Below are 70,010 nucleotides of genomic sequence, written 5' to 3'. Positions count from 1 at the left end.
CTTTAACGTTAGTCGAAAAGGATTTATGAGGCATCTTTATCTGAAACGCGTCTGCTTTTGTAATGCAACGTTAAATGAGTGCATATGAAACCACGTTGTCCCGTGTGCTTCAGGAAACCACGAAAGAAAACCAAGAAGATTGACATTCCTACCTGGTGAATTTAACAAATACATTTCTTTGTATTGTTTTTTTCTTGTAATGTGAGGTTGCATTCTTGCTTTGCATAAAATGAATTATCCATAATAACTACAATTTTTCACTAATCGTGTTATTTTTCTGTAATCGTGTGTTAAATCAAAAATTTTGTATAGAAGTAAGAACGTATTTAAAGATTCGTTTGTATTTCATAAACAACGCCTAATTTACATACAGGCACAAGTTACGTTCCGCACGAAACCGCCTTAATTCCCCAAGTTTGGCATCCCCATATGGTTAACGCGAGTGCGTTAGGAACCGAAATTATCAACACTGACGCATAACGCTCGGTCAATTTCGTCTCTCGTGACAAGGCTCATGGTTGCGTCGATTTCAATCCACAAAAGCTTGGGCCGCATAGGGACAAGAGTTTGCTGCAGTTTGGCTTACGCAACTTGAAGCAAATGTTATCCAAACTGCAAAAAAGGGACAGAGAACCATTGCGTGCGACTTGGACAGCGACCACGTTTGATTGATTGATGGAAACAGTTGACTTGCGGGCGTTCAGCTCGTTTTCTGCAGCATTGCGCACACTCCGTGACTAAATAGTGAATCGCTGTCCTGTTGGCCGATTTAAACCGGGTGTGATACAAGGAATGTGATCTTTGGTTTGACTGTGGTTACCCTTTAAATCTTACACGAAAAATATGGAACAGATATTTTTTTGCATGGGTAAGAGTTTATATATTTTTATTGCCTGAAAGAGTTGTTGTACGGTTTATGAATCTTAAACCAGATAAGAAGTCGCTGTGGATGCAACATAATTCTGTTTTCACATGTTCCAATTACAGTCACTTAAATTCAGCGAACACGTCACGCATTAGCATGAAAGCCGATGGTAAATCACCAATCGTGTAAAATTTCAATGGTAACCCCACGCAAAACCACCCATTCTCACGCCCCGGCCATTTGTAACGGGTGATATCGGACACTGTCCCCCGAATCTACCCGACTAAACTGTTTGGGACCCACACAATCTGTTTACCGTTATCGAGGGCTGACTCGATAATTCCATTGTTAAAGTGTGTTTGGGGTCAAAACCCATCGCGTCGGGTGGATGCGTTTTCTCGCAGCCACGCTGTGGGTGTGAAATAGTGGTGGTTGTGGTGATTCAACGATTGGGGCGTCTACTTTATGGTCTAACGGTAATTAACTGCCGATCATATCACTTCAAAAATTTTGATGATTGCTAAATAGAATTCATCGTGAATGTTGGAAATTTCGTAAAATAAAAAATCGGATTTTTACAGTCTATTGTATGACGCTAGCTACATCATATTGCTGATTAAAACCTGCTTTGTCGTCATTGTCAAATTTTTTTATATCATATTATTTAGCATTGACGTACCAAATAACGGTAATAACGGCAACACACTATCATAAGATCAAAATAGACCACGCACAACCGAAATCTTTGCGCTCGAAACGTATATGCTGGTAGTGAAAAATAACTCACAACGAGGTTATTAATTTTCCCCTGAGTAATGCGGAGCTTCAAACAAGGCCAAAAGTTTAATATTCTCCGCTTCGCGCATCAACCTCACGCTAGCGACCGATATCCCCGTTGCGAATTTCCCGTTATAACTGGTATAACTGCGGCGTAAGACGAGCTGCGTGACGCACTGGATTTCGATCATGTGACCATGGGACTGTCAGCTGCTATGTCATTATGACGTGCTGTGGAACATGCGATTGGGTCGTTTCGAACACGTCAGAGGGTTTTCCTTTTCAATAGGGTTTTGGCGTCATTAGATTTGCAACTAAATTGTAATCGATTTCCTTTCAACGATGGTGGGTTATTTCCTTCCTGCGAAACTAAAGAAATTGTTGGATATTCTTGGATGCAGCTTCTCCCCCATTAACCTACTTTCTGGGAAGAAGTTAGTATCGGTAAAAGAAAATTTGCATCCCAGCCTCCGTCAGTACAATTTCCTGCACAAGTTAATTGAAAATTTTGCATTTCGTCACCATGACACAAAATTGTTTCAGAAGTTGCAATCTTCGCAACTGACAATTGCACACTCAAAGCAAGAACGACGTGGAAGTGCTATCCTTAAAAGACTTAGTACATTTCCCTATCGTCCAGTGGAATCGTGATGATGCATGTTTCAAAATTAATATCAAGACGTGTTCTTATCAAAGGGCAGCCACATTTGCAGACAACGCCGACATTAAATATTAGGTTAGGATTTTAAAACAACTCTTGTTTTCGATAGCGCGTATATGATGTGATGACCTGATGGATGATGCATACGTGTATAACAGAATTAATGCTATATTCCTAATACACGTGTTGCTTAAACCCGTTTGATGTCATTTGCGTTGCAGTGTGCAGATACTGGACGACGATGGCGAGCTTAATTGCCAAAGCCGCAAATCAGTAATATCGAATCGTAATGCCGCAAGAGAGTATATCCATTAACAACACAAGTCGGTTTTCAATAAACAACATTGCATCCACACTAATTAAATTCGTTTCGTGTGTAAAACGGTCATTAGTGGTTGGTAGGCAATTAGACTGTTCTCGTCATAGAGCAAAACCCTTCCAGATTCGACAGCCTGTCTCGTTGAGGAGGCTGCATGCGCCATTGTTTTGCGAAAGAAAGCAGACCCGTGCGGTCGATTGACTCTCATCAGACCCCTGTGTGCCCCGGGTGTCAACCGTGGCGGCCCTTGAAATGACATTTGCGTGCGATACCTGTTTAAATGGGGTTTGGATGTTTCATCGAGTTTTAAAGGGAAACCGTCGAATTGAATGAAAAACAATGAAAAAAGTGCTACCATTGATTAATGCTTTAATAAATATTCTCAAAGGGATGTAATAGCTATTCCAAAAAAATTTTGTTCCGAGATTTACTAGCGACGAACCGAGACGACGTGACAGCTTTATCCAACTAAAAGAAGGAAACACAAAATAAAAACAATATATTACAGTTGATGAACTTAACCTTTCAAGTCATCTAACTCATCTTAAGAGCTGCCACTTCAAACATGATGTTGTGAATATAAACAGGCCCTGTTGTTGCAGTCCGCATTGCAGCATGATACCTGCAGCAGCAGCGATCGCCTGTTTGTTGTGGGTTTTAGACTTCCTTGCACGCTATTGCACTAACGCTCAGGACGCCTTAAATCCCAGGTAAGCCTAAAATTCCTGGCTGCAGCTCGCATTGCGGTTTGGACCCCAAGCACAAAAGCCTTTCGAAATTGCTGTCTTTCAGCGATCTTTCCCCCTTGCGAGGTTTATTGGAGCAATCGCACGGAATGATGCGTATCGATGGCTTATCCAGTTTGTTGTTGAACTGTGGCACTAATGCTGCGCCATTTGCTCTTGTTCGCTTAGTAACTCAAACTGTTTGGCCTTTCAATAATAATCGTTTGCAAAGATTTGCTCAAAACTGCCAGCATCTTTTGCAAGCAAACACGTGTTTGTGGAGGTTCCAATGTAACAACACGTACAGCGAAACGACGTTACGAAACATTGCACGGTGTTACGCAAAAATCTTTAGAACTTATTTTAGTTGATATCAGTTATGGCGTTTAGCTGAGACATTGCTCGTGAGAAAAACTCAAGCCCGCATGCTTTGTGTCCTTAATACCGCAGGTGGCCACGATTTCAATGACATTGACAGATTTCATGACCGGAACACACCAGTGTGAGTCAAAGGGCGTCCACACAGCGGACACAAAATTCGGAAATGGCTCTTACTGTGAATCAAGCCAACACGTGACTATTAGTCGCTCTACAGAGCAAAGCGCGCCGGTGTGTTTGGCACAGAAAAGATCGTCATTTCGCGCGACACCGATTTTGGTTCTCTTTCTTTTCAGTTCGCAATGAAGGCAATTCACTGAAAAATGTAGGAATACCATTTTACATATTTTTTGTACTTTGCATGCTTTTCTTTATGATGTGAAGCGTAGAATTTTATAGACATGTAAAAGTGGGTATTTAATTCCTAAAGGTTAAAATGCTCACGAGTGAGTTTTAAAATTTAAATGCCGTTTCAAATCTATGCGCATACGTCATAAATTTGAAATAAATTATTAAAAACATGACCCTGTACAAAATATCACAAACTCTATTGTCCAAGCGTGGCTGTCGTTGCACGTTACGGTCATACCTGACTAGGAACAAAAATCAATCGTCTGCGCCCAATACCACAAGGAACATGATATCGATCGGCTGGAATGCCAGCGCAATAAAAACCCCATTGATTTCTCGCTGATGTCCACCGGCCTAACATTACATGCACGGATTTGACAGAGAGCATGATCATGATACGCAGCCTACAGGGAAAATCCATGAATTACTGCGGTATTGCGCAAGATACTTACGTGCTGTCTGTCCGATCTGTAACCGCAGAAAAGGTTCGTTACGATAAACACTAGTGTTAGGAAAGTTGTAACGCACGGGGCAGGTTGTTGTGCCAAGGCGTTGTCTACGTGTGTTTGTGTCAGTTTGGGGATAATTGATTCAACTATGCGCTGGCGTGCGGCGTGTTAGACCTAAAAAATGTTAAACCGTTACGGTATGCGGTGATGTGTGTGGCGCTTAATTTTTAACTCTGGCATTGTGGTAATGTTTTGCAATTAGCCCGAGCTACAATAAAATTTTATTTTTAAGCCGTTTTGTGTGCAAGGGCGTCTTTTTGTAAAATATTGACCGTGGTGTTTAACGAAGATAACAATTCAAGACGTGTTCACGAGCTATGAGCTGTTCAATAGAAGCATTTGATTCCAACCCTGTATAGTTCGCGCGCCTTTACTACAGCTTTAACTCATATACGCGCCCTTTACCGTAGTCGTAGCAAGACCCAATCCATCAAACTTCGGCGGAGAATGGGACATAGCGTGAGAGACCGAGGAGCGGGGTGACACGTAGTTACCAGGAACGAAGAGTTTTCCGAAAGCCCGAAATCACACACTGTGCTGGGAGAGAGAAACAGGACTACTGAATTGTTTGTGAGCTCCTTCCGGCTGGCGTGATGCCGTTCCGTGTTACCACGTTTTAGAATCTGTGACGTTGCCAGACCAGTCGCAAAGTGAAAGTTCGAGAGGTCGACACAGGGAAGCAATTAAGGGCTGAAGGAATAATCAACAAGGTTTTCAGACAGCTTATGCAGGCAAGTATGTCTGAATTTTGTTATTTGGGAGGAAAGTGCGTTTTGTCGGCGACGGATGTTTTGAGAAAACGTTGGCCTGGTCTGATGTTTGCAGCTGTTTTCTGTGTGGGAGAACGCTGTCTGACTCGTAGTTCAATAAGTGATAGTGCCCTTTCACTTTAAATACGATTATTCCATTTTCTGTGTCTTTTGATCAGTACAATTTTTGTCTCAATGTCACCTTTTCCAATATGTATTAGATTGTGTAAACAGTTTTATAGAGGTTTATGCTTTATACGTCTTATCATCGGCCAATTTTTATTGAAGTTCGACCAGTTTCCAGCGTACAAAGACTTTTATCCTCCCGGAGATGACTAACGATGCAGAGTGACGACAGTCCATCCAACTTTTACACAAATTTTGTAATGTGTGGAAGCAGGTTTAATGGGCGTACTCGGACACTTTGTTCTGACTAGGGAGTGGCAAAAATGTCTTTTACGTTATCTTGAATATAGATTCTGAAAGTGATTCATGTGCCCGAAATAGCAAATGCCGATAACATGGTGTATGATAACCCTAAATCTATGATAATAGATGTTATCCGTATTCCACAGCTTTGATCATATTTTTTCGATATTTATGTTAATGGTTTACGTTGGACAGCGATTGCGATAAACTATCATGCATCCCATGACTTGGGAATACGCCACGTCTAAATCCGTATGATTGATGGTTTTGGCTTCAGTCTTCACTGGCGATCAATGTGAACCCCAACCCGCTAATAAACGGATTTAGTGGAGCGAAACCACGTTAAAGTCGCTTCTCCCGAAGTGGCTCATATATACGAGTAGTGGGGCGAGTCCAATCTTGCGCAACACTTGCATCGCTGGGATTTTTCTGTACAAATCATCGGTGACGAAATTTTGTAAAACAGAACTTACGATGCACCTTGTATGGATGTGAATATTTGCGAAGCTGTGCGCAAATAACAGATCCCATAAAAATACCAACTCTTGCTGAAACGTTTAGCGTTACTTAAAACTAAATCCAAATAAAACTATTATTATAGCACTTGGCTGTGAAGTTTAACAAAAAGTGTGTAATTGTAAGGTTGCTTTTTACAAGGAAATAAACTCAATTGCACCTTGACCTGCGGTGGAAAAGTTGGTAACACGTGTTTTTGTTCAATAAATACTAGGCATGAAGATATGTAGAAGAAACGATTTTGTTGGTACATTCCTCGTGATTTAAAGCTATTAAACCCAGGTTGAATCACCTCGGGGGTCGCTGCGCCCAATTGCCATAAACTCACGAGTCAGATTGCGTACGAGCATTCAGGTTTTCCGAAAAGTTTTTACAAGGATTTAACGGCACATTCTAGTCTGGCGACCACACCTGAGCAACCGATCAGATATTTTGATGTCTGCTCGTAGTCATTGTAAAACGCCTTTTGTGTTTCGAAATATGGTTCGGTTCAACGTGCCCCAAACACACGCGATACACTTTGGGTTCGTGTTTTTGTGGCTTGGATATTTTGATCGAAGTAGCGATTGTTCAAGAGACAAACAAGATTTCGTAAACATATTTGCCAATTTATAGCTTTTGTCAAATCTTGTTTTGCGAATGAGGAAGGGTATATTCAGAATATGATACACGTTTAAAACGTATTTCCTTCAACGACGTATTCACCATCTTCGATGTAAACATCCGATCAACGCAAAGTAAGTGCGTTTTCAAAACTTACCGCTACATAAAATTTCGATCTGTTTTCCATACCTAACTATGTAATAGGAGAAAATTGTAGCACTCCCATCCGAAAACCACATTTGAATCATTCCCGCTGATGAGAGCAACTGCGTAGTTTTGATTTCCATCCTTTCTCTTCAATAACGGGGCTTTCATGGCGAACCGAAAGGGCTCAACAGGTCTACGTAGGGTTCTGTTTTGTTCCCTTTAACACCGCCCGGTGACCAGTGACGTAATTTCGGGAACTTGAAAGGCTGAGATTAACATCTACTGGCGAGTGGCGCGCGTGTGTCTTGACTTGACGATTTTACTGGTCACAACAGCTTATATTCCATCGCGTCATATTTAACTCCTCATGACGAATATGTGGCGACGCAGAATTGCGAAAACAAAGGAAGTTACTTTGTGTTGAATTGGTCGAAACAACTTGCCTTGTCTGTAGCTCACTTAAGTAATGTGTATTTAAAAGGTGTAACTGGTTTGTTGCGTTGGACACTCTCGTGTCAAGTAATTCATAAAACCAATTAATCAAAATTTTCTGAGAAAAATTATTGAAATCGGGGATGGATTGAAAGTTGCGAAAAGGAAACGCTAGTTGTGTTTTCGTGCTAGCGTCGTACCTCACATCATAGTCAACAATCTTCAACATTTAAACGGGAAGTGCTCTAACTAGCAAACAAGCAACTAGTTGACTGTTGGGTGATTCTCGGCGACGTCGGACAACTCCAAGAATGTCGAAAGTCGGTAGTCGACGGCCGTAAGCCGGCAATTACGTTGCCAGCGGAGACGGCGGGCGCATTCGTCGCTATGCCAAGTTACTACGCGTCGAGCTAATAATACCCGGTTATTGCGATACGGCCGCCATCTTGTAACTTGTTTGTTTCCGTACCTTTACGCATCGCCAGGTGCAGTGGTATAGCTAGGCAGTGTTTAATTAAAAGTTAGATTCGTGCGAAATAAGGTCGGTGAGAATTAATGAGTGTTGTTGACGTTCCCAAGGTTTTGTGTGACGTTTTTTGAAGGCTTTAAGTTCAAAGTTTTCAAAGGCAAAACTTTGTGGGTTTATATTTAATATCTGCTTTCCATTTGTCCACATGTGCGGATCGTGCAAGAAAGTGATGGTAAGTTGTCGTAACTCTCATTGCTTTTTAAGCAGCATGCATTTGAAAGATTACGTACATATATGAACCATATACAGCACGCGGTCTTGAAGTTTTAATTAAGTTGCTTACACGTCAGTGCAATTCTTCTTCTCGGAGTGGAGACCACTATGAAATTTCGTGCTCAGTATTTTCAGCTCAAGAGGATTGTGGTCAGACAAAGCGACAGGTCCAAGAACTTTTGGTTATTCGTAAGCTCGGTCTCTCTTGTACTGCGCACCAGGCACGGCGTCAAATTCAACCTGTAATACCCACCTAGGAACACAATTTCGTGATGAAATAAATACTGCTTTAGCGACCAGGCTTGTAAGCAAATGAATTAGCAGAGTTTTCGTTTCAATGTAGTTTGCTGGCGTGAATTTGCCACCAATAGTGAATAACAATTTGTCAAAAAAGGTAATGACGTGCAACAAACAACTATTATTACTCCTTCTCGAAAACAACTACGAATGGCGCCAAAAGTATGACGTCACAATGCCACCGAAACAGCGTATAACAACAAACATTTAAATCTGGTAATGCGATTTGCGTATTCAGGAGCCAAGTGGTTTCCAGCAACCTCAGGTTTATGAGCAACCGAATGGCGTCTGCACCTAGGTCATGAAACGTCACAATGCCTTTCTGTGACGTTTTGGGCAAGCTCAAACAAACCTTCGGTGTTGTTGGAGACTGTTTACTGCCTCTAGCTCGTTGAACCAGCCGAAGTGCTTTTATCGCGAACATTTACGACAGTTTATTATGGCTGCTTTTCGTCGCAACCCTTTTGTTGTCGAACGTATCGAGAAAAAGAAACCTCCGTGTTGTTCCCAGTAAAAGTCAACTTAAACTTCGCTTTAACAGAGTAAGAATTCAATGGAGTGACTCTTGTATGCCTTCATTTCATCAACGAAGTATTTAGTTTTAGGAATAGTTGGTGCCTCATTAAAATATATTACTTAAAGAAAATTTTTTGCGAATAATTCTGCAAATGATGCGTTGTATTTCTGGACGCATGTCCACTCCAAAGTTAGCTTTCTTCGCGCGGAATTTTCCATCCTGCAGTTGTGTTGTTTTGCCGAAGCATGCGAAACCATAAACAAAAGCAACACAGAGCACGCGCCAACGGCTGTCTGTTCTATTCGTGGTCATTGCTCTTTCCAGTTATCACGCCGATTCAAATATAAACCAATACGGATAAATTGCTGCTCACAGGCCTAAGTGTTTCCGCGTACTGATTCACTACCCTTGTTTGGTCAAATACAAGCGGACGGTCTTATTGGTTTGAGGGTGTTATTGTTTTACTAACCATTGACCGCAAATTGAAGGCCACTGGAGAAACTGCAGTATCAGGTGGGCAGTGGTATATCGTAACATGACTCTTCTCATAACACAGAGGCACGAACAGGCGACCGCTTTGCCCAGGCTACGTCACAAAACAAAGGCCTCTTTACCTGTGATGACGCGAGATGGCAAACTCGTTTGATTTGCGGTAAATCGCCAACGATTGCGTCATAATTCGCCCAATTGTGAGCATAATAGCCTTCAAACTCCATATATGATGAAAGTTTTTTACGTGAGTGATTTTAACCTAGTACGGGTTAATATCTTTTAACAACTATATTTGCTGCCATGATTACGCAAGTGTTATTTTATACGCGTTAACCGTTTAAAGGGTTAAAAAAATCTTACAAATTTTCCAGGCCTAGTCATAGCACAAGCATAACAATTTATGTCGGCTTAGTACCAACAGATAATTTCTGTCCAGCAAAGCATCAATGTTTTCAATCACGCATTCATGTCCATGTTTTGGAGCCCAACACACATAACAAGGTTGTTTGCTTCGTTCAAAGGTAATTTTTCCAACCGAAAAACGTGTCGCAATCGTCCATTGTCGAGATTTTTCTTTGTGGAAATTATACGACACCAACTCGACTTTATTGCCTTCGCTAAAGTTCTCCAAATCCATGGCGACAACACCAACAGCAGGCACAGACAAGAGGTTAAATAGAGCAAGGCCTTTTTGATGACACAGGTACTATTGTAAACCCCGACGGTGAACCCTTGGAGCGCCTCTCCACTGCGCCCAAACCGGTTTTAGCCGGTTTTTTATGCTTTGTTAGCATTTGGGGATTGTCGGCTTACTGCTCTTTGTGCAAACAGCTCTGATATTTCGCAGATTTGTTTCTGGTCTCGGGTAACTGATTAACTACTATTGTTCTGGAGTGCTTTCTGCTCCTCCAATGTTTTCGGAGTGCTACGTACCGAGAATAGTTGAGGTCACCGCCCATAAATTAGAACATATTTCGTGTTCCTTGCGACAAAACTTGCCAACACGATATACATGTCCTGACAGCCTATGCGAAAAATAACAGAAATTTTCCTTAGGGAACTATGGACAATGTTCAAAATAAACAGCTATAAAGCACATCACTTCTCTTCCCTGGTGTTACGACATGCGTTGAAAATAAATAACTTGTTTTTTTTTTAATTAAAGGAAAATTTTTGCTCAATGATTTACACAGACTCATTGCACATCAGGCATTTTTAACCTCTTTCACCTTGCTGTTGTGGGAAATGCGGTTTGGCGATGTAATGCTACGTTGTGTTGTTAAGACGTACATTTGAAACTCAAGTCACAGGTGGCAACTATGAATGGATGCTTAATTACATCCATTGACACAATAATTACAAGCGGATCAGTTGACCGTGAGAAACCGTGGGTTGAAACAGGCAAACACATTCACATCATTTTCAAGTCCGATTTTGGCCAAAAAAATTTTTTGTATGTCTTAGAATTTGATGTGAAACCAGTTTCTGCAAACGTAACTTGGATTTTTTTTTTAGAAATTAATTGTAAAAAGTTTACTTTTTTGGCATACATAGGTTTTTTGTAAAACCTTCAGTTTCTTTTTGAACGCTTTTGGTCATGCAAACGGAGCTGATGCAATGCTTGTTGCAGTGATCGACCGAAACCGCACAGGGTTCCTGCTAACCAACTATTGTAAACGCTTGAAAGCTCTTGTTGATCTGAATTGTTACGCTATTTCGATGTGTTACGGAAATGTTTGCAAGGATGTCGAACTCTTTCATAACAGTTGTGTTACAGACAATACTCTCCCCAGCACGAAATAATTCCTTCCCGCCACCAAAGTGATTTTTGTTGTCGACGTCTTGTGACGTAATAAGCATGTACTATCTTACATTCTTCACTTTTCGGCCTGTGTAATGTTGAGGCTGGTGTAATGAGTCTGTATGTGCTTATAATATTCTTTTTGAATAGGTATGGTCAGAAAATCGTTTAAAATCACAATTTAGGAATCGATTTTGAAACTGTCGAAATAAACGTGCATATTAAACTGGACCAACCTTATAAGCAACTACCAGTTGGAGAACTGTAAGGTGGAATTGAGAGAGTGCTCGAATTCTACAAGTTGTTTATATCGGTTCATACGTATTTTGACTTTCCAGTTGTGTAAAAATAGTCATATCTAAAACAAGGAAAACTCGCTTATTTACGCTAATTTAATAAAGATTTTGTATTTGTTTTCGCACGTTGGACAACGTTGACATGCACTGCAGTATTTGCCATTGACTCAGTGAACACGTTGCGCGACCTGCTAATTGTGATAGATCAGGTTTATCAATCACTCGTGCCGGCATCAGGCAAGGTCATTTCGTCATTGAATCGACGTCGTTGCACTGATGAAGTTTGCTATAGGGTGTCGGCTTCGATTGAAGTGCCAGCAGACTGTGAGTCTCGCCTGCTAAGCCGCTTAGGGTGCTTGATTCGTCACTTTCGATTGTTCTATTTGCGCCTGGTAATTAAAAGGCGGCGTTGGGTTTGTTTTTTTTAACCTGGCAGGGCCTAAAACAATGCCATTGTTTAATTATCTATTTTCAGCGGTGACGCCACGCCCGATTTTTCCCTTACGCGTTATAGCGCTTTAATGAAGCGTTGCGGTATTTTTGGCGGCGACTTGCAAAAACAATGGCCGATCTATACGCGGCTCAGTTGCTATTTTTGAAACTCGCGCCCAATATACATGCACACGCGTATGCAGTATAAAAGTACCAGGAACAAAGGACGGCAGGTCATTGGGAAATCACCGGTTAAGTGACGTTTCCACTTTTACCGAGGTTCAGGTACTCCCCTTAGGCAGAAGTATGGTGACTGATTGTTCTGCTTTTGTAACCTCGACGGGTAAATGCTCCGGTTGCCTGGGACGTGGAAGACATCAAACCGATTGTGTCTTGAAAAGGATGAGGTGTCGTTCGCCCGAATCCTACTTGGTTGATTTGAGGATGCTTGTCATTGTGCAGTGTGCTATCAATCCCTTTGCGTGCGAAGCAATTCCAGTTCTAAAAGTCGCGTATAATGAGTAGCAGCATACGCATTTGGAAGGTGTGTTATACGCCTTATCATAGCGCGGGTAGGTGAGTGCCGAGCTTTAGAATATGCGTTGCAACCTGGACACGGGCAAGTTGATACGTATCACATATTCTAACATCTGTTGCCTATCTAAACGTAAAGACAACATGGAGACAAAAAAGTACAGCATTATTCATTCCTACATAAAATTAGATACGCGTGTATTTGGTTGTCAGAGTTACCTGTAACGAGCATTGTGTTTTCTATAGAAGATGGGTGAAGGGTATAGCAGTGTATTTATGTAAGATCTACGTTGTGTAGTTTACAAAACACAAACGCTGAAGAGGCTATTTCGTGCGTGACCGACGGCACTAACACTAAACAGTGTTTTTGAGTTCGAGAAGTTTATTTTGCGCCTGCAGAGCACTTCTCTCGAACGACGACACTAGCGCTATTTGCTTTAGCCGGGTTCGCTCGGGCAGGGCGTACAAAAGTCCTGTTTTTTGCCAGCTTCACGAGTTGCCTCGCGCCCAACGCTCGGATAGCAAACAAAGTCTAACAATGGAGGCACGAGTGAGCATGAAAGCGACCCAGAGAGAAGTTTTCGCCTTCACAATCAAAGAGAAACGAGAGAAGCGAGCGCGCGGAGTTTTACGTCACAAGAAAAACGGGAAGGCCTTTTTTTCTTGCGCTCGATCTGGAGTGGTTGCGCCCTCTCCTCTCTCCCACGGCTTCGAGTCAGTTGCTTCGATGCGAGAACGCAAGTGCCAGGTTGTTGTTCAGCAGCATCTTTTCAGTTCACAGTTTCGGGACTTCACATGGATTTATGGAAGCGAAAGTTACTGTCGTATTCAAGGGGAGCTTAAATAGGCAGGCTTAAACTGGATTACTTGTTAGTTGGAGTGGCAAGAACCGCAGATTGATAGTCTAGCAGTACCAGTAGATATTAAATAATTTCCTTTAGAGCAACAAATTTTGTACAATTCTGGTTGCTTGGCGCGTGAGGTGCAAGGACATATTGGTTAAGTCGGCGTGGCAAAATGTCGAAATGGTTTTAGACTTCGGCAGGCAGTGAATTTGCTCTTCGGCGTCACAATATGCCTTGTTTGCGAATCGGTGCAGAGTCTAACGGTCGAGTCTCTGTAGCCGCTAATTCAACAAACTGCCGAAGTTCGGCGACGTACGTAAGGCGAGGTATGTGCTGAAGTAAAATGGGCTAATTCCAGACAGAGTGACATGCGTATTGAGATAAGCGACTTCGAAAATTTCGGGTAAATTATTCATGATCAGTCCGAACTCCGGGATTGGTGCCACATAGGTAGACAATGCTGATTAGTGTCTTAATTAAGACCAGCCGGAAAAGCGCCCTGACAAAGGTTGGCGTTATTAAAATATTGGCGACGGAAATTCTGCGATATGTTTACGCGAAAGCAGAAATAGAACGGGCGGCTATTGTGATGTCACAATACGTGCCGTTGTACCTATTGTCACTTACTGGTGACGATATTGTATTGTTTGTTGATACGACTGAGAGACTCTGCTTATGATTGTGACCTGATGCTAAGGGTTCGAAAACATGTTTGTGCTACGAAACTGTTAGGCGGGAATGATGGCAATTATCGCTCAATTGTACCAAGCCGGTGGGAACCTCGTTAATGTGAATGGATCATCGCTGGATATTTTTGTATCTTACCAGTGAAGGAAGATACGCACTGGCCAGGGTAACACAAAGAACCTGCTAGTTAGTGCAAATTGCGCCCGCAATCCGCTCGATCCAATTATTCCCTACTATCCATTGTTGTCACGCCGCTGGTCGCCAGCGTTGAACTCTACTTCAAGTGGAAACACAATAGGCCCTTCACAAGTTCGCAGCACTCGCAACAGTAGTTAGTCGCGGGTACACATCATGTTTCGTCAGCTATCTCGATTTGCAAGTCACGCGGGTGCCGATGGAGTCCTGCTTTTCAGAATATTGTGTTGCAATGTCTCTGCAAATTTACGAAACAAACTGTAGAGTCAGCTGGAAAATTAATTCGAAGTCTCGAGGCCACCCGCGCCTGGTAAATAACAGTGGTTTCAAATTCCAGGGCCGTTCGCCCGTAAGCCAAACAGCAAATATCTAGTTACACTTTATGATCGATGGTGCATCACAAGGCATAAATTGATTTGTCCTTGTCAGCATACGTACATCACACTACAGTTTACCATGACCATTTACCTCACAGAGTTGTAGACATGTTACGTTTTACGCGGTTAGACGCCAGAAATGTCTCGAATGCAAACAAGCCGCAATTGCGGCATGAGCGAAATACCGAAGTCGTGAGTGCACGCACCTAGCGCGAATGTTATCACGACAACTAACCGCTATTGGTATGTTATACATGGCTGGGGAGGTCGTTTCGCGAATATGTAATGTTCTATTGCCATCGCTAAGGTACAGATGTAATCCCTGTATTATTACCTCGGAATTCAATGGCATATCCCGGAAGGTTATATGCATTATTTATTGCGTAGATGCCTTTTGCGTAGAGACTTATGCGACGGATGTAAAGCTCGGGGTCCCGGCCCAGAGCCTCCTGCAGCGGATAGAAGCTAAATGGCATGTTGATTTAATTAAGTGCCTAACACAGGCGACTGAGTACTCAATTATCCGCGCCGCAAGGATTGGCCGTCTCGCTATTTTGCCTCGGTGAACGATATTTATAATATTACGGACTTGGGTGTGTTTAGGTGGTGTTGTGTGCAGAACGTCCCACGTCACTTGTTAACACTTCGACCTGGAAGGCCTCTGTCACCAGGGGAGGGGTATTTATAGCATGTTGACGGGCTTGTTTTGCCACGAAGCTCATCGGAGCGCGAATGGAGTACCAGTCGTCAAAATGTGCGTTCGAACGAGGCACGAAATAAGTCGGAATGTTGTACGGCGGTCGTTTAGTAGTCTTTACGATCGTGCTAATTACCAGCGCGACCCAAATTCTTGATGTCTCACAGTTCGAGCTCCGTGCGCCCTTGACTTTTTGTGTCAATTTTTCCGAGCGACTGACGCCAGCATCACTAATCGAATTTGTTTTTTGAAATATTTCAGATTTAAGTGCTCTAGACCAAATATTTATCAAGCTTTTACACTCCTGAAACTGTGTTTTTGTTTGGATTACCACTTGAGACGTTATCTGCGAAGATTTACCCAAAGGTTATCGGTAGGTTTGCATTATTGCTTGGTTATCAGGTACTGTGTCTAGACATTTGCGGGGCTAATTTGCTTACAATAACCAATATTAGAAACAATAGGGTCTTTGTATTAACAAGCAAACTCAACTTTTAAAGCTGTGTGGGGATTTGTTACGTAGGCAGGATAACTTGGTTATCTAAGCTCTTTTTAAATGAGTCATTGCGACAACAAGCGGCCCAGTGTAGTTTTACTCAAAACAAGTACATGCGCAGTGTACTTTCCGTGTCTAAATCCGACATGGCGTCCGTGTTTTTGGATACACATCTAAAGCTTAAGCACCTGCAATCAAGCGCTCTCGACGGGCCGCGGGCCATGGCGCCGCAGAGTAGGATTCGACCGCCTGGCAAATCCCGCTATTACGAAGACCTTGTTTGTTGACCGTGACGGCGCGATGATCGGGCGGGAGGCGATTACAACGTTTGTCGGCCAACACTGGTAACACGCTCGAGGCCACGGCGCTGTGTGCGAGCTCGTCACGTCGAGATTGCTCAGTGGGATTAGCTCAATGCCGCAAAAATGTTCAACGCCATGAAATTAACCCGCTTAAAGTTTCTGCCTTCCGGGGCCCACGCGCGTATGACTGTTCGTATAAACATGACGCTGATCTGTAACCCAAAGTTTTAATCCTTGTTATTTCGCAATCTTTCCACAGACATTGAAACGACGATGGACGAGACAGTCCATCAAGAAGGTCTCTTGCGCCACCTACTGAGCGAAAGGCATTTAAAGGACGACGTAAGTAATAATACTGTTTGTGCAGCACTGTTAATTGTGTTAACAACATATACATGATTTGAATGAGTAACATGCGCTTCAGGCATGTTTTTGGTTGCTTTTATTCAGTTGTATTTTTTGAATTTGCAGGACGAGTTCGTGTATTCGTTTCTTCTCGGCTCGCGACTTTTCCTGTCGCCACACCAACTTCTTACCGAGCTCAACAGATTGGCGTGCGAAGATCAAACCGCGACACCTCGACCCGCTAAATGCGCGGGAAGCGTGTGCTCCAAATGCCGCCAACTGCACGCGAAGACAGTCGGCTCAGCAGGAGCTAACAACATTCGCGAATCCAAGCCATCTGTTGGATTTTCCACCGAAGCTATGGAGTCCAGCGTGCGCGGCACAGATTTTAGGTCGTCAGGTCCTGTTGAGTCAATTGCGGAAGGCGAAGACACAATCAAGCGACGTAGACGCGGCAGGCGACGAGTCGCCACCGACTCTGATGCGACACCTAGTGCATCTGCGTTACCGGATCGACTTGTCGCTGACAGAACGTCGGTAGTTTCAAGAGATTCCGGAATATTATCAGCAGTTATTGAGATCGATGAACTTGATGGTGTCAACAACAGACACCGTAGGGCGCCCTCAAGTCCTCGACTTACAGTCCCTACGTCACAAGATGCAGCCACGTCGTCAGCCTGCAACGACAGCGGAATGATTCTCGACGAAGATGTTGAGGAGTTGTGCGACTGCCAAGAAACCACTGTGACGCCACAAATCAATCGCCGCCGCCAGCTTGTGCACGTTTTGCACGAGTGGGTGAAGCATTTTCCCGCCGATTTCCGTAACAAAAAGATTATGTGGTCCCTCAATGACGTCATCAAAAGCTGCCAGGCCGAACAGGTAATATACTTAAAAAAGCCAATGAATATTTCCTGGAAGATTTTTTCTGAAATTGTATGGTTTAAACAAACTGTTTAAGCTAACGCCGGTCAATGCACATCCCAAAACTTATTTTCTGTTTACAGGAATTGCAATCCCGTTGCACAGCGGTGGTTGACTGCATATCGCGCCGTACAGCCGCACAGGAGAGCTACGAGCAGCACTTGAGCGACGCTGACGTCGAGGACGCACTTCAAAAAACCCAGAACGCGCGTAAAACCCGCGACAAGCTGGTGTCGACCATCATGAACCTGAAAAACGCGGCTGACGTCAATCAAATGGCCCAGCAATTGTGCTTGATTGAGATGGTAAGTCACACACTTCCTCAGCCGTACCGATTTAACTTTTAGTGTCGGGCGCACTTCGATGAACTTTCAACTGTTTTTCTAACATTAGCTAACTTAGTTTTTTGTTCTTTCTCAGGATTTCTTGAAGCACGTTGGAGCGGAGGAATTTTTGCAGCTTTTTACAGCTAATGGTGATGAGGATGTGCGAACAAACTTGGGCGCCTGTGTCAGGTGGTTCAACCGCCTCAGTCACCTTGTCGGCACCGTTACTTGCATGGTAAGTGTCACATCCGCGTACATCAAACAGTTAATAATATTCATTCCACCTTTCCATCGTTTGTTAATGGTCTTTCGAAAGTTTAAACGCGTCTTGGTTTCTTTTTAGTGCCGTAAACGGAAGCGAGCTCGTCACGTGATCACATTTTTCGCACGGGTTGCCAACCGGTGTTTCGAACTTTCAAACTTCAATTCATCGATGGCGATTTTGACCGGCCTCAGTCTCGGGCCAGTTACGAGGTTGAAGAGAACTTGGAACAAGTTGAAGTTGTCTGAATTGCACAAGCTACAGGTAATTCAAACACATTATGCAGGACTGTACGCCGACCCTGAAATTGTTTGTTTAATAATGAAGAAAATATTCAAATAGTTATGTTCCTCTATTTTTATTAATCTTTTAATGTTTTTGCAGAACATCTTCGATCCCGCAAATAACTTTCAGAAGTACCGCACCGTGTATGCCTCTCGCATCGGTTCCTCACGCCTCGCCATGGCGCCCTCGAGTGGCGAGAAAAGCCACGACGAAGCCACCAACCGATATTCTATGATTTCGCAACATTCAATTACCTCTGTGACGTCAACGTGCTCGCAACACGGTGACTCTGGAATCGAATGCGACCACGATACGTCACCAAGTTCTGTGACGTCACCAGGTGCGTCCTCGCCGGGTGTGACGTCGTCGAGTCGCGCATCGACGCCCAAGAAGCACTTCAAGTTCGAAAGGAATGCTGCCCCCGAGGGAATTATTGTTCCATTTCTCGTGCTGATGGTTAAAGATGTTTACTTCTTAAACCACGCCATACACACTGTTCAAAAGGATGGAAGCATCAATTTCGAGGTGAATATACCGCACTTGTCCTGCCTATCTGTAAATATACTTCTTGTATTTAACTCTCCCTTTTCCCCTTCAGAAACTGCGCCAACTGTCAAATCTATTGCGACCATTGGAAGAGTGGAAACAAGTTGCTGCTCCCTACCCTAAAGACAGCGCCATGCAAGATTTCTTGCTACATACACCAGTCAACAACGACGAAGGTGTGTATATAAAACATTTAAATATACCCTACTTTTTCTTCTTTGCAAATCCTTTGTATGGAGGTGATTTTCAATGAGTAAACTAACTGTTATATTTTGGTTTCGCAGAACTGTATCTTCTTTCGTACAAGCGTGAAGCACCGACAAACCGCTTCGAAAAGCAACAACTGAAAACTTTAAGAGCCGATCGCGAATCGAAGAAGAAAATCAGCAGGAACGAGACGAACTTGAGCAAGAGCGCGCGCAGGAAAACAATGTAAAGAGTCGAGGTGTAACAACACGGAGGTTCCGAGGTTGATTCCCGAAGAGAAACGGAGCGAATGCGAGAGAACTAAAACCGAGAGAAAAAAGAAGAAGGTTGTTATCAATGAAAAAAACTGTACTGGATGTAGATGGCTTGTATCCTTCCATGACCTGTAGAACACAACGAAAGGAGCATTTCCAGCTCCGACAGAAGTTCGATTTCCCTTTGCGCCAAACGCAAAGTCATGTAACCCAATATTTGTAGGCTAGTTTTGTCATTGTCAGTAGTGATCACTTTTTGCGACAGATTGCATTTCACAATCTTCTCTACCGTAGAACAATTCCTAATTTTGTGTCGACACTCCAAATGCAGAAACCGCTTTGACGATTACTTTGCCGCAAGCAAATACGCCCTCAACGAACACTGAAAAATTGTGCAGTTACATTTTTTTTGTTTTTCTATTTGAAGAAACGTTCCTTACTGCAAGCTGTTTATGATATTTAGCGAACCCCGCCGAGCCCAAGGCTCAGTTTGTTTTTTTACGTTCGTTCTCGTTTTTTTTTCGTTTTTGTTGCTTCTCGTTCTAACGCTGTGCATTTTTTTGTTGGATCCCCGGACTGCCATCCGCTGTGTGTACAAAAAGAAGAGAGATATTCTAACGATGCCTTTGTCTTGTGACGTCATGGTCTCTGTATTACGTCATTGTGAAAAACGCGCCTGCGACGTATTGTTACTTGTTTGTGAAGTTCAATGTTTTTCCCTCGTGCGCCCGCTTGATTTCTTGTCGGTTGAATAATCAATCACTGACAATAAAGGTGAAAATTACAGAAACCTGTCCGTATTCATTTGGAGTTGTTCGAATAGTTTTCTGCATTGAAACAAAAGCGAAACTAGTTTATGGCTGCACTTGGTAGCTGATGAATTCGCTAAAACATCAAAAACAAGTGAATTTGAGAGAAATCGCGCTGTAGAAATAGAGCTTTCTTGGCTGAAACATTTTAATTCTTTGTACAAGTTCGAAGAGCCATTGGCAGTTTTCGATTTTAGCTTTACCACAGCTTAACAAACGTTTTCGCTTCCTAGCCCTTCTAATTTGTTAAAATATTTTCGCGACTCCTAGGGTTTTGACTGAACCTGCACTTGTCTGCAGTGTTGCGGCGGCCTGTTTGAGAAGACCTGCCCTGCAAACATTATTTATATCATTAATTCTTGTTTTGTCGGTTGTACGATTTATGCAGCATCAATGGTGATAAAATGCGCTTTACAAATACGACAGCAAAAAATATAAATATTGTAAAAGGTCACGTGCAATCATTCGTTTGTATGTTGCTGTAATATGCATTTTGAAAATTTTGATGTGCTAATCATTATAAGCAAACCTTTTCAATGCTGCTGTGTTCATCGTTAGTGCTGTAAACTAACTGACTGAGTTGCAACTGAGCGGCCGCAAAATCGTCAACCGAATGCAGACCCAAGCAAAAATAAAAATCAGGACTTAACAATCACGTGAACAGCTATTCTAAAGGGCCCACTGCAATGACGTCATTATTTAAGATGTTGATGCAAAAATTTATGTATAAATAAACATCTTCGAATAATACATGATTCTTTATTTCATGACTGAATTAGCAGTATAGGATTGGCGCCGTGGGAAATCATGTACATGTAAAAAAAAGCTATCAATGGTTGAGATTTGTGCTATTCTACAGTATTATGCCTAGGTCTAGCGTCATTTAAATGCTTTGTGTAGGAAACAGTGGCACGATGCATTGTTGCATATCAGGGCGAAAGTGTTTCAAACATGTCGTTTAAAGTTGGCAGTGACCGAAGCAAATTTTTAGAATATTTTTTGTTTGATAAAAAAGGATTTAATTTGCAGTTAATACTTTCAATGTTAACTTGCAAAACATGTTTAGCTTCCTTTGAAACCAAGACGACTCATGATGTGTATACCATTACGTTTAAACAACTTCTTAAATTATTCGAATTTGTGTTATTCACTTAGAGACTCCAACCAACAGAATGCAAATTAGTATTTAACTGACTAGCCCTAAACAGTTTGTGACAAATTGCAGCCCTGAATCACTATTGCAATTTTGCAAAGCTAAATTTGCACGAGTTTCATTGGTTACACTTTAGCTTCCGCATTTATACAGTGGTGCATCACCAACAGATAGTGCTGTTTGTGTCTTGGAAGTAACTGACGTAGACCGTGTGCACAGGTTTCGGTCCTTATTCAGTAACGTTAATCAACGAAAGTTTGTATTTGCCTGTAACACAATGACGTCTATCCACCATTACAAACACCGTAAACTTTTAATCTTTGGCAACTGCATTGTTGGGGTTTTCCGGTTGGAAACTTAGTGGCGATTTTCTACGTGACGTTAAAAAAACTGAATGTCAGTTATGCTGGTGGTGTAAAGGGTATATACACAAAGTTTTACGATTTTGAACCCCTTAACCACAGAGCTCTAGCTATAGAATCAAAGCAAAGATGGCGGAAGTCAAGATTGAAGCAACCGTCAAAGTAAGTATTTGCTTGGTAGCCTATTATATAGTATCAGTATCCGCATGTATATATATTTTTTTTCAAAAGGGAGAAGCACAGTTTGTGATTACCATTTGTAAAGCGGATGGAGAGGTTGATATAAAAACTGTGCGATTTGACAGCAAGGAGAAATGTGGTAGTACGGTAGTAGGAGATGGTACCCCAACCACATCCAATGGTAAGTTTTTTTTAGCTTAAGCACTTGTTTGGGCCGAAGTAGGGGACAGTAATAGTTGTGAAAACAGTATATCAGGTTTTAAAACATCGCGTCTTGCTTTGAAAACTTTTTGACAATTGCAATGTAAAATTAATTATTTGTAGATCATGTGTGATCTTAAACAAAGAAACATTAGGCAACGGGTAGTGAACCGCAAACCAAGTTTATCCCGTTTCAACTAACTATTCTGTTGTAATCTGCGATGGTTGTATCGGTTTCTGTTGACTTGGGGGCCACTGATTGTTGCTGACGCTTCTGACGATTTCCGCCAAAGGGTCGTCTTAATTTCATACTCATGAGTCACTTTCTTTCCTCACGTATACAACTGCTTTTCTTAGCTGTCTAAGTATCAACTTTTGCTGACTTGTGTCATTCACCTCATAGTTCTATCTGACTGTGTTGACGCTGGTCACGATCGCCAACAATCCTCTGCACAAGTTATGGACACGGAAGATGATGAAGAAAGTGATCTTCCAAAGGACATTCCGCCTGTCGGCGAGTTCACTTACGATATGAACTATAGAAGAAGAGGCCTGTTCGTTGTGTTCAATCACGAAGTTAATACTGTGTTATTTTGAATGAATTTCAACTTCTAAATATGACCGTTTTTGGTATTTTGAAACAGAAATACGACACGCGTCCCAACCTTCCAGAGAGAAAAGGTACACATATCGATAAGGCCTCCCTCGAAAGAGTGGCCAAGTTTTTGGGCTTTGATTTCAGAGTACACGATGATCTCCAGAGAAAGTGTTTACTTCGCCAAATCGAGGAGTGTAAGTATAATAATACTAATAAGCGAAACTGCCTAGACTATGGGTCAGCAACCTTTTGAACAAAGTGTTATATTACAATATTAGTAGTAACCTTGCGTACCAAAACGTTTTTGCATTGTACAGGTATTTACATTAAATAAGAACTCGTAAAGCGATTGGCGTGTCATGCATATGATCACCACGACTGCCAATATATTATTCTATTGTTCTTAACATACATTAAAGTTTGGGAAGTACCACAAGCTGAAAATGCTTTTTCTGAGAACACGTTTTAACTCAAGAGTTTAAACCAACGACCGTTTCAAGTGGTCTTAACTTAGTTGAGTATTTTTTTAGATGGAAAAATGGATCATTCCAACAGCGACTGTTTTGTTTGTGTAATCTTGTCGCATGGGACTACAAATGACCGTCTTTACGCCTACGATGATCCCTACGAATTAAAGCGGATTACAGATCAATTTAAGGGAGACAAGTGTCCTTCTCTGGCTAGAAAACCAAAACTTTTTATCACACAGGTAATTTGGAAAGAAAAAAAAACTTATGTGCTAGAAAGCCGTAATAATATTGGTAAGCTGCAGACAGGGTGTGTACACGCACTGTTTCGACCTGTGAGTTCTCATCAGTGCAGCTGTTGCAATGGCACTGTGCTAGCTTTTACACTAGCAGGCACACTAGATTCCACTTTGTGGTACCTGTCCGGTGAACGTCGATCTGTTGGGTACCCTATACTGAGTACCAAACAACAGAGACGAACCACTGTGAAGCGCACTATGGCCAAAAAAACTTGTTTCACAAATTTTAATATATTTTAGGCATGTAGAGGTCAAACACTGGACCAAGGCGTTACTACAAAAGAATACACGTGCTATGGACAAGATCAACCAGACGCTGGCCCAACGGAACATTTTCAAAAGGATGATGAGAACATTTCTATCCCTGTTGCAGCTGATTTCCTATTTGCTCATGCAACACCAGCAGGTACGTCCCGGCCAAATCAGTGAGCTGCTTTGTGCAGAATTTTTTTTGAAACGTAGTGTTAAGAAAGTGTTTTGCGTTACTGGTTTGTGCCACGTGGATTATTAACTTTCTAATAACAGAAATTGTACTACAAAATCACTCTTTTCTAGACTATTATGCGTGGCGAAATTCAGCGAATGGATCTATCTTCATTCAAGTGTTGTGCGATTGCTTGATCACGTTTGGAAGGCAGTGGGATTTGCTTAGGGTAAGTAACCTGCAAATTGTTGTAACGGACAATGGTAACGGTCTCGTTCTTTCGAAAGGTTTTGACTTTGGTCACAAATCGTGTGGCTCAGGAATTCGCATCTCATAACACCGAGTGCAAAAGGTTTGATGCAAAGAAACAAATTCCCTCCATTATTTCCCAGTTGAGGGGCAAAATTGTGTTTACCCAAAAACCCTACCAATAATAACATTTATATCAACAATGAAAGCAACATTTTTTTACTTTCCTGTGGATTTGGGAGGTTGTGTGGACGCTTGGAGATATTTCAACATTTCCGCTTCCCGCTTTAGATTTCCTCTTTTCTCATCTCCTCCCTTCTTCATATCACCCTCTCATTCTGTTGACTGACTCCCAGCAGGATACTATAATTTTGTTAATAGCAAGGAACGTAACCCAAACCTCCTGTTTGTACCGAAGATGTATATATCGTTAAGTTATATTTGTACGATGCCAATCATGGTTATACCAAGTTGTTTATTGTAAAGTATTTCACGACAATGTTGTTCTATGCCTGAATATTGCAAATAACTTTTTTTTTCATGTTCATACTTCACAGCAATGCTGATTATGACGATTTGCTATAAAACTGGTTGTGCGCCTGTGATAATGTGTACATATCTTGTGAGATATAATCAACACATATAATAATGCAATAAAATGTTACTTGGCAATGCTGAGCTCATTTTAGATTTCGGTAATTGTCGATACGACATTGTGACGGAACTTAGACAGGAACATAATTTGAAGCAAGAATGTCCCAAATATCACGAAAGCATATTAGAAAAGGTAAAGGCGATAAAAGCAAACGGGTACAGAACAAACGAATGCAATCGAATACAAGTGCGAATCAAAATTTATACAACAGCGGCCATTGCATGACAAGTAAACATATTAAATGCGACACCTAATGTACAGGTGCGTGTTGCAAAAGACAACATCGTCATATTGGTGGTGATATGTCATATGGGCACTGTAGATTTGATGATTCACTAGCGAGTGTCGTGAATTGCTTGGCGTGCACATATCGGTGAACGCCACACGTATTGGTGTTTTGTCATTATTGTGTGATGATGATTAACGCTACAGCCTTACTTCACTAACTAAACAGTTCTCAACGGCTGGGAAATTGCTTCTGTTTTCGGGGACATGCATACAGTGCCTGACGCGTGATAGACGGTATAATACCAATAATTATCCAGGATAAAGTGCTGTTACGTTTATGTCCAGTACACACGCGTTTAAAGGTTTGTCAGGTTGAGGTTTGAAGCTTACCTTGCGCGTTTTGGTAATTTAACCATCTACCCTCTGTATACGAGTCAATAATTTCCTCTCCTTGTGAGTTAGAACAGTAGAAAAGCTTTTTGTTCGTTGTGTGGAGTGTCGTTTATGAGCTGTTTAACTATTAGTACACACGCTGTCTGACTGTAAGGACAACGTAAAATAGTTTCAATAACACATTAAAAGGACAATGGAACAAGTAAAAATTCATGCAACTGTAAAGGTGAGTATTCGTTTGGGAGATTTAGTGTAGATCAAATATATTCCTTATTGCAATACAGGGAGAAACAGATTTTCAGATCACAATTTATAAATGCGGCGACGAATTAAAAACCGTGCGAATTGACAACAAGGCGAAGAGCGATGTTGAGGTGGAAACAGAGACAGCAAGCAAATTGGTTGGTAAGTAATGTTTCAGTGAGCATAGCGAAATGATGTAAATGCTAAAAAAAACAGTTTGATTCATTTGTTACAGCAAAGCTTTTCGTAAGCAAGCACACTTTGAGCAATTACATGTTGTTGATTGTTAACTACAAATTATTTAGTAACCCTAGCATTTAAACCAGATAAGTCGTCAATGATGGCTGACCTTTATGTTTTGTAAGATGTTTGTTATCGCAATTTCATTAGGTTTATCAGTGATTACTTTAAATGTTCCTAGCCTCATAGTATCCACGATTGGATTACCAATATGTAACGAAGCTTGTCCTAAAATGCCCAATGATTTATTAGTGTGACTAATATTCAAACGCAATATACATGAACCAACTTTACCTGGCCACGCATTATATAGAATGTCATAATTAGTCACAGAAGGTGTCCGTCCAGGGTTATTAAAGGGTCGCTTGTGTTGTGAATAGCAAGCGACAGGTCAATATTTCACTTGTGTTTAATCCTGATCTTAGGTAGTTGTGTTTCCACATCCTTTGCGATCGATGATGAAAGTTTTCCGTCACATTCCGGCCATGAGGACGATCAGACAATTTCAACAGGCAACATTTCCCTTGACGGAGAATTTACTTACAATATGAACCACCCCAATCGGGGCTTGTTTGTAGTTTTCAATCATCAGGTTAGTTGCACTTCTGCATTTTCCTTTCCAGTATAAAACTCACGTCAATTATGTTTATAATAGAACTTTGACAAGTGTCTGGAAATGCCAGAAAGAAAAGGAACGAATATAGACAAATCTTCGCTCGAAATTGTGGCAAAGTATTTGGGTTTTAACTTCAAGGTTCACGATGACTGCACGAGACGTGAAATTATCGACCACATAGATTATTGTGAGTAAAATGGGTAAAAGTAAAACTAACATGCAGTATTTGACGATAGTGTACTTAATACTGACGATGCTATTCTCTGAAAACGAATAATTACATGTTTGTATTTCTATAGTTTCCACGTGCTATTTAATAAATAGAGATAATAATGAAGGAGTAAATACGCGGTCATTGTTTCCACATATTAGGTAATCAAATTTATTTGGTGAATGAGGATGATCTCGAAATCGAACCAACTATTCCATCCTGTGTTAACTTTGTAGTCTTATATTCCACTTGCTTTTAGATGCGAATAATGTGGATCATTCCGATAATGACTGTTTCGTTTGCGTCATCTTGTCACACGGAGTCTTCAATGACCGCTTGTGCGGCTACGACATGGAATACGATCTAAACATGATAACAGAACCGTTTCAGGCCGACAAGTGCACTTCTTTGGCTGGAAAGCCAAAACTTTTTTTCACACAGGTGGATCGATATAAAAACAAATAACATTTGCGTGAGTACCGATTTCAGACGCGCGCGTTTTCTTGTTTAGGCATGCAGAGGACAAAAATTTATGGAAGGTGTAATCGTAGAAGGAGATGCATGCCGTCAGGATCAGCCAGATTCCCAATCTTTTCAGAAACAAAGTGACCTGATTTCTATTCCGGTTGCAGCTGATTTCCTATTTGCCCATGCAACTCCAGCGAGTAAGTTTAAGACTTGAGTCTTTATATAAATTCGCTTTAGTATGAAAAAGCTATGTCCAGACTACTATGCGTGGAGAAACAGCGGTTGTGGATCAATTTTTATTCAAGTGCTGTGTGATTGCTTGCTCAAATTTGGAAGAGACTGGGATTTGTTAAGGGTAATGGTGTATTAACGTAATTATCCATAAGTGTGGTTTACGAATAAAGTACGATTGTGTTTTTCAGCTGTTGACTTTGGTTACCAATCGAGTGGCTCTGGAATTTTCATCCAGAAATATCAACGAAATATTCAACAAAAAGAAACAAATTCCATCCATGATTTCCCAATTGAGGGGAAGGATTGTGTTTACGTCCAAACATTCCAATGATTACTAAAAATGTAAAGATTGCGATAACACAGTAGCTGATTCACATTTTATATACATACCATCGTCGATTGAAAAATTTTTATTTTTATTTAGTTACATAGCTGAAAAAAGGCAAAAACCTGTGATATAGTGTTTCGAGTGTCAAGTGAAATAATTTAAATTCGAGGTTGCAATCGATCAAATCATGTTTGGATTTTTGCGTTAAGTATCACCGCTGTTTAACTTTGAAAACGTAGTTGTGAATTATGTAACATTTTGTAAACGTTTATATAACTCTGCCAATAAAGTTTATTAGCAAATAGTAGGTCTATTTAAGCAAGTGAAAACACAGGATTGGGTTGCTTGTAAGTTCAGAAACACAATGTACAACAAAAACCGCTTCGAAATTAGAACCAAAATTTAGGTCAAAATGAGGGTTTGTGGTCCTTGTGAAAAACCTACTCTCTCGTGTTGATAAGCTCAATCTGCTAGAGAGGTTATCTTGGTGCTACCTTTTAGCGTTCTCTTTGTACGAGCATTTGACTTTCTCCTTTTTGTGAGCTAGCACAGCAAACAAATACCAGTATTGGTGTGTATAGTGTTGTTTACATGCTGTTAAACTATGGAGGAAATGAGAACAACTTGTGCAAAGTAAGTTTTTTCAAACTGCGGTTGAAGCAATAATACACTATTGGGAAATACATAATTTAATAAATATGTTCATTTTACAGTATGTCTGATTCGAACAAATTAAAATAAATCCAAACAGCTATAAAAAGTCGTATGTTTGCACAAAGAAAACAAACTTGGTTTCGAACAAATACCTTTAACGTCGAACACGAGCTGGACTCACAAAGGAAAGTAGTTGCAAGTACAGGCAATCGCAATGGAACAAGTAAAAATACAAGCTAATGTCAAGGTGAATATGTAGTTTGGAGATTTTGTACTCACCAATTACATCGCTGTTTACAATATAGGGAGAAGCAGATTTTCAGATCACGGTATTCAAAACTGGGAACGAGGTTGATGTAAAAACGGTGCGAATAGACAACAAGGCCGACATTCCTGTTGCAGTAGTCGAAGCAGAAACAGCTAGCAAGTCGGTTGGTAAGTAAGAGTTATTAGTGGGTAGGCTATAGGAGAAAATGTATGGCAGTGATGTTAGTTGAGCTGTTTTGTATCGCGTTTGATAATTTGTGGTATTGATTTTAATTAGTTAAGGCTGACTGTGTGGATGCTTCCAATTCCATTCCCAACAATTCTCAACCAAGTGGTGAACCGCAAACCCAGTTTATCCCGTTTCAACTAACTATTCTGTTATATTCTGCAACGGTTGTATCTGTTTTCTGTTAAATTGGGGGCGACTGATTGTTCTGACGCTTCTAACGATTTCCGACAAGGGTCGTATCTTTTCACACTCATTTGTCACTTTCTTTCCTCACGTATACAGCTGCATTTGTTAGCTGAACACATATTATCTTTTTCTGACCTGTGTTGTTAATCTTATATTTTTATCAGACTGTGTTGACGCTGGTTATGATTGCCAACAATCCTCTGCACAAGTTAGAGACGAGGGAGACGATGAAGAAAGTGATCTTCCAAAGGCCATTCTGCCTGTCGGAGAGTTGATTTACGATATGAACCATCGTAGAAGAGGCCTGTTCGTTGTGTTCAATCACGAAGTTAATATTGTGTTATTCTAAATGCATTTTAACTTCTAAATATTAATTTTTTTTGGTGTTTGGAACAGAAATACGAAACGTTTCTCAACCTTCCGGAGAGGAAAGGAACACACATTGACAAGACATCCCTCAAAACAGTGGCCAATTTTTTAGGATTTGATTTCAAAGTACATGATGATCTCGAGAGGAAGTCTTTACTTCGCCAAATCGACGAGTGTAAGCATAATCAAACTAATAATGAAGGAAATGTCCTGACCATGAGTCAGCAACCTTTTAAGCAAAGTTTGCTTTGCGTAGCAGCACGTTGCTAGTACAGGTATTTACATTAAATATCAACTAGCAAAGCAATTGGCGTGCCATCCATCACCACAGTTGAGTATTTTTTTAGATGGAAAAATGGATCATTCCAACAGCGACTGTTTTGTTTGTGTAATCTTGTCGCATGGGACTACAAATGACCGTCTTTACGCCTACGATGATCACTACGAATTAAAGCGGATTACAGATCAATTTAAGGGAGACAAGTGTCCTTCTCTGGCTATGAAACCAAAACTTTTTATCACACAGGTAATTTGGAAAGAAAAAAAGAACTTTTCACAACTTTAAATATTTATTTAGGCATGTAGAGGTCAAACACTGGACGAAGGCGTAACTATCAAAGAATCCATGTGCTATGGTCAAGATCAACCAGACGCTGGCCTAACGGATGATAAGCAAAAGGATGATGAGAACATTTCTATCCCTGTTGCAGCTGATTTCCTATTTGCTCATGCAACACCAGCAGGTACGTCTCGACCTAGTCAGCGATTTGCTTTGTGCAGAGTTTTTGTTTGTGCTATGAAAGTGTTTTGCGTTACTGGTTTATGCCACGATGATTAATAACTTTCTTATGACAGTAAGTGGGCTACAAAATCACTCTTTTCTAGACTATTACGCGTGGCGAAATTCTTCGAACGGATCTATCTTCATTCAAGTGTTGTGCGATTGCTTGATCAAGTTCGGAAGGCAGTGGGATTTGCTCAGGGTAAGAAACTGTAAATTATTGTAACGGACATTGGTAACGGTCTCGTTCTTTCGAAAGGTTTTGACTTTGGTTACAAATCGTGTGGCTCAGGAATTCGCATCCAACACTGGGAAGAAAAAGTCTGATGCAATGAAACAAATGCCCTCCATTATTTCCCAGCTAAGAGGCAAAGTGGTGTTTACTCCAAAGATTCGCAATTATTAGTATTTAAATGAGCAGTGCAAATGATGGAATCCACTTTCCTATCACGAAATGGATTGAAGATATTTTCCACATTGCATCTCCTCAATTTTGCTCTTGATCTTTTCTTGTGACTGTATAAATTGTTTTGAAGATTTTTCCGAATAGTTGTTGGTGTCTACACCAGATATTTCCATACCGTTTCGCCTTAATTTTTCTTAGTTTTTTTTTGTATAGGACAGACCAACATACATATCATAGTGTTCATCTTTAATTGAATGTATATTATTTTATTCGTCGCACTGTTCAAAACAGACTTTGAACTAACTCGAAACTCTGGCAATCATAAACCCGGTTTCGTTCACGCGGTTTTCGAAAGGTTGGTTCACGTCACGACCATGGTATGACGCTTCCAACCGTGGGTATTAATTAATCCTTGATTTCCAAACCCTTGTGCAGTTATAAATACACGAAAAAGCAAACGTGTGACGATGGTGGTTTGGTGGTTGAAAGTAACATTTATGCGGTGTAAACCACGTGACAAGATCGTAATACTGTATATTTTGTACGAATTCTTCTTTATCGTTGTTAATAAAAGAAGGCTGTTTACTGTACCGGAAAACTTGTGCTTTCCTGATATAATGAACGCAAGAATTTGGAAATTTTCCGTTAAGCCAAAAAGATAGCAATTTTTGACCCAAAATAGTATATCACATTCTGGACAAAGTTTGCAACTGTTAATCCCATACATTTGAACCATGGGAAAGGTGTCAGGTTAAAAATATTTTTTTTTTAATTTTCTGAGGCAGGATTTTTGATAGATAGCTTTCATTTAGGCATGTTAAAATCATAAAACAGACGATGTCACGAGTCTGTGACGCTTAACAGGGGAAAGGAAAACTTTGGGTTTTGTTATGAACAACTTTGTCAAAGTCTAACAACACAAGTATGGAATTTTGAACGTAATACATCCGAACAGGAAATACCTTAAAAGCCCTTCATTTACATATACTGTAAACGTAATATTACATCACACAATTTCGCTACGAAAAAATCAGACATCGAAGTGAAATGAAAATTCACTTCTTTCGTCATACTCCGGTGTTTTTAAACACTCTTTACAGAATGCAGTAGTAGAGTTATGGTTTGTAAAATGAAGTGTATGTTACTACCACAAAACAATTCGCTTACTAATGCAAAACAATTCTGTGCAAACATGTATTATGTATTCATATAACGTGGTAGAACGAAAGCGGAACTAACGGTTATGCGCACACAACTGTACGATAATGTACCTTTGAACATGGCTGTACCTTGCCAACAGCAATCTTGGTGTAGTTTTGGTTCCATTTAATCAGAGTTTTGGGCTAAACCCAGCTGTATAACCGCCGTTTGAGAAAAATTTTAAAATCCTTTTCAAGACTAGCATTAGGTTTATGAAGTGAACTTGTCTTGAAAATCCTGATATGATTTAATCGATTCTAATATAAAACTTAACGGTTGTTGTTCATTTGTGTAGCAATGCTCGATTCAAAAATATTTCGCATTTTTGGCAATATGACAGACAGACGTTTGAAATCCGGCAGTCTTCACTTTCACAATTTACATTGTATTTTCGAGATCATTTATTTGTTGTTAATCATAAAAACGTTTTCAGGAAATTACAATTTTACTCATAAGTTAAGAAATACTCGACGGAATTTGCCCCCTTTCTTTCCAAGGTGCAATTCCTGAGCAAATCGAATTATGTCCAGAGTCAATTCCTGCAAAATGCGATCGACCAAAGAATCAAACCATTACCTCAAAAAATCCCTTTTTTCCATATTGTACCAAGCAACACACTGCTGTTTAAAAAAATTTGATTCGCAACCACCATATCTCAACCCATTCTATTCCCATCCATGTGAACGGGAGTTTCCAAACCTCCCATACAGTGAATTTGTTTGGTTAAAACAGGAATATTGGTACGGGAACTGAATCTGCGCGTTACCCAACGAAACTGGAGGCATTTCTCCTTACGCGTTATACGTCTACGTGCACCAATTTGGGTACAGACTATGTCATACAGTTCCTATCGCAATAATCCTTTTCAAAGCATTGGAATTTGATTTAACCGGTTTGTAAACCAGGGACCAAACAAATAGGTTTACGATTCTCTCGAACAATGGTCTTAAGTCTATCCAAAATTCAAAAATATTAAACCTAAGTGCATACAAACCTTTGGCTTATTATTTTGGTGCGTACCAAATCGGCGATTCAATTCAGTCCAATAATGTCCAATACAATGTACGGAGTGATGAGTGTTAAGTCGTTCAGTCGAAATTGGGCAAAAAGTCCCCCGCCATTGTGTTTCGAAATGGCGGTGTCATGACGTCGCGGACATGTGACTCTCGCCCACGCCTGAATAAACGTCGTGGCTTACCCAGCAACCCCTATTCCACTATAGCTGTTCCGAAATAACTCACTCACTTTTTCGCAGCTCGTATGTGTGCAGTCATTTAGCTGCTCAGCAAACTAGGGATTAATAATTAGCTCAAGCGTTGATAAGTGCATTTTATAGCTTGGGCGTGCACGGCTAGTCAGACAACCGTGGGAACGAAACTAGGTATTTAGTGCGGAACTTTCGAGTCATTTCAAATCACTCGGATCGTGTCACGAGTAAAGGTGCACCTTGCTGGTATCAAAGACGTTACTTCGACTTTTATGTTGGTGGACCCAGGAGAAAACGAGGCAATGACATCAGCAGTAAACGGATGCCAGGTAAAATAACCCATGTGGCTTTATATAAATAATTTCATGGTCACTGAAACACGTATGGAAGTGGTGTAGAGTGTGTATGTTGAGTAGAAGCAGTGAAATATGCAGTGCAAAAGTAGTTTTGTTCTATATTTGGCTTAATACAACTAACTGTGCCTGATTAAATAGCTTAACTTACATTATCGAGGCAGAAAATGTACAAGTAAACCCTTTGTTCTTCAGGCGAGTCCAAATACAATGTTCAATTTTGTTTTGAAGGTTACGCCTACGCATTTTCGACGACATGAAGTCCCACACCAAAACGGAGGTAACAACTGCTTAGCATAACTATGATCTAATATCACGAAAAAAAAAGGATAAACAATGTTGCACATAGCGGTGCTAGAGAATGTTGCATGTCGTATATTAGCCTGTGTGTGCGACAACGCCCAATATTTACAGACAAACAATACGTGAGTTTCTTTTTAACGTGTCAACTGTACAAACACACAGAATCCTGCTCAATACGATAAAGCCCATTCAAACTGTTTGCTATGTTCTTCAGCGGGCGAGGACTGCGTCGACGCGGGCCCTGTTCCTCAGCCAAGATCTTTCTTTCCGACATCAACTCGCAACCCCAAGCCAAGTAGGCGCTCCGGTGCTGTGGTGGAAAAACCACTCGACGAAAGCTACACATACAATATGAGACACGCCAAACGTGGCCATTTCGTTGTGTTTAATCACAAGGTAATAAGGGTCGATTTATGGTACAATAAACGTAATTGCTTGAACGTAGCGCCAGACGGATTTAGGGTGTGATTTACGATTTCTATAGTTCAGGGTTAAATGCACGCACTGTACAAATGGGATAGCAAGGAAACAAATCATGTATTTGGAAATTGGACCTCATGAACGTAACTTACAATTTATGCATTTTTTTGCGCAAAATGTAATCATACGCTTCCAATAAGAATTCAGATATGTCGAATATATCACAAAAACAATTTTGCCTCAAAACCCAAACTGTACTTGATTGTTGGCACTGTACATGTGCTTGAGAACACTTTTCGCACTTGAGTATTCGTTGATTCATGATTGCTTGACATGGAGATGTACATTTACGGAATATATATTATATGATGCCATGAAGATATACGTAAGAGCGAAAACTGAGTTTTTCTCGCTAAAAAGGCGGGCGTCAAGTTTTTGAATTTATCACTAATCTATTGAAAAACATTACCAGTCGTTCAGTGGCGGATCGTCCCCGCGACCTGGCACAGAAAAAGACGAAGTTCAAATTGACGAAGCGGCACGACGCTTGGGTTTTGAGACAGTGGACGTATTTCACGACCTTTCCAAAGCTGAAATATTTAATGTCCTTGAAAAATGTAAGTCCCACATATGTTTAAATCGAGTCTCGTGTATAGTACTGATTTTTTTGTACGACAAATGAGCCAATAATGGCCAGTGAGCTGCAGACAGTTGTACACACTATTTCGACCTTCCGGTTCTCATCAGTGCAAGTTTTGTGTCAATGTGGTCTTGTCGGCTAACTTATCAAAGAGAAAATATTCCACTTTGTGGTGACTTTGATGTTGACGTTAATTCTTTAGGCTCCGAAAAAGCTAGTTAGCTGACAGACCGTTGTCAGTCACCAGCTCTCCGGGTGAGACTTTAATACATCGTATAGGCTACCTGTGTGCAAAAGCTGTCACACAAATAAATTAGTGAAAAACTAATGCCACGAATAACAGCAAGATGTCTAGGAACATTCTGATGAAAGTTGTATCTAGTCTTTTTGAATCCATTTTTTCAATGCATTTGAGAATGTCGCAATAAGTTTTTTACATATAAAAGTCGCTTTTTGTGATGTGTGATAGAAAAGGTGTATTGTTGTCAGATGCTAACGACGATCATACCCACCACGATTGCTTTGCCTGTGCGATCTTAACACATGGCGAAGAAAACGACGTTCTTTGGGCGAAAGACAGAAAATACGAACTAAAAGATATCACAAGACTATTCGGGGCGGATATCTGCCCTACTTTGGCTGGCAAACCGAAAATGTTTTTTATACAAGTATGAACTAATTGATGTAAAAATTTGAAATATGAACAAAGTATAAATCATTTTTATACATTGATTAACTAACTGATAAACTGCAAGCAGACCATTTTTAATCGATATCGTTGTTAAGTAATAATTATCCTTTGATATTGATCGCATATATAATGCACTTATAGGATTTTTGTAGCTTTCACCTTGTACAACCAATTAACAACGAACAAACTAACTGTTTAAACCGAAAACTATTTGTAACAGGCTTGCAGGGGCTCAAAGTTTGATAATGGTGCCCGCCTGTATGACGTTGTTGACAGTGCTTTAACGGACCACACCGAGAGCTGTAATCCTTTAACCATACCGGTAGAATCCGACTTTCTGATTGCACATTCAACTGCTCCAGGTAAAATATTAGAATATTAAAAATAATGTGAAATGTGGTAATGTATCGATTAATTTCTTTATGTTCTGTCGTGTTTTAGATTATTATTCGTGGAGAAACAGGGCAAATGGTTCCATTTATATGCAAGTGCTGAGCCAATGCTTTCATGAGTTTGGATCCCATTTGGAAATAATGCAGGTGGTTAGATGCATGTCCACAATTTACACTAACCAACATACTGAGTGATCCTTTTTTCCACATACTTTTTAATGTTAAAAGTAGAGCGTTGACCAATTGCCTCTTTATACATGGAGAATTACGCATTAAAATAATATTATTCAATCATTGCCAACTTTATTTTTTTATTTTTTATATTTGTTTTAACTTCAATTTTACCCATAAAATAACTAACTAATGTTTACCAAGATTCTTACTCGAGTCAATCGGCGCGTTGCCCGCCAGTACGAGTCACACACGAAGGACAAGTCGATGAACGGCAAAAAGCAAATTCCCTCAGTAACAACCCGCCTCACGGCAGAGGTGTATTTCACTGACAAGTACCAGAAGCTGACCACTGTTTGAATAACTTAACTTCATACCTTTTGGCTTAACAAAACTTTTACAAATAGTGCACATAGACGTTAAACGTAGTCATTAATGTACAGTGTCAAATTATTTTACTAAAACTTAATTTCAGTTGCAAATGTACTTACAAAACATTATCATTTTTTTTATTGTGGCATTTAATGCAATCATTTTTACCAACATTCTGTGCATAGTGATAACCTATAACTTAAAGAATTTTTCTTTTGATGTTTGATATGTTTACATCAGATAGTTCCATGTTTTGTAAAATTGTGTTTTTGCTGTGTTTCGCTACTCTATACGTCTTCTTGTGCAATTTTGATGCTTGTTGATAATGCATTGCTTCAGAGCAGTAGTTTTCAACTGGATGTCCGTAAAGCGTTGTTATGGAGTGAAGAGGCAACTTCAGAATATTCACCCTACGGGATTGCTAAACCGCTATTTTAGAACAGCAATTCAGCCTAAGCATGCAAAATAACAGAAACACGTTATAACCTTGTTCTAAAACACATTTTTCACCAGAACAAGCGTCTGAGTAGGATCAGAATTTTTGAAAAAACCTAAAGCGGTGAGCAACTACTTTGACATTACCCAAACTCCAACAAAAAGATTGAACTGTGTAGTATAAAGACTTTGCCCATTCAGAAGGACATCTATAGTCACTGCTTATATATGATTTTAAGTGTCAAGGAATGTTAAGTTGTGTGTGAACTATAAAGGTTTATTCAGACCACCTCCCATAAAGCTGGCAGTAATCAGATGGATACCAATTATGGCAATACTTCGACGGCACTTGCAAGAGTCTCGTGGAAAGACAAATTCATTGGCTAATTGCCTGATTGTTTGCCCTAAACTGTTGCTCTTCACGAGTCAGAGAGAAGCATTTTCAACCGATTAATCAGTTTACCAATTCAGGTCTCTGCAAACAAATAACAACACAACAAATATTTGATTTTGAAAGCCTTGCAAAAATGCAAACACGCAACCGAAATTAATTTGACCTATAACGAGTGGCGAGATATTAAGGGTCTGACGGCATACCGCAAAGATCTAATATTTTGTTTGACATAAAGTTACACACAAAACTCGCACATTTACGCATGTTTTTCAATTGCCACAACAATACCGGAGTGTAAAGGTTTTCTACAGTAAGATGCATCTTCCAAAAAAATAGTTTTAGCATAAAGTCATGTATTCAGAAAAGTGGACAAGTGCTCAAATCGCCCATGTACGCACGTTTTTCAACCGCTACAGCAATACCGGAGTATAAGGTTTTTCGCTGTATAATGGAGCCGGGCGGCCAAGGTGGATAAGAAAAATACAGAGGTGAGATGAAAACAAAAATAGAAACAAATGTGCAAAAAACAAAACGAGCATTGCCGTACAAACACACTACAGGCAGCCACGTGACTTTGCTGTAGCAGTGACATAAGAAGTAAACAAAATTGGCAATGTTACACAATTAAAGTTGAAGCTTACCTACGCTCTAACATTTTTACACACACAAAAAAGGTAATTTTAATGGCTTATGCTTATGGTTTGGGCTTGCAAAATTCTGTTACTTTTTTACACTAGTCCAAGTGCATGATTTCGATAATTCACAAGATAACATCGATATTAATTTATCAGATTCAGCCACACAATTACGAAACTTGCAACAAAGAACTTGTGAATTTCAGTGCGACGTGAGCCTGCAAAATAAAACAAAGATTAAAATATTACGCTTAACTGAACATAATTCGCCATCTATGTTTAGCTCTGGAGTCCAGGACAATTTTGAGAGTGCGATTATTCAAAATTTTATACAATCGCAGTGGCAAAAACACAAACTGTGGCAAAAAACACATTTTACCGTTTTCCGGATTTCTCAAAGGCTGTGAGTTTGTGATGATGAAAGTAGGAGACTTGGAGAGCGGAATGGTATCGGTTTGTTTGATCGATGGGTCTCTCTCTGGCTTGCTCTGTCCTTCTTCCTCTTCTTCCTCTTCCTCCTCTCCTTTCTCTTCCTCCTCATTGACTTGTTGGTCTTTTGTTTGAACAATCGACCTTCTATAAAATATTATGCTGCTTAGTGGCTGTTTAGTGTTTAGTTGCTGTTTAATTTTTAAGACTTTACCTGCTGATGATCTGAGATTGCGAAGAGCCGGAACGTGAGTTGACGCAACCTGTCGTGCAACGAGTATTTGCAACTCCTTGAACACAAATAACAACTTCGCACTGCAAAAACAAACATAATTCTTCATACCAAATAGTTCAAATTCAAGCAACTGTGTATTTGTCTGGGAACAACCGCGGAAATGTTAATCGAAACATTATGACTTTGTTAGAAAATTCGTGCAAGGCTGCAGAGTATCGGCGTATCCCCCACAATACACTTTTATGCAGATGTACATCAATACCAAAATCGTCACATCTGTCGTGTTATCAATTTGCGCGAAAGAGTCGTTGAACCGAAAAGTCAAAATGCTGAAAAAGTTGCTTTTCACGGAGGTAGACGGATGAAGCAACATCGTAGAGTCTTGCAGGCATCTGCAACATTTGTGTAGAATGAAAGATGCGATTTACAGATTACCATGTAACATCTACCCGCCAGCTATCATGGGATATGAAATCCCGTCCACAGCAGGCTCAGGGTGTGCGGTACAGCTTTGCGTGAACAACTCAATATCGGTATCCGTGCTTTCCGCGCTCAGACCGAAGTAGATTCTATCTGTGATATTATACTGGCGAGGGTAATCAGCCGGACCAAACGGACTCTGTTCGTTTATAAATATTATTTCGGTTTTAATTTTTTTATTTTCGGTTGATTGTGCTAAAACTATTATTTAAATTTGGCAATAACTAATCGTAAATGAGGTATCGTGTATTAATATAAATGTAACATTTGCGTAAATGTTATTAGTTAAATGTGCCCGTCAAAATTTTTGAGTATTTTTACTGAATTTTGGAACATGAAAGCTTGCTGTCGATACCATCAGGGTTAAAGAACAATAAAACAGTAAATACATCTTCCTTTCACAAAACAATGCCAGTAAGTTCTTACTTGAAAGTTATAGTCTGGGTAAAAGTCAAACGCCAATTGAATCTCTGCGAAGCCCTCCTCCAATACTATGGTAACAGAGGAATCCTGGGGATCGAACACACCAGAAACATTTTGGTATTTCTCGACTGTGCAGAGAAAATCGATGAAAAACCAATGACCACGGCTAATGACACTGCTGGAAATCTTTTCAATCCACATTTTTATCGTGTTTTTGTACACCACCTCGTCGGGGCGTTCCTGCACACAAATGAATTGTTGAGTGTAAAAAACTTTGAGACTGCAATAAACGAGCGACAGCTAAGATGCTGGACATAGCATACGTTTCGAACGCAACCATACTCATCATCATTCAGAAGTAGCACTGATTACGAACACAGCTATATTTAAACGTCTGGTTAGTATGTCCTACATCTTATTTTATTTTTAAATTACAATGTTGGTGGAACCTGCTTCTGTTGTTTTGCTTCAATATAATTTAGACTGAACATGGAGAAATAAAGTGTTTTTTTATTTAGTAGTTTTAAGTAGTAAACTTTGTAACCCCTTACTATTCTTTCAGTGCCACAATCGTTCAAACTGAAGTCGAAACTGTGATGTGTATCATTTGTAGCAACTCTGCATTCCACCGCAATTAGGTTCATGTTGTTGGGGTCAAAGTCTCCGATTCCAATCATTCCAGCAACAGCACATTTTTCTACATCTACTGCCATTCTTCCATTAGTACAACGTCTATACATCTTAGCTTTGAAAAAAGCATGAAGTTTAAACAAGGGCCGCTATTTTGCAATACGGTAAATGATTATAAAAGCCCAGAATTGCAATGTGAGCCCATCTTGAAAAAGCCAAGTACTTACGAACACACTGACGTTGATCTTCCAATAGTTCCCAACAGGAATGATAACATTCACAATGATATCCAATTGTATCTTGCACACACCTGTCGCTGCACCCGCCGTTTTTAATCGTACAAGGAAACTGTCCTGTGGTTACAGGGTTAAATCGGTTCGACGAAACTTTACATAAGCGTTTTCTCCCTTACCTTGGCCCACTGTAAGTGTAATACACCTTAGATCAGAAGCAATCCAGATATTATTTCTGCGGATCACATTAATAAATTGTATGACGATTTTCCACATAAAATGTTGTTATGGTGTTGTTTGCAATATATTGCATACTTACCCTGTAACTTCTATAGCTTCAAAACAAAGAGAGTTTGGTCCGGTGTGTTTCCTGCCTGGTCTCCATGTCAGTGTGACGCCGAAGTCGGAACCATTGGCACGAAAAACGTTTGAGCGAACCACGTCAGTTGGACCGATCAAACCGAAGCGGGAGATGCTGCAAAAAAGACAAACTGGAAATATGAAGAATCCTAAATTTTGACTCAGTGGTACAGATGAGTATTGCGGCTTGGTCTCGCCTGTAAGGTGATCGTAACTGTGTGTCCCACGGTAACGGACATAACCTGATTGGCTGGAGGTGTTGGATCAACGAAAATAGGTTTATCATTGCAGGTGAAATTCGTCGTCGGTGCTGCAGCAACTGTAAATACATTGGAGGCTAATTTATTCTATTTAATTTTTTTTTTGCATATGACAACTTCGTAAATTAGTTGCAAGTAAAGTAACGGCTTCTGTATATGGTGGGGTTTAGTATTTTTAATTAAAATAAAGTAATTGCAGTCAATTAGCACATGCATGTTGCAATCACACATTTCTAAAAATTTGCAGAAACATTTGTGTCATTGACTTCACCTATCACAATAAACTGCAAAGAACTGAAACTTTTAGCTGTTGTTTGGTTTTCATTTGTCCGGTCTTCTATAATTAGAGCTACAGGATATTTTCCTTGAATTGCGGTTCCAGCGTATTGAAGACGACAAGGATTCTGTAAAGCATGTGAGCATCACAGCAACGTTTATAAAATGTACCTCTATTTAAACTCAAATTAATAAACCCATTGTGTCAAACGCAAGTAGTTACTGAGAGTAATAATTTAGCGTGTTTGGCACCTCAGGAACCTTATAGTTGTTGGACAGACAACAATATCATTTACATTACAGGAATTAACTAAATGCAATTGTTGAAGCAAATATTGTGCCGTTACTGTGTATCACGAAACACAGTCAAATTTTCACAGTGATGAATACATATAGTTTTAAAAGCATTACCTTTATTGTCCTTTAGAAACACTTTGCAGTAAACTGAACCTATTTAATTTCTAAGTTATAGAAATGCAAAACTCAGGTGTGACCACCCAAAAAATGTTGTACCATTTCAGAACGTTTTTGACTTACCCCTACGAGGCTGAGATGGGGATAATTCATGTTTATTATGCTGCCACCTTCCAGTGTCCCCGCCGCAAAACGACATGACACATAGTCACCGTCTTCATCCATAGTTTGGACTAATACAGACGACCCACATCCTACAAAAAACCTAAACATTTGCACAATTTTATTATATCATATGAATTTGTTTAAAATGTTTACGTAGAGTAATATTGGCTATACGTATGTGTAATTTCTCCATGACGCTGTGTTGCTTTAACATCAACTATTACAATAAATTGCACACATATTTTTTCCGAATGAAAACTTACTTAACAACAGGTGGTAACAGAGCAGTTGGAGCTGAGTTAATTTTTCCGTTTGTGCTCACACTCAAATTAAAGAAGTATGGCAAGCTGAATGAACGCACTGAATGCGTAAACCCCGACAAGCTATTGATCCATAGGTTTCCAGTGATTCTGACAACATGCAGCAAAATTATATAAACTAGTAAGCTGTTAAAATCCACCGATTCGGGAATTTATCAAAATTGATTTGTTTTTAGTCCGATGAAGTTACAGTATAATTGGTATAACTAATATACGAAAACATTGAAATGTCCATTGTGTAAATGTAAAATATCTGCACATTGGAGTGGCACGAAAAAAGAAATAAACCTCATAGTGCAGCTTTCCGTGGTCCCTAGTACTGAGTATTGAACCAACTGGGTTGTTCCCCAATCCTCTTCTGGACCGGTATCGGCACATACGCGTTCAAAGAAAGTGACAGGAGCCGTGGTGACATCTGCCGATGCTGAGTAACAGGTTGGTGTCCATTGCTCAAAGGGACACGAACGAAGTTTAATGTGATAGAGTATAGTGGCTTTGACCTGGAAATAAAAATGAATGAAAGAATAGTTGTTGTTTAACTAACAACGCCCCAGATTGGGCCACACTTAAATACCGCTAGCTTAAATATAAATTGTAGTCTGAACAAAAAAACTCCGCGGAACAAAATACAGATAACAAACAAAACGGCATGGGCACCAATAAAACCATGACGGTTATTACATAGCAACCAGTGGTCTTTACAACACATAATTTTAGTTTAAGCAAAGTTGTTATCTCCAACGGTACAAAGTAACGTGCATAGTATACCCATACTGGCCATTAAGCGAAATATTTAACCACTAAACGCATCTGTCTTTTGTAGTTGGTCTACTGTACACCCCGTTTGCAGCCTAAATGCAGGGGTAGCCAGCAATATACATGTAAGCAGTGACGATCGCAGGCAAGATAACCCTCCAATACAACACAATTTTACCAAATTACCAAAAAAGTTTCCTAGTGCAGGATAAACCGGATAGAAATCGTAACAATATGTAAACCACTTTCTTCTTTTGGGATCAAGCTCTGCGGCCCAGATGAACTAGACTTGCGGGCTAATTCGCTGGCCGTAATGCCGTGTCCTCCTGTCAGGTCTATGGTCTGTCACCACGCAACTGTTTATGTAACTGTTCCTACTGTGCTTTTATTTATGGCACGATTTGCGTCTGACGATTGCATCTAAAAGCAAAATCGACTTTATGCATTTGCAACCGGATTATATGTTTGTTCATATGTAGGGCTGCGTTAAACCTATGTAGATAATAGTTTATCGCACGCATTACAATTTTCCCGCAACTTTGAGAGCTGAATTAGTAATTACTTACTGTGACAGTGCCGTTCCCGTAATTTTCGTGCACTCTCCAAGTGGAAGATCCTCCTTGTATGTGACTGGGTCTCACTTGCAGAATTAATACGCCGAACACAAGAAGCTTTAATACATCCATTGCAATCCAATGCAGCAAAATCACAGTACGGGCGCTTAGTCACCAAGTCGTTCTGTCGGGTCTCGCAACCAGCACAAAACTTAACTGAATAAAAATAGAAAAAGATCCACCTCAAATTAGAAACAGAATCGATAAACGCAGAAACAAACTTGCCCCACGTATGTGGTAAGTGGTTGTACGCTCTTGTGATTGTGACATTGTCATTCGAAAGAAATGACTCTCGACCATATATCAAATTTCCTTCTTTTGTCGGAAGCGCCGCAAAGCAAGATACTGTGTTGTGCGCAACCATTGTACTGCTAAAGCTTTGTCGAATGTTTGTGATATGGGCATAATTGTAATATTATGATAGGCATCGACACATCCCCCGCACGGTTTGTGAAAAGATCTACGAAACTTTAGTGATACCGAAGTTTCGCCAAAACAAAGAATTTCGACCCTAGGCAGTCTGTAGCGCCTGCAGCTGTACGTCATTTAAAGGTTACGCTCCAAATACCATTCGACAGACGTGTGCGAAGTTTCAGTTTCGTTTTTTTTTCTGCGAACAAAGTATGTCGCAACATTTGTAATCTGATCGTGTGTAACAGGCAACCTTTGTCAGAACTAACAGTCTGTATAGCTGTATCGCAGGCAGGCGTCACCATCGATGTGAAACCGAAATCAAGGACGACTGAAAAGGAATGTGGTTTATATTCCATGATGCAATTTAGAGAAATTTCACCGTAATGACCTTCGTGGTTGGGATGTGAGAATGGGAAACGTATGATGTTGGAAAAATCGTGATAGGCCTGCACGTAACGCTGTTTGAGCTGTAACGTATTATAAATGAAATCCATGCTTCAAAAAAAATACAAAATAGAACGCCCAGTCACAAACGGACAAACCTCAGAAATATAAACATTTCACAGCACCTCCGGATGCATGGCATATGCATTCCTGGCGTGCTGTCGTATAATTTCGTAAAATTGGAATCGAACAATATTTTTTAATTGGTGTTTCAACGGCACGAAGTTATCGGTTGACGTCATACTCCTGTGATTTGAAATTGTCAGCACACTACTCGTTTTACGTGTTGTATTATGGTGACTGGTATGCGGTACGTGTTGCCTTAAACTTCGGTAATCAGGATATGATTTGATCGATAAGGAGTATACAATGCAGTTATTTTTAGGCCAGTAATGGTTTAAATGTTTCAATAGAATATCGATAAAAATAACCTCAACTAAACTCATCCTAGACATCTTTGTAATATTTAAAATGATTATTTTGCAGCGTGCGTTTTCGTCTGTTAGGTACAGATACATATAAATTGGCGACAATAATGGTTGAACAGTTATTGAAGTAATGTCCAACCCGCCCGCGGGCTGCATGCGCCTTCTGATTGCTCAAATGTCGCAATACTGTCATGTCCATAAAAGAAGAAAAAATATGTTGCCAGTAATAATGTACTTTATGACACCATAATTAACGAAACTTAAGTATCGCAATGGAAGTTTAAGTTACTCTCCGTAAACTTAGAAATACAAGGGAAATGCGACAAACTAACTTCCTCATTAAAACAGTGATTGAATTGCGTCTTTGTGTTACTCACCGATAAAGATAAATTGTATATTGTTATTTTCTTTGCAGCTCTCTTTGAAAAGGCATCACCAACTGGGGCCCAACATCCCATTTCGGTGAACACCGCTGATTTAGAGCAATTGCGACCTAAAAATTTTTGCATGTGGTGTTCTGATTTAGGTAGATATCCCTGCTTAACCGCTTAATCGTACACCAAACCATGTTTCAATCACATGTTTATTTTTTAAGTTCTGCAAAAACTCATATATGAGGTTTACGTCAAGCCCGAGCAGCACTTTTATAGTACCGCGACCGAGGCGACATCTTGCGGTAAATAAAACAAACAACATATAGCTTCTGTAATTTTTTAATCAAGTCGGGTATGTGCGCAGATTTACACGATCGTTTTATTCAACAATAACGAACGTGGCGGTACGCGTTCTCTGACAATTCTAAGTTTGTTGACGGATCTTCATACGGTTTGGATTAACGTTTCGGTTTGTTGGCAAAGTCCAATGCCAGTTACGTTACTCCACTTTCTTCTTCCCATTATCAACTATGCCGGTAATTTTTCACCACAACTAAAACATTTTAATATCTTGTACTTTCGAGACCCTTCTTTAGCAACTGTCTAACTGTTTACAAAGTCATTATATACCAAAGCCGTTATATTTAAGGTAACGCGGACTGAAAGTTACGTAACTCCCAGTCATTAACACACTTTTCACTTGAAAATTAAGGCCCATTGTCGCTCCTAGGCAAAAATAACTTTTGTTTATCCACAACCGCTCTTGTAGAGACTTAAACGGCGAAACACAGATGAGGTAATCCACACCAACCCGTTGAAATGAATACGTGTGACGGTTCTTTCTGCTCATTTTTACAAGTGAAACAAACAGAAAATAAACAAACCAATTTAGACGTATCGTTTGATAACCTAGACCAGAAAAAAACACTTCCTTAGCTCTCGCCTCCCACCTAATGTTACCCAGATAGCTTTCTTGCAACTTATTTATGAACAATTAACGTGTTTCATCAGTACAACAATAGAGCTCAAATTGATCCACACCGAGACTACCACCTTCCAGAAAAGCTACATCAAGAAAAGAGTCGATACGTTTCAGTGTTATTTACAACTATCATGTTTATTTTGTGTTCTAAAGACCGAAATTCATTGGCAAAAAATCAACATATATACACAAATAAACGTTATAAGCAATAGAGACGATAATTTTTTTAGTGAGCTGCAGACAGGACCACTGTTTAGACCTATGATAGGTTTCATAAGCCTTCTAGTTTTTGGTTACATTGGAAAGCTATTTAGCTGTCTGCAGTTTACTAAAAACAAATCGTTATTTTAGTGATTTAAATGCTGTTATGATTTTCCATTATAAAAAAGCTTGATCAAATAGCGCAGGTCATGTACAAAGCAAAAAGAATTACAATTGCGAAAGATAATTATTGTGTTTAATTCATCAGACTCCACCACACATAGATGGATATTGCGAATAAGATTTTCTGAAATTCAGCGCCACGTGAGCCTGCAAAATACAAAATTCATGATATTTGATGCCGTGCACATTTCCCATGTAACCAAAAAAAGGGAGAGCAATATTTTTTTGTGCGAGTACACAGAAAACTGTGATTACCGTCCTGTTCCGTCATTGCACGTCAAGCATATGACACGTAAAAATCAAACATGTTAATAATCAAACTAAGAAATGTTCATAACTTTAAAACATTTGTGGCGAAAAAAGTAGCTTGATACGACGACTGGTTTCTGAGATACAGCTGATCAAAGTCGCACTTTTGCCGCTGCGAACGAAATCGTGCGAAAGCGAGATATTGTTGCGTGACGTCATAGAAGGTGCTTCGGTCGAGCGCGAGTGCTGGCAGCAAGCCTTATGCGTAGGAATGGAAAACATTGTAAAACTGATTTAAGCATAATATTGCATTAAACAGGGGACAAAAAGTGAACAATTGCAATAAACGGATTTTGATGTTAATTTAAGCTGAAGACAGATGGCCGCTGTTCGACCTATTATGTCTTATTTAGTTGTGTAATAATAAAACAGTTACTGGGACAGGGTGTTCTTGTTGTTACAGCATTTATGATCGCTAACGTGATACATGAACTTTTGAAAACACGACAGAGACAAACCATTAGTTTAGCATTGTCGTTTGTCCACTCACAGTTATGTCGTTTCTGCTTGACCCTATGGTCTTCCGTTAATTAGGGACAAATAAGCCTTCGATTCGTGACGTCACAATGCCAAATTTTTGTGTGATGCAAAACCCTGTCCTGACCTTTGAGGTAACGTAATCTGTGGATTCTCCTATGTTTGAAACTATTCGATATCTGCAAAAACAGGCGCCTTCTCCTATCTAAACAATGCATTTTTTCGACGCAACCGCCTTATGTGATGTCCTTTTCTCCTCAGCGCAAAATGTTTAGGATTTTTGGTCGCCGTTACTTTTCGTGCAGTTTTCTACATTTTTTAGTTGACATAGAACCGTAAAACTTTGGATATATGTTTGTTGTAGATGTACCTTTAGTTTTACGCAAAGTTGTCATGGCCATGTCATATGCACTTTAAAACGCGAAACAAAATAAAAACAAAAAATTACCGTTTTCCGGATTGCCCAAATTTTCAACTTGACGATTTCTGATGGTGAAAGGTGGAGACTTGGCGAGCGGAATGGTATCGGTTTGTTTGATCGATGGATCTCTCTCTGGCTTGCTCTGTCCTTCTTCCTCTTCCTCCTCATTGACTTGTTGGACTTTTGCTGGAACAATCGACCTTCTATAAAATATTTTGCTGTTTAATGGCTGTTTAGTGTTTAATGACTGTTTATTTTACTACTTGACTTTACCTCCAGATGGTGCGTGATTGCGAAGAGCCGGAACGTGAATTGACGCAACCTCTCGAGCAACGAGTATTGGCAACTCCTTGAACACAAACAACAACTTCGCACTGCAACAGCACGAAAAATTTTTAAAACACAAAGTTTGGAAATGATGTATTGTGTACTGTTGTGCCATCCACTTAATTAAGCAGTTCTGAATAACGTTGCTTTATAATAAAGCCTGAAAACCATATTCACTTTCGTCGTGTTTGTACAGCTTTATTGTTTAGCAATTTTCTCGCAAACTTTATTGTTGAACAACCAATACATTGCACTGATGAGACCTTATATAGGTCGACATAGTGGCCATCGGTACGAAGCTTCTACAATTTCTTGTTGAAGTTCGCATACTTTAACCATACTAAATACAGTATCGCCATACTTATTCCCCACTCAATATATTTCCTGTTACAAGTTATACCGAAATTGTCACGTCTGTCGTGTTGTCAATGTTCTCGTGGGTGTCGTTAAACCGAAAAGCCACAATGCTAAAAAAGTTGCGTTTCGCAGAGGAAGCCGGATGAATCAACATCGTAGGGTCTTGCAGACAACTGCGAAATTTGTGGAATATTAAAAGCGTTTTGACGTATTACCGTAAAACACCTACCCGTCCACTACCATGGGGTAGGAAATTCCTGCCACTGGAGGTTCTGGGAGCGCCGTACAACTTTCAGTAAACAGCTCAATATCGGTATCTGTGCTTTCGGCGTGCAGACCAAAGTAGATTCTCTCATCGCTGTCATATTGGCGAGGGTAATCAGCAGGCCCGAACGGACTCTAATATTTTAATTATAAGAGTTATATTTCAATTGCTATTTTTTTTGGTAAAAGTAAAGTCGTTTTTTATAAAATATTGATAATATATTGATAGCAGTACGAAATCGGTTCACTATATGCTCGTCAAAACCAGAATGAGGCAGAATTTTGTTTCATTCTTTTTTACCGGTAAAGCAACTGAGGTTCTTACTTGAAAATTAAAGTCTGGATAAAAGTCAAACGCCATCTGAATCTCTGCGAATCCTTCTTCAAAAACTATGGTAATAGTGGAAGTGTCCTGGGGATCAAAAACACCAGAAACATTTTGGTATTTTTGCACGGAGCATATGAAATCGATGTACAACCAATCACCGCGTGTAATAACACTACTGGAACTCTTTTCAATCCACATTTTCAACGTGTTTTTGTGCACCAGCTCATCGGGTCGTTCCTGCGCGTAACATATGATCATGTTTCCGCATTGAAACTATCGATCTATTTTTGTCCTAATATTGCGCAAGGAAAATGCAGCAAGTACTCTTCTTAAACTCCTTACTAATCTTTCTGTGCCGCAGTTACTCAAACCGAAGTTGAAACTGTGATGAGTGTTGTTTCCATAATCTCTGCATTCCGCCAAAGTTGTGTCTATGTTTTCAGGATCAAAGTCACCGATTCCAATCTTTCCATCCACTGCACATTTCTCTACGGTAATTGCCATTCTGCCACGAGCGCATGTTCTGTACATTTTGGCTACAAAAATAGTAAATTGCTATAATTACCACGGGAAAATACGAAATATTTATGCTTTATAAACATAAAAGGACAGTTGTTATTCAAAATTAAGATGTTTTCCTATCTGTTTCGTAAAATGTTGGCCGTGTGACGCTGATTTTTGATTGAATAAAAGGTGTATCCTTATCTTTCTGTAGTTGACAGTAGTCAGTATTCGACATCATAAAAGTTGTTGTAAGTCGGTTAGATAGATGTGCGTGTGGAAGAGTATAACATATATTTTAAAGCTTACAGGTAAAAATCAATTTATACCAAAAGACTAGTAGATACTGCAATATTGCAATGTCTGAGCAGAGGGGACAATCGCATCCCTAAAAAGGTAGTCACTTACGAGCACATCGGCGTTGATCTTCCAAAAGTACCCAACAAAGGTGGCCGCATTCGCAGTGATATCCAATCGCATCTTGTATACACCTGTCGCTACATCCGCCGTTGTCGATTGCACAAGGATTCCGCTCTGTGGATACAGAGAAAAATGTTTGCTCAAGCTTCACACTACAGTTATCTGTTACCTTCACCCACTACCAACGTAATGCACCTTTGCTCAGAAGCAATCCAGTTATTGATTCTGCAATGGAATAGTTACAAGTTAAAACGAGATTTACGATTTTTGGTATTGTTGTTTTGTCATAAATACCCTTTAAGTTCTATAGCTTCAAAGCAAAAGTAATTTGGTCCTCTATCTTTCTCGCCCGGATACCATGACAGGGAGATACTGAATTCGGTGTTGGTATTACTGACACGAAAAACGTCTGATCGATTCAGATTCGTTGGCCCGATTAAACCAAACCGGCTTATGCTGCAAAAGAGCACATTTCACCCATTTGCGCAATTTTTAAATTGATGAAAGTATGTTACCTATATGTGTAGTGGCTTGATCTGGCCTGTAAAGTGATTGTAACTGCTTGTCCTTCGGAAACGGAGATGACCTGATCGGCTGGAGGCGTTGGATCAACGAAAATAGGTTTCTCATTACAGGAGAAATTCGCCGTTGGTGCTGATGCCACTGTAAAGGTAAATTTTTTATAGGCTGTTCTCAGCTTTTTTGGCGCCAATCCCCGTTGTTTTACATTTAGGAGCCAAAAAACGATTTACCATCCACAAGCAGTGGTTCCGGTTTAAACACGGTGTTATTGTCTGAATTGATTAATTTGCAAATAGTATTATTATACAATAAACGTCTGCGTTTTTAATAGTACCTTCCACAACAAACTGCAGAGAACTGTAACTATTAACGGCTGTTTGGTTGTCTGCCGGATGATCTTCTACAATAAGAGCCACAGGGTACCTTCCTTGAATTGCCGTACCAGCGTATTGCAGACGACAGGGATTCTAAGTAGAAAAAGTATATTCGCATGTATTTCAGAGGGTTTGGAGGACGCTTGATTTGTATATTCGTATTACCGGTACTTTTTTTATTTATGTAAATGCGGTAGTAAAAAGTAAGTAAAATATTACAGTTTTGTGAAACACTCTGCAATAGAGCAATAGGTTTCTTCTCAAAAACTAATCTGTAACTTACTCGATATAGTGTGAGATGAGGATAACTCATGCTTATTACGTCGCCTCCCTCCAGCAAGCTCTCTGCAAAGCGACATGACACGATGTCACCGTCCTCGTCCATGGTGGGAATTAATAACGACGACGCACATCCCATGAAAAACCTTGATGTTTTTTTTTTCAATTCAGTCGTTTTCGGCATGGCATAAAAGTGCATAGATTTTATTTTAGCCGACATTTTAAATAGCGTAGCAATTCAACCTCCACACAAAACACGTTAAAACGCGTAAAACGCAATTGCGTTAGCATCGCGATGACAGGAAGTTGCGATCCATTTCTTCCAAATTTATTTGTATGTGTTAAATCAGCTGCTCTTTTTATGTTATAACAAACGAATAATTCAAGGGAATACTTTAAGAGATGACACATAGGAGACATTCTTAAAACCAACATTTGTCGAATTTTGAAAACTTACTTTACAACAGGTGGAATAATAGCAACAGGAGCTGAATTAACCTTTCCGTTATTGTTCACACGTAGATCAACAAAGTAAGGCAAGCTTAATATACTATTGGCTGAACGAGTGTACCCTGACAAACCGCCGATCCAAGCAACCGAATAAATCCTGGCAAAATACAGCGTTTTTAAAACATAAAACTTATACATACAATCGTACTTGCCCTTCTACAATTGCATGAAAACAATCGCGTCTTCTAAATGAAAATAGGTTAGTGCATTTTAAAGGCAAGATCTATATACCTTTACATGGGTCAAAGTAAAATTTGGAAATTATGTTTTTATTTGGCAACCATTTCCATATTTTTGACACGTTTGCTCTACAGACTCTGGCGGAAAGGAAAAGATGCTTGGATTTTGTTTAGTTGGCGTCAAATTTTTTAGGCGAATTTATGTCAAATAAACGCCTTACCTCATAAAACAGGCGTCTGTGCTCTTATGTACTGCATATTGCACCAACTGAGTCGTGGTCCAATATTGCTCTGAACTGTTATCACCACATGAGTGATCGAACGAAGTAAAATGGGATATGGGTGTGGCGCCATCTGGTGTTAAATAACACCTTGGTGTCAATGATGCATAGGGACAAGATGAAGTTCTTATGTTGTACGACAGAGTCGTTTTAACCTAAAAAATAGAATAGTTAAAGCCCGAACGCAGGAATCATTCGTTTACCTACATGACGTCATGAATGTTCAAAGTGATATTAAAATAAACTTTTGAAATAAAGCTTGCGATTTATTGGCTGTAATGATTATTGGGGTTTTAACATAGCGTAAGTATGCCACTGGAGGAAAGTAATAGAAGAAAAATTTAGATGCGACAAAATGATTAGATCAGGATCGTACATGTTTTTTGTGTTACACACACACACACACACACATGGTAAAGTGCAAACATGTTGTACGTAGCATTGTTACAGTATAATTTCTTACCATTACACTGCCGTTTCCAAAATTTTCGTGGACTCTCCAAGTGGCGGATCCTCCTTGCAGGTGACTGGTTCTGCCTTGCAGAATTAACATGCCAAAAACAAGAAGTTCCAAAACAAACATTGTAATGCAAAGCAGCAAACCGTATACAGGCTAGTCGATCTATGTGCTATATCTTGAGACATTTTTGACAATATATTGAAAAAAAAATCCTGGTTTACCCAAGTGAAATTGAATTTCGGTTATGAAACAAGTATTAAAAACGTAGATGAAAACTTTTTTGAAGCAAATGTAGAAAACAATAGCAAAAAAAAATCTTTTCGACAATAATGACAGTTATAATGTGCCTGACTTTCAACATGAATGACTTCGTAAACTACAAATTCAAAATGAAAAGTGAATTTGCCTCAAGTTTCGAGCGCTTACTTTGCTAATCCCAACTTGCCACAGCATTTAACTGGGGCTTTGGCATTTTGGTTCGCTGACTCAAGCACGGAACGGGTTATTCTGACGCTTCTTGTCCCGTTTTGCATGAGCGGCTACGACATATTTGCTGATGCAATAATATGTTTGGGCTCTGTTGTTTTTTTTACGGAAAACTTACGCCTGAACAGTTACTGTCCACATATGGATGCAGGCCGCGGAAAAATATCCACTCAAGTTCCCTGTGAGGGAAAATAAACTTTCGCACTTAATGTCTAAGATATAGCCAGTCACTATTTATAAATGTTATTTTGCCGCAAATGGAAATAAATGACTAAACATTACATATCTAGATAATCTGACAGCAATCAGAAACTTGGGTTTGCAAACTTGATAGGGCAAGTTATTTTACAGTTTCGCTCGCTTGTTTGGTAAGCGTTTTTGGTCACAGTTAACATATTTTGTTCACGAGGAGAGCTATCAAATATCATGCTTTTACCCGGGAAACGTTTACGCCCCAGTAGCAGCCGTCGACAACATACTGCAGCAGGCACTCAGACGTCAAAACCATTTTCTGCAGAAATTCCCATTGTGTTAGTAAGAGACAACTATTGTCTCAGCCAATATGAATCAGGTCTTGGTTGTACAACAAAATGCATCTTTACAAATTTTTTTATCAAAAAAACCCTGACTTTTGCACCAAGTGCCCCAATCAGAAATCCTCAAGGTCAAGGAACTCTCGACACTATAAAGCACCACAGAAACTTTTTTGTGGGAAAGTTTGTTGTGTTTAGTTTCGCATAATTCAACCAAAACGCAGCAAAAGTGGCGAGCAGAGTACTGCGCGCTACTATGTGTCTTACCACCTCGTAAGACACATAGTATTATGATTCGCACCACAATTTATGAGACGCAGAATGCCATTTCGACCTCAATACGACTTTTTCAGTTTTTAGTGAGTCAAATGCGAAACCTCAAGTTTATAGGAGCTAAAATCAGAACAGGATATTAAAATATCCTTAAAGGAAAACAATAAACAACAGCGTATACATGCAGCGAAATGCATTGCAATTAAGAATGAATTTGCATTCGAATAAACATTTGCATTCTTAATTTTAATTTTGGAATGTCTTGTGCCGACCTGAACTGTAGCTTCTATGAGAGCCATATTAATAATGCTTGAGAGTCGTGTTTATATTCCCTGCTCCAAACAAAAAAGTTTGCCTTTGCACAAAAAAGGTGTATTCGCGCGTTCTATGAACTAATAAAGGGTAAAACAAGAAAAGATGTGATTGAAATCAAATCAAATACATCTATTTTAGGCGAAAGACGACAACGTATGCAAATTATTAGGTATACAGGCTTGGCAAACCAGGCATTGCAGCTTAGCTGGATCAGCAACTTTTTTCTGACAAGTCGAGGTTTGAACCCTCGACCCTGGGCTAAACAGCAACGCTCTATGATCATGATACGACAGCTGTGATCACCAAGCAAGGACTAGCGCAGTGGGGCGATCTTGTCAACCATGCCATTGCATGAAATATTACTGCGTCGTATGCAAACTATTTACATCAATATACATTACAATGGCATATGGCGCGATAAAACCTTTAAGGTTATCGAGTCAGGCGCCTATGTGATGGCGATTTTCAGACAGAAATTGCGAAGGAACGTAGCGGAATGCAGTTGGAGGGAATGGGCTGCAACCGACCGCATCGGACCTGAGACAGCCACCCAAAACGCATAACATACTACCACGACTTTCAAAGGAAAACCACTTTTTGTCAACTGATTGTTTTGTTCTGCCAGAACAACTGAATGTCAGCGCACGAAAAAACGTGCAGCGTTCAAGGTCTTTGGAATCTAAACAAACTGCATTTTTGCCATTAACCAGGGCCTGTTTTGGCTTTGGTTCGCTGATGAAGGATTTAACTTTTCGGAACGTTGTCTTGCTCCAGTTACAGCGGCAATGTTCCCTGTTTGTCTAATTTCCAGTTATCCTAGGGAGACCAGTGGCCTTTAATTATTGCTGTTAGCACTGGGACGTAGGCAAACATCGGCGAAAAACTAAATTTCCGCGCAAGTTGGTGGGTTTAAAGTTTACTTGTCTCCTAGCAACGTGAAAAACATTTGTAGATTTGTTTGCATAAAACTTACTTTGCCATGGAGATGAAAAATTAAACACATAAATTTGAGGGACCTGCAGTAAGTACCACCCATGTTGTTTACTATGGGCAAACATATTTGTAATGTGATCCGCGTAATGTTTACACATACAAATAATTGCCGAATAACCAGCCGACACGCATAGTAAATAGCACGAAGATAAGCGTTACTCTTTGAAATCGTTTGATTTGAAGGATATAAAATATTTTTATTTTATTTTTGTTCCGTGTAAAGAAAGAGGTGCCAGCACAGCTTGGTGCGCACGTTCAAAACGTGCATGACGGAATGGGTTCAAAGCCGATCAGGTCAAAAAACTACTCTCATCTCCCATGGAATGTATGTTTTGATTTGGTTCATTAATTGTGAATTTAACTTGTCCATTTGCTTCGTTTCCGTTGCCATGGTTCACATTCTTAATGTTGGATTTCAGGGTAGAGTAAAAAGCCGATTGAAAACAAAATCTCCCAGAGATCGTAACAGTATTGATGAGCAAATCTTGATTTGTTGCAACAAGCCGGGACAAAAAAGTTGGTATGCTGCAACTGCACGCATATCCTACATGTAAGTCAGCAAAATTAAACTCCACAGAATTACGTGGGGAATTACACAAGAGCTCATACTCGCTCCGAGCCTTTTAGGTTAACCGCTAAATTGACAAGGAGTTAGAACGTTTATCAATCGGCGATAAGCTTGTGTTGATTTAGCAAACAAAGTTCCTAACCAGGAATACACAATCACCAATGAAAACGGTAATTAACATGGTTGTTTGGAATATGCCATGGCAACAGAGGAAGCAAAATTTAACCGCAAATGTGGCAACACAAGTGGTTGCAGTATTGATTGCACAATATTTTGCACAAGCGATCGTAAATCATCAGGCCAAACTCATTTTCGTCTCGGAATCTATAAAAAACTTGATTGGTATGAAGCGACGCAACAAGAACGAAATGCAAATCAGGCAAATACACACTGGACATGTAATACATGTACTGGTGACATTAATCAAGTTTTGCAAGGTATTTGAGCTTGCAACATGTAATTATGGAACTGAGACATTTATTTTACGTATATTTACTCTCAGGCGTTAAACGTTTTTAACAAATCTAACTCGCTTGTAAAAAATCATCGAATACTGAATCTATGAAAACTATTCTTATCTTTTTTTTACACTGAAGCTATTGCATTTGCATTGATTCAAATGTGATCCTGCAGCACCAACAAGAGTCCTATTACAACATTATTACTGCTAACACGACAGAGATGGCTGGAAGCATAAAGCTGGAAGAAATAGTTGAAGATCCTACGTGGGAGCAAAAAAACAATAATTACCATATGGTTTAGACGGATAGGTCGTAACCTGGGTTGCTCGAAACTACAGTGGGTGTGAGATCTGTATCGCACCAAGGCCATGTATATGAAGTTGATTATAAACACTTAAAATCAGATCCACAAATAAATCATATTTTACTCATATCTTTATTATTAGAGGTGTGACAACTGGTTAATGATGTTCCGGTAAAGAAAATGGCATCCATGGTTTGGAACTATTTCCTCTAACATTTAGATATTTGTGACCAAACGCATCTCCGGTGCCATATCGCTCCAATTTGTTTGTCAACATTTGTATTTTTATACTGAAAGGCCTTTACCACCAGATAAACCTACCATTTCCTTCTATAGAAATTGTTGGAGACCGGTTTAAAGGAATCGTATTAGTTTGGATGGGGTCACTCTTGGGTTCATTTCCTCCCCTTTCCAAAGTTTTCAAATCCCACGTATTAAACATTCGTTTTCTGAAAAATGTTTTCTGTTGAAAAATTAATAGAAACCACACAGGTAAAATTCAACAGCAAAATAAATTCCAATATCATATTTATAAGTGAAGAACTTTTGCAATTGTAAGAAGCGATTTATATATCCTTGGAAATACCTCGGGAAAATGTCGGACTGCTCTGATCGCAGGAAGGAGTTGACGCAACCGCCATCACATCGGGTACCAGTGAGTTCTTGAACACATACCACTATATTACACTGCAAACCAACGCCACCAAGTAAGTGCCTTGAGTCCGCAACACTTTTTATCAATTCCCTACCGCGATCTTAACATCTGTAACGGTATCAATGCCGGCAAGCTCATCGTTAAAGCGAAATGCATCAACGCTGAAATGGTTCCTTTTGGGTGTGGGCGCGGCATGTGCTGCCATCGTTTCATCTTGCAAGCACCTGAAAGATAATCCGGTGAAGGAAATCATGTATGTCAGTTTTAAACATTTTAGGGTTACAGGTCACTTGGATTCAAATGTCGTTTGCGGCACACCAAATTTCTGTTTTTTTTTTTCAATATAAGTATTACTGTAATCATGGAAGTGGTAACACGCAAGTGCTTGTATGTTATGTTCACATACTTTCAATATCACACAACCTATGCCACATTTACCTAAATTATTGTTATTTGATATAACGTTCGCGGCGCACCCAGTTTCACGCCACATCGAGGTGCAGCGGTTTGTGCTACCACAATTACCTAGGTTTCATTATTATATCGGATTTTAAAGAGCTGACAATACCCATTGGAAATCATCGTGAAGTAGATTCCATTAACTTCTGGTTCCGGCAGAGCCACACAGAGTTCCGTAAACAATTCAATGTCGTCATCCGTGCTCTCGACGTAAATACCGAAATAGATTTTGTCGTTGACGGTATATACAACGGGATAGTCAGCTGGACCGTATGGAGCCTGCATGCACAACAAAAAAGGGTTTGTGGTTTCCTTCGCTTGCCTGGTTTTTAATTTAGAAAGTTATTTTGAAAAATGCAGAAAACAGTTATGAATAAATTTGACTTTTGACTTGAAGTTAACAAATCTCACCTGAAAACTGGAATCGGTGTAAAAATCGAACGCCACTTGAAATTCCGTGAATCCGTCTTCGGCGACAATTGTGGTCGAAGAGTCTTGAGGGTCGAACACACCCGACACGCTCTCGTATTTCTGTATGACGCAAATGTATTCGATAATGTACCACTGGCCTCGTGTGACTACGGGATCGGGATCGTTATCGACCCACATCTTCAGAGAGTTCTTACGTTTCAACTCGTCGGTGCTATCCTGTTAGTATAAACAAAAAGGGCCAAATGGTATAAGTGGAATACCAAAATGTTTTATTCGATGAGTGACTTACTATTATTTCGGTACCACATTGGGATATGCCGAAGTCGAAATGGTGGTGAGTGTTGTTACCCTTGTTGGCACACTCGGCTGAGATGTTTTGCATGTTGTCGGGATCAAAATCCCCCACTCCGATTTTGCCATCTACTGCGCATCCCTCAACCGTCATGATCATCCTTTCTTCAGTGCAATTGCCCACCATTTTAGCTGTATAGAAAATATAATTGCCTTATTTGTCTCGCAGTATCTATATACCATAGGGTATTAAGTTAGGGCTATTAAACAACCACCTCAAGCCAGATTCCGCACATGTCTCGTTTGTGCACCGCGTCCACTTAAATTTGTCCTCACATTTAACACCAGCGAATAAGAAATAAACATTGACCACATAGTATATTTTAGAAACAATGAATGTCATGATGTTAGATACTGTAGCATGGTCGCAGTTTCACAATTCAAATAATCGATAATACCGATCTTACCAAATTTTGCAAGGTTGTCTGACCCTTATAAAATCTAGGTAGGTAATCAAGACCAACAACACTAAATCAGTTTCATACTCTTTTATGATTCATTTAAAACGTAAAATCACTGCGACAAGGTTACGTTGCACTTACGTACGCATTGACGCTGATCTTCCAGCAGTTCCCAACATGGATGTTGGCACTCGCAGTGATAACCGAATGGATCCACCACACAAAGGTGGCTGCATCCTCCATTTTGCGTTTGGCATGGATCCAAGTCTAAACAAGACATATCGCAATGAAGTTCCTAATCCTGCATCGAAATGACTTACCTCCTACTAGAGCTATGATGCATCGCTGTTCAGAAACAAGCCTGTGAAACAAAGAAAACTTTTTTGACATTTCTCTTGGTAAATTAACGTTTATCAACAGAGTAAAGTAACCTTTATCATTTATAATTTGCAGAAATGTCTTTTATCGACACACACGATTGTATCAACAACTTGGAAAATAACATTCACCCTGTGCTCTCTCTTGCTTCAAAGCAGAAATAGTTGGCGCCTTTATCCAATTCGGTTGGAGTCCATGAAAACCTCGTTTGATATTCGTTGTTGCTCTGTACAGTTATGCTGCCACGAGTGATATCATTTGGCCCAATCATGCCAAAGTGGTCAATGCTACAAGCACAAAGAAGAAATAAGAAGTTTTAAGCTTAGCTAATAATAAGTCAAAGAACCTGTCTGAATTTCCCACCGGCGTAGCCTGAAGTGTGAACGTTAATGTTTCGCCAATTTGAAGGCTTCTTAACTGCTCGTTGGGTGGGGTTGGACAAACAAATGTAGGTTTAGCGGTGCAGGGGTACCCTGGCACAGGAGCAGGGACGACTGCAAAAAACTTAATTACTAAAAGAAAGTACAACTTGACGGTTTTATTTATCTGTCAATCGTATATAAACGTACACATTGCGAAAACTTACTTTTAACGGTAAACTGAAGTGAACTATAGCTGTTCACTGCTTCAAGATTGTCTATGGGATGATCTTCCACAATAAGAGCCACGGCATACGTTCCTTGTACTAATGTTCCAAAATACTGGAGCCGACAGTTAGCCTGAAATGAATAAAGTTGTTGCGATATTTTGCTGTCGCTAAAGTCTTTCCAGAAATTCTGGGTCAATGATTGGTTTCCAATGTTCTTTTCGTTTGGCCTCACACCAATCGGTCGATTGGGAATAATACCATCACTTGTAAGTTATGATTTACTTGATTGAGGGCGAGGTTGGTGTAACTCATATTGGCCATTGCTCCTCCCTCAATCTCGGTTTCTGCGAACCGGCATGAAACGTCATCGCCGTCTTCGTCAAATACTGGAATTACAACAGACGATGCACATCCCATAATAAACCTGTGCAAAAAAAAAACGTGGTATTTCTTTGATCATGCAGTGCAATAAGTTTCCTTGACAAAAGGCTCCCTTTTTTGTGCCACAGTGAAATATGAATTCAATATTTTTCGACATTATTCTGCTTCTCCCATGGTGGTATGAAAAAAATTATTTTCAATTCAAATTTACTCACTTGACCACCGGTTGAATAATTGCCGTAGGGGCTGAATTGATTCGTCCGTTTTTTGTCACTCGTAGGTCGACGTAGTATGGTAAACTGAAGAGTCGATACGGATCGGATGATCCACTCAGATTATCTATCCATCCACTGTCCTTGTAGCTAAATAAGAAAATAAATCAAGCTTTTTTAAAAATGGAGACCAACGATCCTGAATCTTTTGCAGTGTTTCCAAAACTTTTTGTCCGGGGAACACGGCAAGGTTATTAAAAACATCAAAATGTCGTTATTTTTGCTCTTTTGGCCTTGTTCTCATGGTATGTTGCTCAAATTCCCAACGGACACAGAGAGTAGCGAACGGAACCTTGGATGTTTTGTTATAGAGCCCTAGTGTGTTTCAGGAGATAGTTTGGGCATTGTTGGTCTATTGCATTAAAAATTTCTTGGGACTATCATATGTCCCAAAACCTATATATAGCTAAATACAAACCCCATGACGCAAGCGTCGGTAATTTCGTGTTCGCTGTAATCGACCACTTGTGTTGTACTCCACTTGTCTTCGAGACACTGGTCCACGCAACGATTGTCGGTTGAAACGAAGTTTTCCACCTCTGTTGCAGCGTTTACAGCCTCAACACAAGTTGGAAGAACACCTAATGTGTGCGGACAAGTTTCGTGGTCGGAATGAACATGAAGTCTCACCGTAGTTTTCATCTAAAGAAAAAGATTTGCTGCAATAAGAGATTTTTAAATTCAAGATTGAAACCATATCCATGTTGTTAAAGAATTTATCAATAGGTTTACAGACTTCGTATTGGTAGAATCGAACCACTGCGCAGGTCCTTACTTGGCATCACAGCTATTGTATCGAGATAATTCGGTTTACTGGCTTCGCAGCAATTTTTCCCAACAAGTTTAAACCTCACCGGGAGCTGGGTTTTCCAGATCTCGCTCCGACTTGGTCGAAAAAGTTGCAACTAAGCTGCAATGTTGGGACTGCGAAGCCTGTTATGCTAATTATCTCGATATGAGAGCTGTGAACGCCAAGAAAGGCAGTAGTTCGATCTCACCTATCAAATATCGATCGACTGAAATTCTAGCGAGAAGGAACGCGATTTTGAGAATAAAGTGACTGGCACTGCTATAAACATTGACATTTTTTTAGTAATTTAAAACGTTTCATCAAGAGCTTATGCCATCATCAGTTCAAACTGACACGGTTGGTCTAGCTCCTGGTTTGTATAAAGCTGGTCAGCGTATAAAGCTGGTCAGCTGACTGACGTCACAAATCATAGATAAGGCTCGTGGCGTGAGTGGTGACGTCATGTATCATTGTTGTCTGTGTGATTAGGTTGCCATACTTGCGCCTATCAACCAGTGAATACGACGAAAATTATCACGGTTTGTCGACGGGGTGCACCAACAAAAAGACTTTTTTACGTGTGGTACATGAACCATGCAAACTTGCGCAGCAGTTTCCATTTAAAGATTGCCAGAAGACCCTTCACCTCACGCCTGTCGTGGACAAACTCTCATGTTTATGTGATTCATGTACAGACATCAACCATCGCCAAATTTGGAAGAGTGCAAACACCTACTTGACAATCCGACTCTCAGCGTAAAATTTAACTAGCCACAAATCCTTGCATTGGCCAAAAACAGGTGCCGTCTCCGTTACTGGAATCGCTGCTCCTACAATGGCAACAGCCACAACAATAGCAACAATAATAAACAATACTTTTTGCCCACTATTTCCTTAAAACGTTTAATGTGTTTTTGCATTTTGTGCCGTTTACTGCGTATTTTATACCTACAGAAATGTGACCAATAACAATAATACATGACGTCACCACCCACGCAGCGAGCCTTATGTACGATTTGTGACGTAGGTCATGTAGGTCAGTTCCATATAATCCTGGAGCTAGACCAATCGCGTCATTTTCAACTGATGATGGCATAAGCTCTTGCGAAACGTTTTAAGAAAATAAAACATGTCAATGTTTTCAACAGTATGGACTCGACAACCTCGAAACTTTTATCGGAGTCCATGCTACGTTGTTGTTTTGCCACTATATAGTTCACTCATGTTGTGTACAATAGTGTTCTGCACAAAAATAAACATGATTTCTTTGCAGAATCAGTGTATATGTTACAGTGTGTTGTATTTTTTTGTTTGTTTAAAGGGTTAAATGTAAACCTACCAATACATTTCCGTTGGGCAGAACATCTTCAACCCTCCAGGTGACACTCCCGCCACGTATGTTGGTTGCTCCGCCATGTGAAACAAGAAACACAGTCAACAAAGCTAAACCATAATACTGATATATAGACATTTCCGATACGCCGGAACAAGAGACTCCTGGTAAAGTTGGTAGTGTTTTATTGTGTTCGTCTACATAAGACTAAACGCACTTCCGTTATATTCCGATAAACTAATTTTTAAAGTCTGCTTCAGTAAATATTTACAATCTAACACCTAATTTAATTTATTGCTCAAATCACCAAAACAATTAGTCTTTCCTACACAGAAGAGGTTATGATATGCCAAGCAAAGATATCACACACGAAAAAAACCTTGTTACACTGGCACACTGTTGGCTAAAAACAATGCACTGCAAAAAAATGTATCTTTGAAACGGAGCAACCATTAAACCAGCATCACAGAACCAACTTAATACGCTTTGTTGATCGTCTGCTTGTGCAAACTAAACTGCAACCGCATTTTGAGACCTCCTTGGTGTGTTTGCATAGAACTTGATTCAATGACAGGAGTAAGAACTGCGTGCGCAAGCAAGGTAGAACCGTGTCGTCATCCTGACCTTGGGCAAAGTCGGGCAAGCAATTATCGAGTAAATCACAACATTCCTCGTTGATGATAAACGCGAGGCGTGTGTTCAAAGTACGAACATTAATTTGTTCTTGGTACTTTGCTGTATAACCACATGGACCAATGGTTCTAGTTTTTGCAGGCTTTTATAGATGCAGGAAATTGATTCTCTCAAATTGTAGTTTGCATCTTACACTATAGGTATCACTTAATTACATTGTCCGGCGCAAATTTGTATCTTTAAAATGGAAATAGACAATGTAAATTCCAATTCCCAATTTTTTTTCCGTTATTTTACTTCTTTCTTATGCGTATCAACATTTTGCATTTGTAGCGTACTCGCCATCCTTGGTACGTGTCAACAATTACGTAGTTCTACTTTAGTTATTTTACCTTCTGTATTCTGTTTCAGTCAAGTATTTGAGAGAAAGAAAATGATCAAACAATCTATTTTGCGCCAGATCGAAACAAAGTTTATACCGACAGCATAATTGATGTATTTTTTCATAAAATAATTTATTTCTTAGAATTTGTCAAACATACAGTAATTCATAATATGAATTTTACGTTCGTAGTACGTAAATCGTTGGAGGTTACCAATGTGTTCAATGAATGAAAACTGGATCAATTTGAAACCAAAAAGCTAATGTTACAGTGGCCAAGAAGCACAAAGAAAGTAATTTTTTCTTTTTTTTCTTTAAAAGTGAAATACGAAATATAGCGCTACAGGTAAGGATGGCATTCCGGACCAGAGCAGGAAAGTACCAATGCTTGTTTGCTGTGTACTCGAGTAGAATGCAACTCGTGATTTCAAGAGTTTCCCCACTTGTTTGCTTTCAAGTTGCGCCATGTGTGCATAGTGTTGCAACACAAATTGCTTGGTCGCATGCGGTTTTATTGCAAATGCCGCATAAGTGTTTTCTGCGTAATTTATTGCAACGCAAGGACGACATTTTAAGCATCAGGAAATGTATGTGAATCGGAAATTCGACAAACGTATTGGTGATGCAACTATGGAACAAAATTGCAACTCTAACAAATACACAATAAATCAATAAATATTTGTACAGATAGTGTTTCTGCTAATAAAGTGCACAAGGCGTAAGATCTCGATACATTTTATTTGATTGCATTTACACATTTTTTTACAATATTGCACTGCACGAAATTAACAAGCTATTTACGAACTGTCAATACTTTCTTTCTTTATGCAAACATATCAATTTCATAAACTTAAACTATTGGTGCTCCATTTGATTTTGGATCTATGATTCTTTATTTTGATTTAGTAATACTTTAAACCACTTTTGAATGATTAGGCATTTCACGTAAAAATTGTCATTGTTAACAAAGTAGGGTGAGTATACTTTCTTGGAACCCTGCCATCGTCAACAGCTCTATTACAGCAAAATTCCTGACAACGCTGTGGCAAGTACTGTAAGCATCAAGCTGGAAGAGATGACTGGAGAACCTACACGTGAGCAAGCAACAACAATTATTATTCGGTTTTAAGGAATACTCTGCCCAGCTCTATTAAAAATACGTTTCAAAATAGCCGCCTAAATTGCATGTATTGTTTCACTTGTGTATACTCAAAGAATACACTTACCGTTGCCTTTTACAGATATTGTTGGAGACTTGGTCAATGGAACAGTATTAGTTTGGGTAATCGATGGGTCTCTGGTAGGTTGCACTTCGTCTTCTTCCGCGGCTTTTACATCCCACGAATCAAACTTTAGTTTTCTGTAAATTGTATCATGCATAGCTATTATGTTTTAGAAAAACAGTTAGGTTGAAACAAAACAATCTTTTCCATTACACCATACAAATAAATGGATTTGGACTGTAATTTTAAATATACATGTTATTTTTATCAGGAATACATTCTTAAATAACGGTTATCGGTCAGTTTACCTCGAAATAACATCAGACTGGGCAGATTGCAGGAAAGAGCTAAGACAACCGCTAGCACATCGCGTACCACTGCTTCCTCTCACGCAAATAACCACCTCACACTGCAAACCAAAGTCTGTAAGTCTTTGTAAAAGCTATTACTACTACCTACCGAAATCTTAACGTCTGTAATGGTATCGACTCCGGAAAGTTCGTCGTTAAAGCGGAAGGCATCAATACTAAAATGATTTCGTTTGGGTGTGGGGGCGGGATGTGACTGCATGGTGTCATCTTGCAAGCATCTTTAAAGAAGAACTGGTTAACCAAAGCATGTATTTTGCCAGGTGTCCACTGTTTCTTTTCTTATACATAACAGCTGCTCAAGCGTCTGCATATGATTATTTAATGATTTCTAGTAGCTATAATTAGAATACCCATCGGCAATCAACGGATAGGCCACTCCATTGACAGTGGGTTCCGGCAGGGCAGTGCAGTGTTCTGTAAATAACTCAATGTCGTCATCCGTGCTCTCGGCGTAGATGCCGAAATAGATCTTTTCGTTGAGGGTATACTCAACTGGATAGTCGGCTGGGCCGTACGGCGACTGTAGTAAAAATAAAACTTCAGTTCAATTACAAAAAAGTAAGTCGATTTTTAGTTAAATCCAAAGTTCGATGGTTTGGTCAGTAAAACTCACTTCAAAACTTGAATCGGTGTAAAAATCGAACGCCATTTGGATATCCGCAAATCCGTCTTCGATGACAATGGTCGTCGTAGTGTCTTGAGGGTCGAACACACCTGACACACTCTCGTACTTCTGCACGGTGCAAACGTATTCGATGATGTACCACTGGCCGCGTGTGATCACGGGATCAGGATTATTGTCCACCCACATTTTCAGCGAGTTCTTACGCTTCAACTCGTCGGTGCTGTCCTGGAAAAGACAAAAAATTCTGATGAACAAAGTAAGAGATTGTAATACATATCTCAGTGTATGGCTTACAATCATCTCGGTACCACATTGGGATACGCTGAAGTCGAAATGGTGATGAGTGTTGTTACCCTTGTTGGCACATTCGGATGGGATGTTTTGCATGTTGTCGGGATCAAAATCCCCCACTCCGATTTTCCCATCTACAGCGCATCCCTCAACCGTCACAATCATTCTTTCTTCAGTGCAACTGCGCACCATTTTAGCTGGAAAATTATGGAATTAATTTTAAACGCAGTTTTGAGTCATTATGCCTAGTATTTGTAGTATTACTTACGGACGCATTGGCGCTGATCTTCCAGCAGTTCCCAACAATCATGTTCGCATTCACAGTGGTAACCGACAGTGTCCAACACACAAATGTCGCTACATCCTCCATTTTGAATTTGACAAGAGCCCAATTCTGAACGAGACAAATGGCAAACAAGTTTCTACACCACAGCCAATAAATACTTCCTTACCTCCGACTAAAACCGTGATGCATCTTTGCTCAGAAACAAGCCTGTGTAACAGAAATATTTTTATATCGCTTGCAGTCCTGAGTTTATGACTACGCTCTGTCTCGTAGCAACAAGTTTAGAAATGTTTAATATTCACCCTGTGCTCTCTCTAGCTTCAAAGCAGAAGTAGTTGGGGCCTTTGTCCAATTCGGTTGGGGTCCATGAGAACGTTGTTTGATATTCGTTGTTGCTCTGTGCAGTTATGCCGCTACGAGTAATATTGTTTGGTCCAACCATGCCGAAGTGGTCTATCCTGCATACATTGAAAATAAACCAAGTTGCGATATTACCCTTGAGAAAAACATCGACTAACCTGTCTGAATTTCTCACAGGCTTAGCCTGCAGCGTGAAGGATAATGTTTCACCTATTTGAATACTTCTTGTCTGTTCGTTGGGTGGGGTTGGGTAAGCAAAAGTAGGTTTGGAGGTACAGGTGTACCCCGACGCTGGAGCTGGTATGACTGCATAAAGCAAATTATTGAGCAACGTAATATAAGTTATTTAAAGATGATTTACACCACTTACATATTTATATGTATAAGTTTACTTATTCTGTAGTCCCGAGTCGTTTAATTTCTGTAAGCCATTGAGTCGTTTAATGACATATAATCTTACCTTTTATTACACATAAGCTTTCGTCTTACATATGAACAGAACTTACTTTCAACGGTAAACTGAAGTGAACTGTAGCTGTTCACTGCTTCAAGATTGTCCATGGGATGATCTTCCACGATAAGAGCCACGGCATATGTTCCTTGCACTGGGGTTCCAAAATACTGGAGCCGACAGTTATCCTGTTTTTAATATATAGTGTAATTGTAAATGCACTTTTTACATAAAATTGCATTCTGCTATTGATTACAATGAGGTCGTTTTTTACCCTTCAGTTGGAACACGTCACCAGCAAAGTACCTTAAAAGTTAGTAACTACCTTGTTTAGGGCGAGGTTGGTGTAAGTTATACCGGCCATTGCTCCTCCCTCAATCTCTGTTTCAGCAAACCGACATGAAACGTAATCGCCGTCCTCGTCAAACATTGGAATTAAAACAGACGATGCACATCCCATCATAAATCTGTGCAATAACAATGTTTTCTTGGATATAATGATTTGAATTTGATAAAAATCAATGTAGAATTTTATTTATTTATTAAAATTTTTTAACATGTGATATTAGGTTTATTGCAGTTATCGATGTTTAAGTAATTCCATTATCAATCGACCCACTTGACAACTGGTTGAATAATTGCTGTGGGTGCCGAATTGATTCGTCCATCTGTTTTCACTCGTAGGTCGACGAAATACGGCAAGCTGTAGACTCGATAAGGATCAGAAAGTCCACCAAGGTTTTCTATCCACGCGCTGTCTTTATGACTAAAACAAAAAGTATGTTTACACATCATATAACCCACTAACTTTTCTTGTAAAACTTTATTTTTCTGCTAGCACATACGTCGCAAAAACAATTATTGTATAGCGAAAACGAACCTCATCACGCAAGCATCACTAATTTCGTGTTGACTGTAATCAACCACTTGTGTCGTGCTCCACATGTCGTCAAGACACTGATCTGCGCAGCGGAAATCTGTGGAGACGAAATTTCCCACGTCTGTTGCGCCGTCAACTGGTTCATAACAGGTGGCTAGAGGGGAGAATTTATACGGGCAAGTTTGGTGATCCGGGTGGACGTGGAATCGCATAGTGGACTTCAACTGAAAGTAATGAATGTTAAAATAAGTTTTAAAGTATTAGAAAGGAGTCTTATTGTAGAAGTATGTCCTATTTACAATAAAAATGTACATCAGTTTGTTTTGTCAAACGTATCAGACGTTCCATCCAAGAGGGAGAGTGCAACACAGCTATTTCAAGTAATTTTACCTAATGGTTATCTTACCAACACTTTTCCATTGGCCAGCACGTCTTGAACCCGCCATGTAACTCCTCCACCACGCATGTGGTTCGCTGCTCCGAACGATGCCAGAGCAACGACCCACCAAACAGTCACATGATTTTCAAACATTTTTTTGAAAGCACCCGTCAAAAGGTTTGGCGTTCAGTTCAACGGTTTCTTTTAAAAGTAATCCCCTTTTTCACGACTAAAGACATGAACAAATATAACTCTTTAAACGTAGCGCGGTGTAAAGTAATTTGTCTTTTTCATGTTTGTTATCAATCGTCACATTCTACCTTTTTTGCACATAATTTATGAATTGCTTGTAATTTGTGTTTATCAAGGTATGGAAGACACTCACATAACCTGACGTAAAATAAACCCTTAGCGTTTGCAAGTGCAAACCCCGGAACAGCTGGGCGAAATATTCAACACACAACACGCGGCTAAATTGCATGCTTCTTTATACCAAACTGCGATGAAAGCAACTCGCGTCGCACTTTATAGTGGCCAGGGGTGTTTTTGGGGGATTGAACTTTGGGCCGGGACAGGAGTCAGAACTGCTTTCGCAAACCCAAGGGTGGTGCACATAATGTTGCCTACGTGCTTTCCTTTGCTTTTTCCTTGAAAGTTAATGTTTAAAGTGTAAGAGCGGGGAACCAGAATTTTTAGCGTTGACGATAAGCGGTGTGTGCACAAAAGCGCAAACATTATTGCCCATTGGTGTTGCAAGAGCGGCAATTAGCAACACTGTTTGTTATGGATAGGACAACAGCGGGCGTGTGCAAACGTTGAACCAGCATATGAGGGTAAGTACAGGGAGTCTAAAACCGGATTTCATTCGTAAGTAAATCTTTTTAATATTCGCTTCGCGCAGTACTAGCGTTATAAATGCAAATTTTCACCTATCTGTGTTAAATAAGCAGCTTTGACACTCCCAAAATCGTTTGGAATGTCTACAGCATATTTTCTGTAAATAGTGTCTGAACTGAAACGTATACAGATCAGAAATATAGCTTTAAAAAACATATTTCTCTAATGTTAGTTCCCTATTAAACAGTATTATCATCCTTTCACAACGGTTCACTCCTTACAACACAACCAATCTATACCTTACACCACAACTTCGCTAACATGCAATGCAATGCTACTTTTAAACGCACGTTCTAGTGTGTCACCCTGCTTCAACGGTCCCGCTTAATCAAAATTGCACACCAACACCAGCGGCCAAACTAAACGTTCTTTGCTCGTGCAACACTTTGCGCGATCAGCTAAAGAATGTAAAATGTACTCTACGTCACTGCACACCGATGCATGCCAAAAATTCATAGCAACGGAGCCTGGCAAATAGTAACGCTGAAGGTGTTGGCCCGCCCTAATACTGCTCGTCGGGCTCGCAGATCTTGTTTGCCCACGTTAGGCCATGCAGTCATTTTTCCAAGTCTTACGTGGGTTATTACATAGATTAGAATATATATTATTTACTCTGCTAAAGTAAATGCTCTGTTTCGCGGATGTTTGCTAAATTGTGTATATTGTGTAGAGGTTTATACGCTTTCACTCTAGCGATCGACGCACAGACAAAATTTCTATTAGACCTGTATAGCATGCACCGTTTCAGGAACGCAGTTACAGCAATTTACGAGCGAGATCATTTGCCGTTTCGTGGAGCTTTACAAAACTTTGAAAGGTCGTATTAAGCCTACCAACTGCCCCAG

General features: G+C 39.9%; 7 protein-coding genes across 7 annotated transcripts; 5 read left to right on the top strand and 2 right to left on the bottom strand.

The window, feature by feature from the left end:
- Positions 1-15,611: 15,611 nt before the first annotated feature.
- LOC145893855 (ras-GEF domain-containing family member 1B-like) lies at positions 15,612-20,110 on the top strand. Its single transcript, XM_082982221.1, has 9 exons — positions 15,612-15,746; positions 16,431-16,513; positions 16,643-17,398; positions 17,524-17,745; positions 17,861-18,001; positions 18,110-18,292; positions 18,413-18,838; positions 18,912-19,035; positions 19,144-20,110. Exons 2-9 carry the CDS (start codon positions 16,445-16,447, stop codon positions 19,293-19,295), a joined length of 2,073 nt encoding a protein of 690 aa, XP_082838347.1. The 5' UTR covers positions 15,612-15,746; positions 16,431-16,444; the 3' UTR covers positions 19,296-20,110.
- A 1,581-nt stretch (positions 20,111-21,691) lies between these two features.
- On the top strand, positions 21,692-24,662 carry LOC145894916 (caspase-6-like). The gene is made up of 8 exons (XM_082983626.1): positions 21,692-21,806; positions 21,876-22,005; positions 22,429-22,601; positions 22,670-22,817; positions 23,154-23,332; positions 23,630-23,795; positions 23,945-24,042; positions 24,101-24,662. Exons 1-8 carry the CDS (start codon positions 21,774-21,776, stop codon positions 24,245-24,247), a joined length of 1,074 nt encoding a protein of 357 aa, XP_082839752.1. The 5' UTR covers positions 21,692-21,773; the 3' UTR covers positions 24,248-24,662.
- Positions 24,663-25,467: 805 nt separating this feature from the next.
- On the top strand, positions 25,468-27,688 carry LOC145895519 (caspase-3-like). The gene is made up of 8 exons (XM_082984324.1): positions 25,468-25,564; positions 25,623-25,743; positions 26,247-26,413; positions 26,477-26,624; positions 26,908-27,089; positions 27,160-27,313; positions 27,374-27,471; positions 27,539-27,688. Exons 1-8 carry the CDS (start codon positions 25,532-25,534, stop codon positions 27,686-27,688), a joined length of 1,053 nt encoding a protein of 350 aa, XP_082840450.1. The 5' UTR covers positions 25,468-25,531.
- Positions 27,689-28,543: 855 nt separating this feature from the next.
- Positions 28,544-30,570, top strand: LOC145895518 (caspase-6-like). The gene is made up of 8 exons (XM_082984323.1): positions 28,544-28,579; positions 28,638-28,767; positions 29,179-29,342; positions 29,411-29,558; positions 29,731-29,909; positions 29,961-30,126; positions 30,269-30,366; positions 30,424-30,570. Exons 1-8 carry the CDS (start codon positions 28,547-28,549, stop codon positions 30,568-30,570), a joined length of 1,065 nt encoding a protein of 354 aa, XP_082840449.1. The 5' UTR covers positions 28,544-28,546.
- A 2,440-nt stretch (positions 30,571-33,010) lies between these two features.
- Positions 33,011-36,620, top strand: LOC145895021 (caspase-7-like). The gene is made up of 8 exons (XM_082983762.1): positions 33,011-33,306; positions 33,562-33,610; positions 33,848-34,029; positions 34,526-34,670; positions 35,183-35,361; positions 35,605-35,746; positions 35,826-35,923; positions 36,152-36,620. Exons 1-8 carry the CDS (start codon positions 33,250-33,252, stop codon positions 36,305-36,307), a joined length of 1,008 nt encoding a protein of 335 aa, XP_082839888.1. The 5' UTR covers positions 33,011-33,249; the 3' UTR covers positions 36,308-36,620.
- Positions 36,621-37,211: 591 nt separating this feature from the next.
- On the bottom strand, positions 37,212-45,158 carry LOC145894374 (uncharacterized). The gene is made up of 17 exons (XM_082982938.1): positions 45,042-45,158; positions 43,331-43,534; positions 42,297-42,508; positions 41,952-42,098; positions 41,647-41,788; positions 41,105-41,237; positions 40,745-40,892; positions 40,533-40,688; positions 40,393-40,448; positions 40,208-40,333; positions 39,902-40,095; positions 39,354-39,590; positions 38,897-39,066; positions 38,710-38,839; positions 38,427-38,527; positions 38,163-38,359; positions 37,212-38,001 (listed from the first exon to the last, which is right to left on the bottom strand). The coding sequence occupies exons 2-17, from the start codon at positions 43,448-43,450 to the stop codon at positions 37,928-37,930; spliced, it is 2,343 nt and encodes a 780-aa protein (XP_082839064.1). The 5' UTR covers positions 43,451-43,534; positions 45,042-45,158; the 3' UTR covers positions 37,212-37,927.
- Positions 45,159-46,142: 984 nt separating this feature from the next.
- LOC145894862 (uncharacterized) lies at positions 46,143-52,585 on the bottom strand. The gene is made up of 16 exons (XM_082983526.1): positions 52,417-52,585; positions 51,894-52,108; positions 51,441-51,590; positions 50,988-51,129; positions 50,665-50,797; positions 50,324-50,471; positions 50,103-50,264; positions 49,978-50,033; positions 49,797-49,922; positions 49,230-49,423; positions 48,885-49,124; positions 48,525-48,694; positions 48,339-48,468; positions 47,885-47,985; positions 47,639-47,814; positions 46,143-46,551 (listed from the first exon to the last, which is right to left on the bottom strand). Exons 1-16 carry the CDS (start codon positions 52,534-52,536, stop codon positions 46,478-46,480), a joined length of 2,337 nt encoding a protein of 778 aa, XP_082839652.1. The 5' UTR covers positions 52,537-52,585; the 3' UTR covers positions 46,143-46,477.
- Positions 52,586-70,010: the final 17,425 nt, after the last annotated feature.

Source organism: Ascidia mentula, chromosome 3, assembly GCF_947561715.1.
Source record: "Ascidia mentula chromosome 3, kaAscMent1.1, whole genome shotgun sequence".
In the NCBI taxonomy this organism is placed as follows: Eukaryota; Metazoa; Chordata; class Ascidiacea; order Phlebobranchia; family Ascidiidae; genus Ascidia; species Ascidia mentula.
The sequence above is the reverse complement of the archived record's forward strand: the minus strand, read 5'-3'. Positions and strand labels throughout refer to the sequence as shown.

Excerpts from the sequence above, each read along its gene's own strand:
- LOC145893855 (XM_082982221.1), top strand. The coding sequence starts at position 16,445 with ATGGACGAGACAGTCCATCAAGAAGGTCTCTTGCGCCACCTACTGAGC. Across the intron at positions 16,514-16,642 it reads AAAGGCATTTAAAGGACGAC|GACGAGTTCGTGTATTCGTT; the intron begins GTAAGTAATAAT and ends TTGAATTTGCAG. Across the intron at positions 17,746-17,860 it reads AATTGTGCTTGATTGAGATG|GATTTCTTGAAGCACGTTGG; the intron begins GTAAGTCACACA and ends GTTCTTTCTCAG.
- LOC145895021 (XM_082983762.1), top strand. The coding sequence starts at position 33,250 with ATGTTGGTGGACCCAGGAGAAAACGAGGCAATGACATCAGCAGTAAAC. Across the intron at positions 34,671-35,182 it reads ATTTAATGTCCTTGAAAAAT|ATGCTAACGACGATCATACC; the intron begins GTAAGTCCCACA and ends TATTGTTGTCAG. Across the intron at positions 35,747-35,825 it reads TGCACATTCAACTGCTCCAG|ATTATTATTCGTGGAGAAAC; the intron begins GTAAAATATTAG and ends GTCGTGTTTTAG.
- LOC145895519 (XM_082984324.1), top strand. The coding sequence starts at position 25,532 with ATGGAACAAGTAAAAATTCATGCAACTGTAAAG. Across the intron at positions 27,314-27,373 it reads TGCCCATGCAACTCCAGCGA|ACTACTATGCGTGGAGAAAC; the intron begins GTAAGTTTAAGA and ends AGCTATGTCCAG. Across the intron at positions 27,472-27,538 it reads GAGACTGGGATTTGTTAAGG|CTGTTGACTTTGGTTACCAA; the intron begins GTAATGGTGTAT and ends TGTGTTTTTCAG.
- LOC145894916 (XM_082983626.1), top strand. The coding sequence starts at position 21,774 with ATGGCGGAAGTCAAGATTGAAGCAACCGTCAAA. Across the intron at positions 21,807-21,875 it reads AGATTGAAGCAACCGTCAAA|GGAGAAGCACAGTTTGTGAT; the intron begins GTAAGTATTTGC and ends TTTTTTCAAAAG. Across the intron at positions 22,602-22,669 it reads TCGTTGTGTTCAATCACGAA|AAATACGACACGCGTCCCAA; the intron begins GTTAATACTGTG and ends ATTTTGAAACAG.
- LOC145894862 (XM_082983526.1), bottom strand. The coding sequence starts at position 52,536 with ATGTTTGTTTTGGAACTTCTTGTTTTTGGCATGTTAATTCTGCAAGGC. Across the intron at positions 47,986-48,338 it reads CGACAGACGTGACAATTTCG|TGCGAAGTTGTTGTTTGTGT; the intron begins GTATAACTTGTA and ends GTGCTGTTGCAG. Across the intron at positions 46,552-47,638 it reads TTTGGGCAATCCGGAAAACG|GCTCACGTGGCGCTGAATTT; the intron begins GTAATTTTTTGT and ends TGTATTTTGCAG.
- LOC145895518 (XM_082984323.1), top strand. The coding sequence starts at position 28,547 with ATGGAACAAGTAAAAATACAAGCTAATGTCAAG. Across the intron at positions 29,343-29,410 it reads TCGTTGTGTTCAATCACGAA|AAATACGAAACGTTTCTCAA; the intron begins GTTAATATTGTG and ends TGTTTGGAACAG. Across the intron at positions 30,367-30,423 it reads GGCAGTGGGATTTGCTCAGG|GTTTTGACTTTGGTTACAAA; the intron begins GTAAGAAACTGT and ends TTCTTTCGAAAG.
- LOC145894374 (XM_082982938.1), bottom strand. The coding sequence starts at position 43,450 with ATGGATGTATTAAAGCTTCTTGTGTTCGGCGTATTAATTCTGCAAGTG. Across the intron at positions 38,360-38,426 it reads CAATCTCAGATCATCAGCAG|AAGGTCGATTGTTCAAACAA; the intron begins GTAAAGTCTTAA and ends AATATTTTATAG. Across the intron at positions 38,002-38,162 it reads TTTGAGAAATCCGGAAAACG|GCTCACGTCGCACTGAAATT; the intron begins GTAAAATGTGTT and ends TTTATTTTGCAG.